Source organism: Macrobrachium nipponense, chromosome 43 (assembly GCF_015104395.2).
Source record: "Macrobrachium nipponense isolate FS-2020 chromosome 43, ASM1510439v2, whole genome shotgun sequence".
In the NCBI taxonomy this organism is placed as follows: domain Eukaryota; kingdom Metazoa; phylum Arthropoda; class Malacostraca; order Decapoda; family Palaemonidae; genus Macrobrachium; species Macrobrachium nipponense.
Window position 1 is genome coordinate 7742369 of NC_061104.1, and position 56838 is coordinate 7799206.

Genomic DNA, 56838 nt, shown 5'->3' on the forward strand with positions numbered 1-56838 from the left:
TTGGTACTAATCTTCTTATAATCCCTATCTGTCAGTTATACGACCTTTCCTGTACCCTCAATTTCTCATGTAAGTCAGTTTATCTGTTGAGTAAAGGACGTTCAAGTCGAAAGATCTTGCAGAAACTCCGTTGTTTATTTTTCCTTCGTGCCTTATACCTATATATATATATATATATATTATATATATATATATATATATATGTATATATATGTATATATATGTACATATACATATATATATATGTATGTATATATCTATATATATGTGTATGTATATATACATATATATAGTATATATATATATATGCATATACATATATTATATATATATATATATATATATATATATATATATATAGTATATACACGTAACTAGGACTATTGCCACTGGGTAAACTACCACTGGGAAAATTGCCCATCTAGGGATATTGTCACCGGGAATATTGCCGTCCATTGACACATTTAAAAACAAATTAAATGTGACTGATTCGATTGATAATAGTTAAAAAAATAAGGGTGACAAAGAAAACAAAATAAAAAGTCCATAGCTTATTTCAAAATAGACATTTGAAAAATGGCACTGTAAAGTGCACAGTTTATAACCAAAAGCAATAATGAAAAAAAATTAGAATGGGACTTATTCATTAAGAATATGATTGTTATAAGCAATAAAATTTAAATTCTTCATTTTATCATCCCAATTACTAAAGTTTAGGACTATATTTCTAGTCTTGCATTCAGGTCTTTGTATACATTGTATCTTGAGGCCTGGCCCTAGGCCTGCTGCAGTTTTAAGTCTTAATGAAGTGTTATGCTGTTATTTACCTTGTTATCAATAAGTTCTTAAACCCCCAAGTATCAGCTGAAGTTGATCTGCCAGAACACTGAAAGGTAGTAAGGTATTCTTCAATTTTACCATTATTATTTTTACCCTAAAAGAATACTTGAAATTCATACTACGTTGTAGTTTTAAATGTATACTGTACCAACTAGCTCATCTACTAGTAAATTTAACCAACTAGCTGGGCCACAAGTGAACTTAAAAAACTAGCTGGTCTGCAAGTAAACTTTACCAACTAGCTAGTCTACCAGGGTTGATCATCAATAACTAAAGGTAGCCTACCATAGCCTAATCTTAGTTTAGCAATGGTAGCCTAACTTGGCAACCTTCAGGAATAGTTTGTCTTCATTTGTCCCTCTCCACAGCTCAAGTCTTGGCTAGTTATGAAAGTTAAGTTATTCTTACAAGCTAACCTACCTTAGACTGTACAACGTAAATAAGCACATTGAATTATAGGTCCGTATAACTGTGAATTGTTACATTGCTTTATTTATGTACCTCCTAGTAATAATTGTACTTGAAGATGTTCAGATAGCTTTTATGTCATGTTTCAGATACCTTGATTTAGTTCTGTAAAGTACATACAGTGTCCTCTCCCCTGAATCACAACTGTATGAATATGAATTCATGCAGTTTGTAATTAAATTTATACTGTAATTAAACAAATAGTTTCTCTTATAAGATCTGTGAGTAGCCCCAAATATACCTTAAAAATGTCTGCAGGTCAGTGCAGGAAGCCTGTCGTTAATAAATGTGACATGTGAGATTCAGAAACGATTTTTGTGAATTTTGTGTTTAAGATTTCCTGACAAGAACAAAGAGCAAGACCACTTGGGTTAGAAACTGCAGAAGGGATAAAAAGCCAAACTGTGGATCACACATATTACAGCAACCAATTAGGAGCCCTTCATAAATTACGAAACTCCTTAAGGGGGTTGGAGGGGGTATAGTGAAGTCTTATGAGTTACCAAACATATTCAGATATTCCTGTTTCTTTTGAAAAGATGTAACTGTAGAAGTACAAAAGAGAGAGAGTAAAGATTCTGAAATAGACTTTCATTATATTTTAGTAATACTGACAAATGGTATTTAATTTTTTTATAATTATATGTTTAACAAATATCACAAACTCAACCCTTGTTAGTACGTGAATATTTTTTGCTATAAGTATTACATGACATAGAATATTATGACAAACTCATCCCTTTTTTGGACTTAGAAAAATATTACAAATCAAATCAATCCTCTTCTAATCTTAGGCATAGTCTACTTTGTGTATTATGATAAACTCAAAGAAAAATACCCCAGACACTCTCTCTCTCTCTCTCTGATAAGTTGTGTATATATATATATATATATATATATATATATATATATATATGTATATATATGTATATATATATATATATATATATATATATATATATATGTATATATATATATATATATATATATATATATGTATATATATATATGTGTGTGTGTGTATAATATATATATATATATATATATATATATATATATATATATATATATATATATATATATATATATATATATATATATATATATATATAGATGGAGAGAATAATAAAAAAATCCTTAATTGAAGGCAATATACACGAAAGAAAGTTATGGTAAAAGCATTAGATTTCCTGGTCCAAACGGAGTGATTTCACATATATATATATCAATACACTGTTTTTCAGCGCTAAAATACAATCCATCTCTCTCTCTCTCTCTATTCCTTAATACTCTAAGATTATGCTTGTCACTGCAAAGCCTTAAACGTAAATGGAGGAAAAAATGAAGAATTTCCGACTTTCTGGGCAGGATGAGAGAGAAGAGAGAGAGAGATAGAGAGAGAGAGAGAGAGAGAGAGAGAGATGATTAATCAGCAATTTATAACACCAAGAGACCTAAGACATTATCCAAATCTTTCAAAATACTTTCTGATATATTTTGACAAATTGAAATGTCTCTCGTGATATATAGAAACTCAATGAAGAATCGAGAGAGAGGAGTGTGTGTACTGGGTATGGCCTCTGCAGATATTGATTCCAGTTTGAAGAAACTATGGTCTTGTCTGGCCTCGGCAGCAGCTGTTGTTCGGACGTTGTTGTCCACATGTCCGGCGATTTACTGAGAGAAGTCTGACACAGGAACAGTCATCTTGTTTGCTGTAGCGGCCTATTCACTGGTGAGGATGTAGATCTCTGGTGATGGAGCTGAAGAGCCCAAGGAAAAGGAACTGGACGAGACACCATCCAGCACAGGGTTGCCGCGAAGTCCGCACATCACCGAGAAACTAGCTCCGCACCGGGAGTTGTAGTGTTAATTGCCAAGCAATGTTATTTTACTACACTAACTAGACTAAATAGTCACCCTGCTTATATTATAGTAACCGTATCTTTACCTGTATATAAGTTGGTTTTCTAATTAAACCTTTTTAGAGTTAGAGTTTCCCCTTTCCGAAATTCAGTTGCTTCATATCTTCTGAAACATTACGTAACTTTAATGATAGTCAAATTTAGAATCCACGGTCCAGATATAACAGGTCAGCCAGACAGCTCTCCAATTTTAAGGCTCTTCTGCGCACCTACGTCGTCTGAGGGAGCGTGGTGGTGAGAACCATTAAGACCGTAGGTCTAACAAACCGTCAAGAGACCTTTATTTTTTTTATTTATTTTTTTTAGAAGAGAATGTTTTTGAAAATATGATCTTTCAAGTGTCAAAAGAATGTAAATAAAAACATTTGCCTTTTGGAAATATTTGATAAGTTACCGAATTCAGTTGCTTCATATCTTCTGAAATATTACGTAACTTTAATGATAGTCAAATTTAGAATCAAACGAGACACGCGGACAGTGTTCAGTCTTGAAGCTGATTTATTACATTCGATATATATATATATATATATATATATATATATATATATATATATATAGCCTATATATATATATATATATATATATATGTGTGTGTGTGTGTGTGTGTGTATGTAATTACTGTTTTATAGTTCTGAATGTTATATATGATTTGATGCGTAAATTAGGCCACAAAGTGAACATGGGCAAGTAAATTTATTCATAAAGTTTCCAGCTATAAGTGGGAAGTTTAAAAAAAACTGCACTGAAATGTATTTCCTTACTAAAAACGGTTGCTTTTCATTCATTACTTTGCGTTCCCCACAGAGTCATTTCTTTGCGTTCCCCACAGAGTAAGTTGACAAGCTATATAAATCCTTCGATATTCATAAGTAGTTTATTCCTTCTTTTCTTTTTTAAGCCACATTTATCACTTTAGGTAACATGCTGTATGTTAAATCAAAACGTTTGCTGAAGTAATAATAATAATAAACAACCTAATATATAACATAGGTCTAGGCCTAAAATCAATGCCATAAGCATTGTAAACAGACAAAAACAATATGAAGCATGTAGGTCTATATGCCCCCTTTTATGATACGGATATTTTGAAATGAGATATTTCCCCAAGAGAATGGACAGCATATTATGCATGATTTATGGTATACATGTGGCAATCCTAAGCCAAACGAATGCCCTATTTGGGGCTATGAGTTTCAAAAATTGGAAAAGAGCACATCATAATTGGTCCTTTTTTTATCAATAAGCTACATTAATATAAAGAAAATCCACGATTATAATACACCACTTCATAGCATACTGATATCAAAACTTATTCGGTTATAATCAGTTGAATCACTTCAACTAATGCAATTGCCTGATACATATTTGCAGTTGTTTTCTAAATAAATAAATAAAAAAAACTCATTAAACATGACTAAGTTTACAATAATGTAAGTCAGTCTTCACCATAAGATTAATTCCCAAATTAACCAAATTTTACTAACATTATATATATATATATATATATATATATATATATATATATATATATATATCAGGTATTAACGTAATTGTCATTAATTTTGTTTTAGTCTCAGCCTTGTGATTTACTTTAATTGTTGATTTATTTAAGGTTAAGTTTGGTTTTTCTTGTAACAAGGCTGTGTTGCTAAAGACGTTTAGTGGCCTACTCCCCGGCATTGGTATGTGTAAAAAGTTCACTCCTAACTCCATCTATTGTTTCTTTTTGGTGTTGGTGAGAGCTGCCATGGACTCTGGAGTGTTGACTGGCAGTTTCATCTCCTGATTTTACTGTGTTCGTCCTTGGAGACAAAAGTTTTCTTCGGAGGATAAGGTTCCTCTTCTAGTCAGTACGGGCCTGACTTGCATGCCTCCCACACTTTAGCTGCTTGAATTACCTGGATTACCTTTTGTGCTGTGGGCTCAGTTCCTGTGCCACCCACGGCGTTCTGAGCTATTGTAGCCTACCCTAGGCTAGTGTTTGAGTGAGGTGTGGACTTCCTGCGGACTCAGGACGACGCAGAGGAATTATTCCCAGCCGAGTGGACGCAGGAAGGGCACCTCTGCATCCTCCAGGACGTTTTCTTCGCCTGTGCGGCAGTTGTGGGGGCATTGTGGCCCGAGGAGGAACGTAGGGAGTCTGTGAACAGGTAATATCCTTTTGGTATTTATTTCAGGGTGGCACTATTAGTTGTATACCCCTGTTGCTACCTGTGCTCCAGAACTCCCTCCGATAGCGGTGACCTGATGTGTGACGCCGTACCTGGTGGCTTGCTGTAAGACAGTGTCAGAGTTCCCCCAGTGCTATGACCCTCAGCCTAGCACCTTTGGACGCCAACAAGTGTGGGTGTAACCCTTTGTTCCCTCTATAAACTGTGAGGAGCTTTTCTGTGGTTTTCATTATTTTTGAAGTTCTCGTATAAGAACAGTTTATTTGCCCCTATCCTAGGGTGTTAATGTTAAGTTTAGCTTTATAATATTAGGTAGGAATTTAAGTGTTTCCTTTCTGTATGTCTACTCCTTCCTTCCTAACCTTATTTAGTTATAGGTAGGTTATTTGGGTTTGGGGCCCTTTATTTACTCCTTACGTTATTTTTGTACTGTCTTAGGGATGCAGTTTTAGAGTTTAGGTTATCTTACTGGATTTATTTTAAGGACTGCGTATTAGTCCTGTAGTCACAAGGCTGACGGTTGTTAATTTCTATTGCTTTGTGTAATAAATATTGTTAAGTTTTCTCTCGTGTTTTCGTCTCCATTGACCTTTATTTATTGGACACTGTATTACTGCCCTCTCTTTCCTGGTGCTTTAAGAACTTGCACCACGGCCCCACAAGGGTCGTAATAATATATATATATATATATATATATATATATATATATATATATATATATATATATATATATATATATATATAATTACAAAGGCAAATTGAAGATAGCTGGACCTAAGGAGTGAATGCATTGTGAGACATCACGTTTGGGTTACGTTATCTGCTGTTGTCAAAATCGGTTCTTGACAATCGTATGATCGTACCTATCTGATATTGGCGCATGAACACTCGAGACTAGTGAAAATGGTTAATTTTTCAAAAATATTAGTATTTTCAGAAAATATTATATAATTTCAATAATTTTTAATAATGGAAAAAATGTTTTAAAAGCATAAATATATATGCGGACCTGCAGCGCCGCATACATGAGGAGTGCAGTCCGCAGCTCTGCATTCAATGACTCCCCCTCGAAACTTCTCCGCACTTTTGGTCGTTTCTCCGCGCTTTGGCAACACTGATCCAGCAGGTGAACTTGATATAATAAATCGTCAGTTGCAGCAGAGGTCGACTACTATGAAGGCGTTGGACAATCACTCAGGAGGTGTTGCAACAGCAGGCATGGTGAGAGAGGGCCCACTATCTCGAGTCTGAAACGTTGTTTCTGAAGAAGGACAACCATAAAGATGGAGAAACAACAGCTGGAAAACAAAATCCTGAAGATCACAGAAAAAAAATCACCAGATGAAGTACAACACAAAGGAAATTGGGCAGAAAAACGATGCATTATGTGAGGGATCTGTCTGTCCGGTTAGCAAAGGCAAACTGCCAGCTTCAAAGGTCTGAGAAACTCTTCCGACAGAAGGAGAAAGCCAGCAGCTCAGGACTGAATAAGCATTGCGGATGGCGAGGCTCATCCAGGAACAAAATGACGCGACCGAGGCAGTGCGAATCCTAGAGGAAAGACCTCGAGCTCAGGTTCTAGCGCCTGCTGAAGGAAGTGGAAGACCTCACGAAGGAAAAGCGTCGACTCCAGTGGGAACTTAAGGTGGCGGAACTCAAGAGGATGAAAGGCTTCCCAAGTCCTCAAGAATCCCAATGGGAAAGCGCCCTTCAAGACACACATGGAAGAGGACGAACGAACGAACACACTGTCTCCGTCTGTCTCCAAGGAGGAAGACTTCGAAATCGAGAAGAGACGAATCGAAGCCTCCGACAGATTCTCAAACCAACCTTCCGCTTCAAGCTCTGTTCCTCACCCTCCACGAGAGAGCCTGCCATCAAACACAACAAGGAATAAAAACAAGTTTTTGGAGGAACCCAAATGTCAAATGTCTGGTACATATATGGAACTCTCCAAAATGTGAAAACAACATAGTACAAGCTGTCAGAGGACCGTCCACAAACAAGTTATCGTTCAAAAAGTTGAAAAGCATATAACACCATGTCAGGAAATTCTAAATTTATATATATTCAGAAATTCTGAATATCTATAAATTCAGAGTTGGAGCAATACAAAGCTTCAAGAACTACAGTACAAGCTGTCAGAGGACCGTCCACGAACAAGTTATTGTTCAAAAAGAAGTTGAAAAGCGTATAACACCATGTCCGGAAAATTCTAAATTTATATATATTCAGAAATTCTGAATATATATAAATTAAGAGTTGGGGAGATACTTCAAGAACTACAGTATTTTTTTAATTTTTTTGGTGAGCAGTGCCAATGAGCAGAGGAAAGGCGCTCATTGCTGGCTAAACAGAACCCCTCTGCAATGATTTGGCCCTGTGATGACACCCCAGCAGTGAGGCATCATGCCGTTAAAAGCGCAAGGAGAGAGAGAGAGAGAGAGAGAGAGAGAGAGAGAGAGAGAGTTAAAAAAATTTCAGAAGCAGATGGAAGATGGGCTACTTTTGTAGGTGCAGGACGGAATACTTATGGAGGAGTTAAAAAATAATCCTGAGAATGCCAAACGCGGCATAACTGCTCACTTAGAAATGACAGAGGACAGGAGGCTCCAGGAAAACGAGAGGTGAAAAAGAACGTTCCTATAGGTACTAAGAAGGAATTCAGATGGCATTAGTTGTAGATACTGAAGAGGAGGAGGAGGGCTGACAGAAGGGCTGAGAGGAAGCAGAAAAAAGATGCATGAAGGTCTGCAGAGAAGCGATACAAGGAGACAAGAAATAAAGGAAGACTGGATACACGAAGGAGTCCTGGAAGCGGAAATGAGAGGAGCTGGAGGAAAGCGAGATAAACCAAAGAGAAGTCAAACGGAAGGATAGCAAAAACATCGATAGAAACAGAAAAACTCTGATTTCCTAAGAGACAAAAGAAGATCAAGCAAAGTGAGAAAGGAGCTATTAGTAGATCATCAATAAACCGATTTTGTGCAAGGTGAAATTGTCAATGTTCATTTGAGAGACTCTCCGGAAGACGAACTACAAATGGAAACCTGTTTCAAGGAATTCTAAGAAGTGCTGTTATGGTGAGCAGTGCCAATGAGCAGAGGGAAGGCGTTCACTGCTGGTTAAACAAACCCTTCTGCAATGATTTGGCCCTATATGACACCCCAGCAGTGAGGCATCATTGCCGTCAAACGTGAAAGGAGAGAGAGAGAGAGAGAAAGAGATAGAGAGAGAGAGAGAATACAGCTGCTATAGGATAATGAAAAAGAAGGACATTTCCGTCTGAATAATATTAATATGAATAGGCAGTTCCAATAATATTTAAGGCTCTTTTATAAAGAAAATGTAACGATTTACAACAATACGATGTGATAGGATTTCATATTTATTATTTGCCAAAATATATACGATAACATTTCTTAAAGCAGAAGATCTCAAATATATCCATTAGATTAATAACTAAACAGGAATAAAAGCTCAGTCTCTCTCTCTCTCTCTGTACACTGTATGCATTTCTTTCCTTACCATTCCTCATACTCTATCTCTCTCTCTCTCTTCTCTTTTCTTTTCTCTTTGTCCAAATATATTTCATTCATTACAGCATTTCTTTGCCCGATTACCGTAATTTCCCTCCTCCTCCCATTCGAACATATGTAATGTACTGGTTGTTTGAACGTGGGCCACCTTTCAGGGAAAGAAGGGCATGATCTCTCCAAGCCAGGTTTGGCGGGGCGACGCCGGTTTTGTTGCTGGCTTTTACATTCACAAAGTTATTATATACTATATATATATATATATATATATATATATAATATATATATATATTATTATCATTATATATTGCTACTTTCAAAATGCATGTTTCCCCTCTTTGAAATGTCATGTAGAATTTTGCAACATTTTTTCAGATTCCTAGATAGCTTAGAATAGGGTGTTTTAAAATGTGTGTTCAGATTTCGCATTACATAATGTAAAAGAATATATATTAATGTAGAATGTAAAAAGAGAGAGATCTCCTTTGTCTGTTTGAAACTATGAATGTTTAACTTTTATGTCGACGCTTTAAGATTGGAGGGTCTGTGAGATCCGTTTGCTTAATTGTCGCTCAGCCTCCGTTTCGATTGAGTAGAGTACGTCTTTTTTTTTTAATAGACTTGTCTTGTACGTGTATGTCTTTGCCGAGTCCCACGTGGAAATTGCATATTTCTTTATGAAGATTTCATCAGATTTCGAAGCTACTGGAAGCATTTGTGACAAATACGTTTTTTGACATCTACCCAGTCCAGTTTTCGCAAGGGAAGAAGATTTCATTAGATCATAGAACCTCGAGGCGGTTAGATCGCTCTCTCTCTCTCTCTCTCTCTCTCTCCCTCGACATCATTGAGATTATATTAACGTAACGTAAATTGGTCACTCGTAACTTGTGAGAATTTCATATTTGATATTTCTTAGAGTTTATTTAGTGTTATTTAATTTCTTTTGTGGAATCTGAACAAACATCATTTCGTAACGGCGCCTGGTTTTTGTGAAATTGTGTAAGACAAGACTGCAGCAGAGAAACTAATAACGGTTAGGTAATAACTAATAACTAATAATTGATAGGAACTGTGGTTAACTAATAACAGATGGTTGTGAAGGTTTGGTAAAAACTGTTGGTTACAGTGTTCTGAGTGAAAAAGATTTACACTTTTACACATTGCATATTTTTGTGTTTGTGATTGTTCCATTGTTTGTGCACTTGTTCATTTTCTTATTGAAGTGTGTCTTTTTATTTTATATTTTCATTTGCATTCACAATTTAATTGACTTAGTTCTTTTCATTGCTTAATCATTGCACATTTAATTAAATTTAACATTTGTGAATTAATTTGTATTTACTTAGAATCCTTTTCAAGTTTTATTATTGTTTAGCACTTGTGAATTCATTTCAAATTTTCAATTATTGCCTAACACTTTTGAATTTTGATTGAATTAATTTTCTTGAATTTTGTGATAAATTAATTTTGATTTAATTTTACTTAATTTGATTCAAGAATTAATTAAACTTTACTTTGTTTTCAAGTAACAGTAATTTTCCCTGATATTGTGAATTTCACTTATAAATTTTGAATTTAATAATAAATTTTTGTATTTAAAATTTTTATAAGTGTTTTTATTTTTATACCAGTATATATGATTATGATTATATTGATGATAGGTAAAAACATAGAGTGGTAATTTAATTGCTTTCCTTCAATTTACTTGAAGTGACTTAGAACCAGGGAAGTACTTAGACTTCTGAAATCAGGGAAATACTTAGACTTTTAAAGTTGTTGATGGAGTGATGCCCTTTGATTAATTTAATTACTTACAAGATTACCTCACACCTGTTTTGATGAACTTAGTCTGATTTTCTGCAATACTGGTAAGTGTTAAGAGATCACTGTTGCCTTTAGAGTATTCAGTGCAAAATATGACAAATGAAAAATAACAACAATGAGGAAAATAATTTTAAAAGGATTATTGAATGGTTTTCATCATATGTATTTTATTGTTTGCAATTTATTCAATACATTACGGCAAGTCACTTTTGTTATTAATATCCTTCAAAGCTGCAAAACATGCTTGATTGCAATATCCTAATGCTTTGACACATGTAATGAACAGCTGTTTGTAACAAAATCTACAACGAATGCACTTTAAGACAAAAGAAAAGTCAATAAAGAAGGCTAAGAAGGACTTTGCCTGCGTCAATGCGTGCATAACTTCGCATAAGTTGTGTCTATATTGTTCAACTACCTCTTCAATTTAAGTGTCCCGTATTTCAATTTCAAAATCTGGTCACCCTGATAATATATATATATATATATATATATATATATATATATATATATATATAGAGAGAGAGAGAGAGAGAGAGAGAGAGAGAGAGAGAGAGAGAGACCATACAACATTTGCTTAATGTAATCACGCTTCAGCAGAAACGGACAAGAGCATGAGCTAAACTTCAGTCAAGAGAAACTTGGCAACTATCACCATGCTGATATAAAAACAATAGACCGCCAACTCTCATTGCCATTTTATAACACGGCAGTCGGTCTATTAATGTTAACAGCACAGTTGCTGAGGCGAGTCACATTGAAAGAGAGGAATTGTCTGATTTCCGGAGAAAGTTCACGGATGGGAACTGAAGAAGGGATGTTAAACCCGTTATATATCCACCTTTGTCAAAGTCCAGGGTATATTGAATGGGACGCCGTGCTTAGTACTAGCCTCGGGATTCAAAGATATACGTATATCGGTAAGACATAATTTGTCGACCACTCAATATAAAAATGGGTGTAAGTAATACTTTGATTCCAGGGGGGCTAGTATTAAAAACGGCGTTCTATTGAGCTTCCGCCATGTTTTAGTGCTGTAGTAGATCCACATCAACCATGCATTTGATGTCTAGGCCAGTCCCTTACGACGCTCCTGATTGGCTGCTGATAAGCCGATCACAGAGCTGGAAACTCTCGAGAGAGAGTTCGCATAGGCGGGATGTATGTTCCACCTCTCCTCAGAGCTACTTTCGAATATTATTCTTTATCGACAAAACATTACATATGTTGTACGGCAATATTTATAATCGGTTAGCACAAAACAGTTGTTTTGTTTTATCTATAATATTTGATGTCTAGGCTAGTCCCTTACGACCCTCCTGATTGGCTGTTAATTTCACCAATACATTATAGAATATTTTGTCCATATATACCGGGTTTATAAGGAGGTAGCGTTTTCTTTTTTTCGTGTTTTATTTTTTTTTTTATATAGTACAATGTAATGTTAGTGTAGATTTTCAAGGGAGAAAAGATAATACATCTGTCTATACAATAAAATCCTCCTTTGGATTTGAACCGCTGATCCCTGAATCATCAAACCGGATACTTTATATATATATATATATATATATATATATATATATATATATATATATATATATATATATATATATATATATGAACTTGATCTTTAGACTTGTAGTCTTGTTTCCAGTCTTTGACAATAATCTCGACGTTTTGATTCTGCTGTCGTCCATCCCGGCCTCTCTCATCAACGTCCCTTGGGTCTACGCTTGTCGTTTCGATCCTCTGTTATATTACCGCCATTCTCTACTGCACAGGTACACTATAGTAGATTCACATCAATCGCGCATTTGATGTCTAGGCTAGTCCCTTACGACCCTCCTGATTGGCTGTTAATAAGCCAGTCATAGTGCTGGAAACTCTCAATCTCTCTCTCGAGAGTTCAAATAGGCAGGATGTATGTTCCACCTTTCCTGAAAGACATAGTATCCCTCAGGAGAAGTGGAACATACATCCTGCCTTTGTGAATTCTCGAGAGAGACAGAGTTTCCTGCCTTGTGATTGGCTTATTAACAGCCAATCAGGAGAGTCGTAAGGAACGGGCCTAGACATCAAATGCAAGGTTGATGTGAATCTACACTAGCAGATATATGAAGCTAGCAGAGACATGATCTCAGTGCAGTTTTTTTGGTAGCATCCAAAAGGGACCATTCTTACTCCACTATATATATATATATATATATATATATATATATATATATATATATATACAAAATCAAACAAAACTTACACATGTGCACATACACGATCACGCAAATATATGTAAATAATCTGTTCTCAATATACATTTCCTAAAACTGCCGTATTAGGCTAACTTAGCACTATGATGCCACATCGTTATTAATATCACCATCTTATTATTATTACTATTATTTTGGTGACCACACCCTTACCTCAAGGATTAATCCATTGACCATCAGCTCAGGATATCAGAGCGACAAGAGGGGATTGGCAACTCTCAAGGAAACCAGAATAGCCATCACATTAATGACAGCTCAACGAGAAGTTGACCCAGGCTAACATCCCAAACATCTCTTGAAAATGGGCCACAGATAGGGCCTGAAAGTACTCGAGTGTGTAGTAAAACTAAATGTAAACACTTAGAAGTAAACAAGTTACAAAGGGATTTTGTGGGTTTCTTTTTCATTACTATTATTATTATTATCATGGAAATAGTTGTATTTCTTAATTCTACTATGGCTGGCCGAAGGTTTATTTATAACAATGATGTTAATAAAATTGTATCTAATCTAGTAAAATGTGGTTTATAATTTTAATCAGTGTAAAAATTTGAAATATCGAGGCTCAAAAATGACGTTATCTACCTAGAGCAGATGGACATTGTTTGATAAGAACTCGACTCAACAGGTTATTGAGAATGTTCGGTTTCTTTGTGGTCAGTTCCTCCCCTCGATGTGTCATCAAAAAAAAAATTGCTGGTTGTCATAATACTCTAACATTTTATTTTTATTGACTGCATTTTAAAATCATGGTATAAATCAACGTTTGTATATTTGAGTGCGTAGATATTAGCCATAGTAATATGATTTAAAACAAATTTAGCTTTTAGAATGCGTAATCGTCCTAGGTGAAATTAGTAATGTCTCACAGCATATTGCATCAGGTAGAATACGTAGTTTAAATCGAATCTACTATCTGGCGTCGTCTTCATTTAGACAAAATCTCAGGGCGCAATGAAACCTGCTGTCTGCTAGTTACTACTTCAAAGCGCATAGCAACTTCTATATAAAATAAATGAAACGGATGAGGAAACGTTCACTGTAGTTGCGTCAGCAGCGGTTGGGCCATGACTGGCAATAAATTATCTTGCCTGGGAACGTATAAATGCGGGACGGTCGGCTTTACTCACCGCATAGACTCACCTACACTGCACAGCTATACTCACCAAGAGGTAGATTGGACGCAGTCGCTTTCCTTAGGACAATACGAACAGATTTCGTCGATTTGCAAACGACACAATCATCATTATAGCAGATAGAAACGTACAACCAGGTAACAGGTACGTACTTATTAGGTTGGAAAACATTGAAAATTAACGACTTAGTCTACTCGAAATGAGATAGTAAGTACATAATTTAAATGTACTTACTTTTCGAGGTAGCACTAGCACAGTCTTATATTTCATTGCTGTTGTTAGCTAGAATATTAGTGAATCGTATATAAGGACAAAATAGCACCTTGTCTGTTCATAGTTACGGAACCATTAAATAACAATTGTTTGCTGTTTATTTTGGGCACTATTTTCCATTATATACAAAGGTCAGAGTCGAGAGCAAAGTTGCTAGTTGATTGGGCCTTATCTTTCAAGCGTCGTGTTTACCTTAGACATGTACTTAAGTAAGTTTATGTTCCATTTGTTTACCAAAGGCCTAGAGCCACACTTCACGTAATGCATTTAAATCTACTGACTAGATCTACGTTTTATGTGCACACACATACATACATACATACTATAAGTATGTGAGCACGTCAACAAAAACTCTTATCACGGGAAAGATGACAGTTGCAGACAGAGCCATCTATCTTCCCCTGCTGTTGATACGTAGGTCGTAGTAATGGTCTGACCTACCAGTCATTCAGACTAGCGTTTGCATAAGATGCACTGATTTGAAGATTAAGACATTTTCTTACTTTCTCGCAACTCCACAGAATCCAGAATGTTTACTCCGAAGTTCTGTGGCCAAACTTCCTCCTCCCCTGAGGCTTCCGGTCCTCGTTGGCATCACGGTGCACCAGGAGGAGGGCCTCACCACCGCTACCCCCCATGTGGGCCCCATCACATACCCCATGGTCACTGGAATGCACCCCATCTTCACATGGGTCCTCACAATGGGCCAAGGAGACATCATTGTCCTAAGGGACATCAAGGACTTATGGGATACTACGGGACAATGGGACATCATGGACCAATGGGACATCACCGTCACCATCCTGAATGGAAACACTTTGGGGGATTCCACCCTAGAGCCTGGGGTCCACACCGTCGTTGCCAAGATCAGCCACCTCAGAGCAACAACGTTCAGCCACCTCAGTAGGCAGTGTGATCAGTCATCTGCTAATTATTGAAATTTCCTAAAAGGGACCTCAATTTCAACTATCAACATAACCGATAGACGAGCGAATTTCTTGAAATAAAAGCAGATGACAAAATAATAGATAGGAACTTTAATTTTTCACGTATTTTGATGGCTAATGTGGCTTTCTTTGGTGCTTCATGTGCAGCATAATTTGCATTTATTCATTGGTGTAAATATTTTCGTCACTTCATTACCCTTTTATTTAAGTGTAGTTGTAGTTGGAAAGTTTGCTTGCTCAAATACCCAGGTAATTAAAGCTTTCAACTTTCCCATTTAATAAATAACTGTCTACAAGTGTCCTGGCTATTTTTTTCTTTGAATTGTGATCAGACTGGTTCTTAATGGACAATTGAGTGATGGGATTATGACCAATGGCGAAGATTCTATAAGTAAAAGATATAAACAGTAATCATAGACAGGTAACTAGCATAACTTTTCTGTGCATTTCACAAAATAGTAATTACAATGAAATACATCAAGCCAGGCCATACCACCCTTTGGTAGGGGTGTAATAATACTACTACCGTGGGTCCTGCGTGTTGTAAAAGGCGACTAAAAGGACAGCTGCCGCCTTGCAGTTTTACTTTTTTAGTAAAAGGCTGGAAACTGCTGCCTTGCAGTCTTACTTTTTAGTAAAAGGCTAGGCCCACCGCCAATAACTGTGGAAACTGCTGCCTTGCAGTCTTACTTTTTAGTAAAGGGCTAGGCCCACCACCAATAACTGTGGAAACTGCCGACTTGCAGTCTTACTTTTTAGTAAAAGGCTAGGCCCACCGCCAATAACTGTGGAAACTGCTGCCTTGCAGTCGTTACTTTTCAGTAAAAACAAGGCCCTTAGCCCCCCGCCAATAACTGTGGAAACTGCTTGCTTAGCAATCTTACTTTTTTAGTAAAGGGCTAGGCCCACCGCCATAACTGTGGAAACTGCTGGCCTTGCAGTCCTTACTTTTTCAGTAAAAGGTCCCTAAAGCGCCAACCGCCAATAACTTTTTGTGGAAACTGCCTGCCTTGGCCAGTCTTACTTTTCAAGTAAAGGCTAGGCCCACACCGCCAATAACTGTGGAAAACTGCCGACTTGCAGTCTACTTTTCAGGAAAAGGCGAGGCCCACCACCAATACTGTGGAAACTGCCGACTTGCCTTCTACTTTTTGTAAGGCTAGGCCCTCCACACGGCCAAACTAAAGGAACTGCTGCCTTGCAGTCTTACTTTTTCGTAAAAGGCTAAGTCCCACACCGCCAATAACTAGAAACTGCTGACTTGCAGTCTTTACTTTTTAGTAAAGGCTAAGGCCCACCACCAATAACTGTGGAAACGCTGCCTTTCACTTCTTTTCTTTTAAAATAGGCTAGCATCATTACTGGTGGAAAGAATTCTTTTTGCCCATGGTCTAAGTCACGGCCCATAATAAGGAAACTGCTGCCTTGCAGTCTTACTTTTTAGTAAAAGGCTAGGCCCACCGCCAATAACTAAGGAAACTGCTGCCTTGCAGTCTTACTTTTTAGTAAAAGGCTAGGCCCACCATAAGTGGAAAAACTGCCGATTGCATCTTTTTTTTTTTTTAGTAAAAGGCTAGGCCCCACCGCCAATAACTAAGGAAACTGCTGCCTTGCAGTCTTACTTTTTAGTAAAAGGCTAGGCCCACCGCCAATGACTGTGGAAACTGCTGCCTTGCATTCTTACTCTTTAATAAAAGGCTAGGCCCATCGCCAATAACTGTGGAAAATACTGCCTTGCAAATGGTCTTATTAGTCAAAGGCGAGGCCCACCACCAATAATTGTGGTTGATGACAGCAAGGGCATGTGGTCGTAAAAACCCCTTTGCCAAATAATAAGCCATGTCTGATGTTGTAAGAAAATGCTCATTAGGCAACCGACCCCTTAATGTAGGGATAACTGTGGGAAAGAAGAAGACATCAAGCCAATCTATGCTTGATCTCGTGAGTCTCAGGAAGTTACATGTACACTTCGTTTACTTTTGTTGAACTGAATATAGAATTTAGGCCAAAGGCCAAGCACTGAGACCTATGAGGTTATTCAGTAAAAGGTCTGAAAGGTGTAACAGGAGGAAAACCTCGCAGTTGCACTATGAATCAATTGTTAGAAGAGGGTGGACAGCAAGATGGAAGAAAGAGAATTTGAAAGAATGTACACTAAAAGAAATGAAAGAGGTTGCACCTAGGTGCCGAGGCACGCTGCACAGAACTTTAGTATTGCCTACAGTGCACCGCATGAGGTGCACTGACGGTACTACCCTCCTACGTGGGTTTACATTTGTTACGACGAGCTTACGTAGAATTAAAATACAGCTGTGAATGGGAAATGATGCTGAAGACTGATCTCACAGCTGTTACCCGGTGGGATTATGTTCATTGAGAAGCAGATGTCAAACACGATACTTTTGTCAAAGCTGTATTTAAGAGTAGACATAAATTAAATTTCAATGATAAATATTTTGATTAAATTATACATACTAATAGCCCGGTTGAATAAGATATAAAATACATATATTTTTTCAAATAAATTCTTCTAGAACATTGTCCTTTAGAACCACGAAATATGACCACCGGAGAATATACGTGGCAGCTTTGTGTGCTTTACTGCTAATTGATTATCCAGATTGTAGTACCATTCCATCCTTGTGAAATATGCTAGAGCACCAGATGATAAGCGTCATCAAAATCAGATGTTGATCGACTGGTACAGATTAAGCCGGCCTTGGGAAATAGTGATCCTTGAGGGATGCGAAGTTGCTGAAGTGGATATAGTAAGGCCCAGTCAACCCAGACTGTGTTATAGATGTTACGATGTTCCACCTTTCTCTAGAAACTGACTGGGAGAATGGGGTCTCCAACCGGGCAGCAGAACAGCAAGGATCTTGGCAGAATCCTGAAAAGGGAAGTGTAATATGAAGTTATTGGTAATATGTTTATGCTTGATGATTTTGAAAAATACCAAATATAAAGTGATGTGATTGCACCAGTCTTTCTCCGAATCGCATTTCTATCTCATTCTGTTTGGGAAAGGAGAGAGAAAGAGAGAAGATAGTACCTATCTAGAGATATAGGACAACAAGACACGTTGAAATGGTTTTATGTTAAGTGAGGGTCGACTGAACAAGCTACCCAAGTCTAAGGGATAACTACAAAGAGGGAGAAAGAGAAACTCATCTCGTAGCCCTCCCTGTTAAAAGAAATATCATAGGAACATGGGAAGCTAGAAACATGAAAAGAATTCCAGAGAACAAATAGTTGAAAGAAATAGTGTCTGGACTTTCCTCCGGATGAAATATGCTACTGTGTCCTAAGTACTCATTTCTCGTTTTTCTTGAGTGGTTGCAACTTTCTTACCTGCATACGCGCCCTCTCAGAAAGTTGACAGCGATGCTACTATCGGTCTTGCTTTTTAACGGATTGTACCCTTGGCAGCTGGTCAGTTGAATGCAGTTTCCTGTCAAAAAAAAGGCAGATGGCCATGTTATGAAACAGAATGTGGAGAAAAATGATTTCGATAACATCACTGTAAACGAAGTTAAACGGAGTTAGTTCAGGGGAGGTCATGCAATAGATTTATTTATAGTTATAGTATGCATACTCATCTACACTATAATATATCTATATATATATATATATATATATATATATATAATATATATATGTATATATATATATAGTATGTTATATCTATATATATATATCATATATATATATATATATATATATATAAAATATATATATTAGTTCAAATTTAAAATGACAGCAGACAAAATTGAATAGGAATGCCATATACTAGATATTGCTTGATTAGGTTTTTTTTTTAGTTTTTGATAGAAAATTATCTTACCCGTTTCACCTAGCGGCGTTATGCAGGGCTGTAGATCGGTATCAGCTCCATTACTTGAGGGTTCATGATTATCCTCCATTATGCTGATGACCAGGTGGTCGTCTACGTCATGAGCAGACGTGGAGGGATCCTGGGTACTTGCTGGTGTAGTATTCTGAAAGTTGTCTGTGGAATCTCGCTGATCCTGATCTTCTGAGTCTTCTGAGACCGGTGAAGTTGACGTGGACACAAAAGAAGTAGTTGTTACAGATATGGGTGGAGTCACAAACGAACTCGTAATGCTTGATGGAAAGCCTTCGTCAGTCTGAGATGACTGAACGAAGGGCCTGACCTCTGCTTTTGAGGGTGACTCTGTGTTAAGACCGACTGGATTTGGAGTCGCAAATGACACCTGTGTTGCGTTTGTGTCTGTACGCGAGTGAGGGAAATCAGATGCACCAAAGGATGGTGGAACAGTTCTGCTCACAAAAGTAGGTTTTGGAGTAACTCTGGCAACACTTTGGCCCACTCTACTTGGTATCGTGAATACCTGCTGTGTTTCTGTAGTAGTCGAGGTGCGCGACGGAAGATGTGAGTCCTCTTCTGCAACTGCATGAACTTCTGCGGATGATGAGCTGACAGTAGGAGTGAAGGCTACTGGAGATGGCTCGAGTGTTGGTGTTATCGTTGCTGGTTGGGCTGAAAACGACCCTGGAATTCTGGGAGCAATTGGTTCCAGACTCGAAATCACTGTTAGGTTCACATCAGTCGAACGAGTTCTAGACGCTGAAGGTAACTGTGTTTCCTGACTTTGTTGGTTTACTTCTGTTTCGTTAACTGAGACGACAGCTGGTGTTGTGAGACTGGGAGAAGAGGAACCTTGCAAGCCAGGAGGTAGTGAAGCTGATGAGTTTGTTGATGATCGGGAGGTCCGAACTTCATTTGGGAAAATGACTGAAATGTGGGAAAACAGTTAGTCAAAATGGGAAAAAAACTGGATGTCATTTGGGAAAAGGACTGAAATGTGGGAAAACAGTTAGTCAAAATGGGAAAAAGCTGGATGTCGCTGCGTAATATTTATGGTTATAAATTATCTTTCATCTTTTTACAGGTGTAAAAAATCTAAAATGATAATGCATGAGATAACATCTGCTTGAAAAACTGATACGAGTATGTCCGTTATTGATTGTATGCATAAAACATTAAGAGAAGCAAGATTTATAAAAATTCATTCCTGATTCCACATACATTGCTATCTTTTTTTAGGGTTGAAGTTTTTTTTTTCTTTTTTAAATCTGCAATCGAGAACTACTACTAACCATTTCTCAATCTCTAATGATACTTCCAATTTTCACTTCTTTAGCCACGGAAGAGATTCTTTTAAAGTTATTTTTCATTATCCTCTTTTATATGCCATACCTTTCAATCTCGCAAAAACTGACATTTTTCTTCCTTCTCCAATCATTCCTTCATTCGCACTTTTCCTAGCTAATTTGCCTCAACGAAACTTTGGTATTATATTGGATTCCTTCTGTTAATACCAAATTCCACGGAAAATCTTTCCCTACTTGCAGAATAGATGAATGGTGTAAGAATTTTTAAATACTCAACACATCGTCCACTTTTTCACAGCCCTCTTTATTCTTAGAGCATACAGAAAATAAACAAACATACAGCTGAGGTAACTAATGAAGGTAAACAACTTAACCCTCTATTAATTGGCAGGTGAGAGCCAGAAAAACAAATGTTTTCCAATCAGAATTCAGGTCCCGATCGTCCTTCGTCCTGCCTGCAGTCTTGCTTGCTTGATTGTGGAACGTAGGCACCAGCAGCGCTGCCAGGAAGACTTCCACGCATTTGCAATGAGAATGAAGAGGGAATTCCAGTGCTCGGGACTGTGGCACTGAGGAACTTGAACAGAATGCAAATGTTGACGCCTTATGAAGTGAGTAGAGTTCATTAATTCGAAAGACATAAACACTACAAACGATGACGGAATTTAAGTGATCATTCCCATGTTTAGTCCACCACATTTTTGTTGATGGCGTCATAAATGCTCCCAGCGCAGCAAGTAGGCGAAAGTGTCCATTTGGCCAAATCAAAATAATATTTATTCAATATCACCAGCCTTAGACTTGGTGGTTTTCTGTTCAATTCGTTAGCTGTTTGTTTGTTTGTTTGTATGGTGCTTTTACGTTGCATGGAACCAGTGGTTATTCAGCAACGGGACCAACGGATTTACGTGACTTCCGAACCACGTCGAGAGTGAACTTCTATCACCAGAAATACACACCTCTCACTCCTCAATGGAATGGCCGAGAATCGAACCCGCGACCACCGAGGTGGGACGCCAATACTATAACAACCACGCCACTGAGGGTTAGCTGTTTGTGTCTAGTATAAATGACTTTTCTATACGACTCCATCCGCTCTTGTTATTTCATTTTTAAGGTTTTAAGTGTGCAATTGCCTATTTGTTTAGAGTACTGGTAGATTCCACTTTGTCTCTTATTTCGGGTTTAACTTGCTGTAGTCATGCCATTTTTCAATCTTGTCATTTAACTAGGCAATTTCTCCATTTCTTCTGCGCCAGTAAAAATTCCTTCGCTTCAAGGAGCAACAATTTAACGCCAAAATCACCTTCATTGACCAACTGTCAACATCTCCATGAGAAATGTCATTCTGTGCCGCGTGTCGTCACCAGTGCAAATATTGTTGAATCATCTACGTCTTATCCACTTTCGAGTTCTACGAAATTTTATACGGATGCGGCTCATAAATCAGTTTTCTATTATCATGATTCTCTGTGGCTGCCTGCGTGCAGTGTTCATGTTTTAATTCGTATCAAAACGTCTAACCATAATACGAAATTCATGTTGTTTTCAAATACGTCTCACCGAATCGAAACTCACCGTGACCAATATTCTTAGCCAATATTCTCACGATGTTTTATCTCTTGCAGCATCTTTAGCTTGACAATGGTCACCGTGAGTTTCTTTATATTTCCAAAGAGTCATCAGGACTAAGATATTTTGCTCTCTCTCTCTCTCTCTCTCTCTCTCTCTCTCTCTATCTAAAAAAAAAAAAAAAAAAAAAACGCTAAAGAGACAGTTGTGACATGAAAACCTTGTCATGGAAATCTCTTCGATGATTCAGCTGTTGTGAGATGATTGCGTTTCTCGTTGACCTCTGTACACACACATACACACGTACGCGCGCACACACACACACACACACACACACATATATATATATATATATATATATATATATATATGTATGTATGTATATAGATATATAGGTATATAGTATATATATTATATATACACATATATAAAGTTATATTTATGGATTTATCACGTTCAAAATTTTCGTGATTCAGTTATACATACATACATACCATACAACATACATACATTACACACACACACACACACACCAACACAACAACACACACAACACACCTATATATATATATATCTTATATATATACTATAACCATATATTAAGTTATTATTTATGGATTTATCACGTTCAAAATGTTCACAGTTAGTACATTACATAGTAAGTAACATACGGATGCCTTCATAGGCTTGGGCTACACCACATCAACAAATATATACTAGGTAGATTATAATTATCATATATATATAATATATTAATATATGATATTATTAATATTATATGCTAGTGTGGCGGTCATGAGACTGGACATTCATCTATTAGTAATGTTTATTATACGACATTCGTCTTTAGAGCAACTCGAGGGTGAATGTTGTAGTAATTACTTTCCTAAAGGCACTCCACTATGATTAAACGGATTGTTCTAGAAAAAAAAAACTTATAAGGTTAACAGATTATTGCTGGAAACAGAAATGAAGCTGAATGCAGATTCGTAGTGAAGAAAAAAATATATCATCACTTACTCTGTGCGCACACTAATGGCAGGAACACCGCAAGGCCGACCAACCGCTCCATCTTCAGGCAGTAAAATCACTGGGAGTCAGAGCTGGTTCGCTAAACACTTTTTAGGACAGGAGGAAAGAAATGGCTTTGAATAATGGAATCACTGTGGTCGGTGCACTTATGTTTTTGTATTCGTTCGAGTGAGTCGGTCCACAAACTGTCGATCTGGTCTACTGTAAACACTTATTCATGAATAATATTTACTTCTTCTCACTGTAATTTCGCTAACAAATAATGTCAAAACTAAAGGAAATGAACCTGGCCTACTGTGATATATCAATTTTGTGAAGAATTTTCAAACTCCCGACCCTCTCGTCATAGCAAAAACTAAATAAAACTGACATCGACAGAGAGGGGCATCTTCACCTCACCGTCACTTTTTTTTATCATTAGCTGACGCACCTGTATCTGAGAATACGGCTGAGGAGCTACAGTGTGAAGTCTGCATCCAGCCAGCCAGTTGGTTAAAGACCCTTGGTGTCTCCCCCCAGCGCAATGTTGCCGTTCGATTTCTTAATAGCGATAACAACAACCTTTCCAAATACTTACATTATTCATTTGCTGTTTATATTCAAGTTTTCATTTCGTCCATTTACATGGAGTGGCTTCTACTTATTCCAAAGCTGAATGTATCCACTTGTTAGTTGTTTTCGAAGTATCGTACTTGCTTTAAAAATGGCAGCTTGGCACCTCGTACAACACAGCCCGCGTAGACAGTCTCGTACGTTCACTGGATTCTCTGCTGGTTTCGTCAACTGGTTCTCTGGTTTATGTTACTGATGATCTGTACCTCTCCCCCGCTTTCCCCGGCAAACGATATTAAAATAAAAATGAAAACTTTCCGTATGTTTTAAAGCCGAAAACATGCCTTCTTGCCTATGAAGCACCTTATTATCAAACGCACGAAGCAAAACGTACCTGGATGTCTTTCACGGGAATAACCGGCCTTCACAGTCTTGTTGGATCAGGGAATTCCCCAGAGAAGACAGGAAAATCTAGAATTCTACGCCGGGATTCCCTTGAATCTCTTCTGTTTTCGTACGAGTCTTGCTACTGTTAACGTTTGCGTACTCTTATGGAGTCCTTCAAAAGGGTATTGACATGGGCAGCATTAAAAAAATATATATATATAAAATAAAACACGAACACACAGAATAAGAACGCAAAAAAAAAAACAAAAAAACACCAGATGAATTCGGTGACATAACTGAAATAAAATTATCTGTCAATTAATTAAACTGAAGAGGATGATAATTAAGCGTAGTAATATTAAGAATAGTCTGCATAATTTTATTAGAAATCTTGTTTCAGATGAAATATTTTCGTTAAAAGCGGATGCCGACGGGAATGACAGCTCAGTTTTCTCTCCTAGACAATGCCTGGAGGAATAAAGTGGAAAAACGAGGGAAGATAAGAAAAAGCGGGACCTGTTTACATAATAATATAATTAAGAAACCAAGAAGGAGAGCGAGAATTCCGATGTCTGGTGGGTATTTTCCACAGGTTACGCGGGTACTTTAATTAGTCGTCAAATTGAAACATTGCCGTGAAAAAGAGGTGTAAATCTCAAGACCTTTTACTCACGTACATTTATTAACAGACAACGAATATATATATATATTATTATATCTATATATATATTATATATATATCTATTAGATATATGTATATATATCCATGGGATTGGCTATGAAATGAAGTCTTCTTATGGCGGATTTGATTCTACACAGAAGGATTTCAAAGAGAGGTGAAATATGGTCTAGTTAAGAAACTGATGACGTCACAACCTTAGGATTCCCTATTTCAGGAGGACGGATTTCGGGGGACTTACCCACAATTCCCGATTTCCAACTTGTGGCGATTCCAAAGATAATAATGACAACCGTCTTTTAAATATTTCGATTAATGAAAACTATTCTATTTTATACTTATGCGTGACACAAAGTTTTGATTGTAGTTTTTAAGTCGTTTTTTGCTGTGTATGTTTTTGGTTTAATGTTTGTTAATCTTAGTTTTACAGACTTTTGTTTGTTTGTATGGTGTTTTTACGTTGCATGGAACCAGTGGTTATTCAGCAACGTGACAAACTGCTTTACGTGACTTCCGAACCTCGTCGAGGGTGAACTTCCATCACCAGAAATACACATCTCTCACTCCTCAATGGAATGCCCGAGAATCGAACTCGCGGCCACGGAAGTGGCACGCCAACAACACCATACTGACCACGTAACTGAGGCGCTCGTATGCCATCTTCAAAATCTAATGTACCGTATGTTTATGTTACAATGCTTTTGCTGCACAAGATTTCCTATTCTCCAGGATGCAGCTAACCTCCTGGATGTGTCTCTAGAATCTGCTTTTGCAAACCAGGCATAATCAAGGGCATGCAAGAGGCAATGCTATGTCGTATAAGAAGTGTGTTCTGAACAACTCTGGGCTTCTATGTGCTCTGGGAGCTGTAAATAACTATACTCTGGCTACAAGAGGTTGAGAATCGAAGGTGATTAGCACTTCTGCCTTATTTTCTTAAACCCGTTCAAACTTTTCTGGAAAAAGGGTAAAATTTGGTAGATCTGGCAGATTTTTTGAGCGAAGGTGCCATATAGATTATAGACGATTAAGGAAGTGACCGCTAAGGGTCATAGTAATGACCGGATTGTGTCCCCTCCCTCCAATAGTCGGAGGATCAAGACATTATACTTGGACCTTGCTGTACATTTTTCTAATTTTACAATACAAAATTCAATTAGAGGTTATTATTATATATATATATATATAGATATATATATATATATATATATATATATATAGTACATACGTAGCGTAAGCATTCATACATTATTTTAAAACGAAGTCACTTGTGAATAAAAGCAAATAGCTGGCAGAACTCTCGAATTTGTTCTCTCTCAGGATTAACCTTGACCTCCAGGAGGCTTATCCTGAAAGTGTAGAAAATTTTTGGAGTGGGATTAAATGCATCTTTTGGCAAGATGCTAAACGTGTCAACGCAGCTGATTGTAGGAAAGTCTCAACCACCTTTCGTAGCTGGAGTATAGACTGAACGTCAAAGCTCTCTACGTTTTGAGGCGTGACCCGCTGGCCCAAAGCAAGACCTGAACGAGAGAAAGGGTCATGGGGCAAGCTGTACTACGGTCACCACAGTCTAAATTTCTAGAAAGATGCAAATCATGTCCTTGTGCTATATTAAACCTTTAAGCGTAACGTTTAAGCGAAGTTTTTCATTGCCTAGTTAGTTACTGGAGGTGGGATCAGATACTAATTGATCGATGGGTTGAATTGGTGGTGTGGTAGCTGGATGACAGGGTGGGCTGGATATCCAGCATGGGTGAGGTTAAGATATCTATTGCTTTACACACACACAGATATATATTTATATATATATATATATATATATATATATATATATATACTAACTATAAACTATCTATACTGATTAGACCTGAATGATTCACACACACGCTATATATATATATATATATATATATATATATATATATATATATATATATATATATATATATATATATATATATATTAGGAGGATCATTCAGGCTCAAAGTCATGCTCAGAAAAGACTCAACACAACTTCTCAGAAACGGCTGTTGCCAAATTATGGTATCTAAAAAATCCCGAACAGGTAACACCTACCTGCAGACAAGATGGTTGGTTCTGTGTTTATAATACTACGTCTTTCTCCGCCAACATAACATTATTAAAAACAAATTGAGAAATATATTGAGTTTGAAATCAGTGAGTTCAGTTCTTGCTATTAGGAATGGCCTTAAAAGGTTGGAGAAAAACTGCCATACATATGTCATTCCTAAAAGCGTCTTAGAAAAAGTAGGCACGATAGCTACATATGGCGTATCATGACATCACTGCAATTTCAGCTTTAGTTGAGGATGACGATGATCAATTTTTTTTTCTTTACAAAAATAGATTATATATAAGGATACGAAAGGATCTCTCTCTATATATATATGTGCCCATTTGCGAAGTCAAAAAGGTAAGTAAATCAAATTATTTTATTATTAAAATGAAAGTTCCATGCATTTTCATGACATTTGAAAAAGCTAGCGGTCTCTGGGCTGAAAATTCCGGTTTTGAAGGCTTGTCTGGAAGGTTTTAGTTCGTCACATTTGGCAACCTTGCCGCTGCCCCCAGACTAAGCCCAGAGCGTCCTATCACGACTGGTGTTGTGTGGAAGATACCGAGGACGCCACGAAGCCTTCAATTATTCTCAAGGTATGGCACTATATTTTCACGGTTCGACTGGTTTATATCGACAATAGGAAAAAGGAAGAGATGAAGAAGAAAATTGTTTGAATTTATTAACCACTAGATATATAACATTCCTAAATTATTTGTTTAAAAATAAGCAGAACAAAAGACAAGCAAATTTATAACGATACGTAAATAACCTTAGATCACAGAGTCGGCTTTCAGGAAAATGCTGGCAATGTTGCGTATGTACGTACGGGGTTCCTTTTATTCTCTTTATTATTAGTCAGTCTGTTCTTCGGTAACTTTGGTTGTATTTGTTGAAGTTATTTGTTATATGGGCTTACCTTCATTTATTGCTTGTGGTTGAGTTTTTATTTTCTTAGGAACATTGTAGATTAATTTCCTTTCATTATCCAGTTACTCAGGAGTTTTAAAAGCTTGAGTACGACGTAGGACTGTGGGCAAGTTAAACACCACTTAGTTTATCTTACTTATTATTAGGAGTACAAGGTTAACAGTTTAACAAACTACACAACACTTCACAAGGAACAGACGTTCACCGACACAGCCTCCCCCGTATACGGGCTTTGTTCTTAACTGAACTTCTCTGAGACCTCAAGTGAAGTCTTAACCTAACCTCTACAATTAAGCTCCTCCTTAACTTCTACTAAGACACATCCTACTACTTTTCCTACTTCCGGTGCCACCCCTGTGTGAATTTAATTGGTTGTCCTAATCTACGTTAACCACCCACTGAAGGTGTCAAAGTTCAGATTTTCCACTGGGGTCAACAGTAATGTGTTTTGGCAAGTTGTTTGGTCTCCTTTTCCAAATTGCTTTGCCTGCATTCTGTTCCTACCACACTTCTACCTCCTTCTGGCTTTCATCTACCGTAACTCTACCCTCACTCTACATATATTTACCAGTGGATTTTCCTATCTAATTGTCCTTAAATATTCTTAGACAGACTTCTGTTGTATTCCTAACAGCAACCTTGTTGTAGTGGGACCGAAAGTACGAATACTTTAAATAATCTACAAGGTGATCCAGCAGTTATGCGCATAATAGTTACGGTAACGTTGTTATGATCAGTGAGCGACGATGGGGTTGGGAATTGGAGGGGGGGGGGGGGGGGTTGTGGGATCGAACGGATGTTTATTCTTTCAGAGAATCACCGGCCGGCCTTTATCTTTTCTAAGATCGCTGTTGTGTGGTTTGTACATATTTCATACGTTGCCAATTTTCATGTTATGGTAATCATATTAGCTTCAAGGAGTCTATTGAAATAGTTTTCATTTCTTGAAATGTGGTTCTTTGTTTGCATCAGATATTTTGAATGTATCTTATTTAGTATATTCTTCGTTAAAACCTCAGCTTCATTAATGACAATGAAGATAAGGCATATTTTTTCCCCGGCGATGCCAGATATGAGTTTAGGGGACCTATGATTTTTAAGAGGATTTAAAAGGTCATTGTCAATATCATTAAAGGATACTCGCTCTCGATCACCCACTGTGAAAAGTATGGACAGCCCAGCCCAAGTGACACGTAAACGTCTTCACCCACCCAACACCTGAGACCAAGGAAAGAGTCTATAATTTCCTGAAATACTTCGTTTTATAAAAACATCATGAAGTTCCTGTGACTGATGTTTCGAAGGCTATCCAGAGAACATCTGAAGCAACAAAAGTGTCAAAAATGACTATTTGTAGACTTAACAAGGAAGCACGCGAAACGGGAAATACAGTGGAATCTCAAGTGTTTCAAAAAAGAGAAGAGAATGTGAGTCCTGTGTCTGACTTGGATGATTTAGATAAAAATGTTTTGCAAATAAGGAATAAGTGGTTGTCTATTCTAAGGTTATAATAGATCGATTGACATGAATTTGTCTCAAGTCCAAACACCGGAGCCAACAGGCCATTCAGCGCAACTAAATTATAGAAAGAGAAAGAATAGCTAAATAGAATCGGGAATTAAAAAAAAAAGTTAACAGGGAAGAAGCAAACCCTTTCCCTATACTCCCAAGGTCTAAAGCGAATCTTCCTAAGAAGGATTATATCTGCGGGAAGCATTTAATGGGACTTACATACCCGTAGATAAGACAACTCTGCCTTTACTACCTGGCCCCACCCCTAGCGATCTTAGAAAAGTAAACGGACTACGTATAGACTTCGTGACCCCAGTTTGAGCTTGTTTGGGATAGAATAGAACTACTATCGTTTCCAGAGGCCGTGTAATAGTGTTTTTCCCAAATATCTAACAAACCGGCTTATGAATTTCCATGAAACTACAGCAATGAATGTTTCAAACATTGGCCTAATTTTTGGTGGTACAATGAATTGACAGATGTGCTTAATAAAGCCGTTTACTCTTAGAAAAAAGAGGAACTTCTTCCCCTCCTTCAGAGCGTTTCGAAGAAGTGGTACTTAATGACGTAACTGTGACGCAGAGGTTCCCCCAACCCTCCTTCGGTGTTTACACCTATGGCTATCCTAGTACTCGCCTTCCTTCTTGCCTCCTTTCCTTCATTCCCATTGTTATTAGGCTACCGAGTAAATCCCTGTTAGGAAAGACTGTGTACTGCACATATAAAATGAGCCGGAAGAGCAATAAAATGTTTTATGGTGGTAGATAATGATTAGATGGTTAACACAAATTATCGAACATAATAGAAGAGGTTTAAAACAGGGGTGTGGAATCGCACTGAGAGATATTCTACTTGGATTCCTACAAAAATAAAATAAAATAAAATAAAATAAAAACATTAGTAGAAATAGAAAACAATTTTTTCCTTGAGAGAGTTTTATATTTGGAATGATGTTATTGGGGCAAGACTGGAGCAGGATTCAGAAATAATTTCACCGACTTCGACTCCTACCTCAGAGCCCTTTTAGTACATCCAAGGTAATCATCGGCAGCAGTTGTAGTACTACATAGCTCTGAACTATTTCATATAGATTCGACTTTAGTCATGGCAAATATGTTGCTTTGTCCTCGCCATTGCAAAACTACAATTGCGCTGAAACTCTTCACCATTTACAACAGAGAGAAAGAAAGAAACTGACTGAAAATTAGTATAAATCGGTAAGAAAAGTATGACTTTAATAAGTACATGATATATTCGGAATATACTGCTAGCCATATATATATATATGATTATATAATATTAATATAATATATATAATTATATAATATCTTATATATATATATATATTATATAGGGTATATATATATATATATATTGAGTTTCAAAATTTATCAAATGGCTGATGTCAATGCCCTTATATGAAACATCTTTTAGAAGTCTACCTTCTAAGGAATTCAAGCTACTCTCTCTGGTGAAATTGATATGATAAATTATATCAAACAATTCTCTCTTTCATTTTCTTCCTGGCAATTGATGTATCGAGTAACCTGTGTTGTATGGGAGAATGAGTCCTACGGCTTAACCTAAAGAAAACTATATTTCTATTGCTTTACCAACACTCGCTTGAAGTGCGAAGTGTAGGGTTAACATGGCTTCTTTCGTCTCCTGTCATAAGTCTCATTCTTGATCTTCAATGTAAGTGAGTGGGTAAGATATAAAAGGTTGGTCTTGTGTTTAGGTAAAGTCTAAAGTCACGAATCACATTACCAGGTATGCTGAACTTATACTGACAAAGAATTTCGTATTGCTTGGGGTACGTCATATGACAATTATCTATGGAGTTAAACAGGCGTTTAACAATTCGGGGGATGGGAGGTACAGGGGAAGAAACGTTATACCAACGTCACTGAGGGACGTCATCACTTTTGCGAATGTGTGGGTGGCTAAGACTGGCTTTAGCCTCATTTTCTTAAGTAAAAAAGTTAATGAAACGTAATTGGCAATGCACAGTATTTCCCAAAATTAAGCCATTGTATGAAGCGCTCCCTGCTTTGATATCATGGAAATCTATCAGTTATTTTAGGAGTTATTTAAAAAAAACACTATTACACGGCCTCTGGAAACGTTAGTAGGTGCTAATCCAGTGTGAGGACGGGCGTTGATGGTTGAAAGGGAAGGCGACTGTAATAGGAATGACTACTTGTACGGAATTAAGGGGTTGAACGTAATAGGAATTGCTAATTGTACGGAATTAAGGGAGTGAAAGTAATAGGAATTGCTACTTGTACGGAATGAAGGGGGAGAACATAATAGGAATTGCTACTTGTATGGAATGAAGGGGGAGAACATAATAGGAATTGCTACTTGTACGGAATGAAGGGGGTGAACGTAATAGGAATTGCTACTTGTACAGAATTAAGGGGTTGAAAGTAATAGGAATTGTTACTTGTATGGAATTAATGGAATGAAAATAATAGGAATTGCTACTTGTACAGAATTAAGGGGTTGAAAGTAATAGGAATTGCTACTTGTACGGAATTAAGTGGTTGAAAGTTATAGGAATTGCTACTTGTACGGAATGAAGGGAGTGAAAGTAATAGGAATTGCTACTTTTACGGATTTAAGGGAGTGAATGTAATACGAATTGCTACTTGTACAGAATTAAGGGATTGGAAGTAATCAGAATTGCTACTTGTATGGAATTAAGGGAGTAAAAGTAATAGGAATTGCTACTTGTACAGAATTAAGGGGTTGAAAGTAATAGGAATTGTTACTTGTATGGAATTAAGGGGGAGAACATAATAGGAATTGCTACTTGTACGGAATTAAGGGAGCGAAAGTAATAGGAATTGCTACTTTTACAGATTTAAGGGAATGAATGTAATACGAATTGCTACTTGTACAGAATTAAGGGGTTGGAAGTAATAGGAATTGCTACTTGTACGGAATGAAGGGAGCGAAAGTAATAGGAATTGCTACTTTTACGGATTTAAGGGAATGAATGTAATAGGAATTGCTACTTGTACGGAATTAAGGGGTTGGAAGTAATAGGAATTGCTACTTGTACGGAATGAAGGGAGCGAGAATAATAGGGTTTGATACTTGTACGGAATGATGGGGGTGAACATAATAGGAATTGCTACTTGTACGGAATTAAGGGAGCGAAAGTAATAGGAATTGCTACTTTTACGGATTTAAGGGAATGAATGTAATACGAATTGCTACTTGTACGAATTAAGGGAATGGAATTGTATACGGAATGCTACTGTACAGAATAAGGAATTGGGAGATTGGGGCTACTTGTCGGAATAAGGGGCGAGTAATAGGAATTGCTACTACGGAAATTTAGGATTTGGGAATGTAATAGGAATTGCTACTTGTACGGAATTAAGGGGTTGGAAGTAATAGGAATTGCTACTTGTACGGAATGAAGGGAGCGAGAATAATAGGGTTTGCTACTTGTACGGAATGATGGGGGTGAACATAATAGGAATTGCTACTTGTACGGATTTAAGGGAGTGAGAATAATAGCAATTGCTACTTGTACGGAATTAAGGGAGTGGAAGTAATCGGAATTACTACTTGTACAGAATTAAGGGAGTGGAAGTAATAGGAATTGCTACTTGTACGGAATGAAGGGAGTGAGAATAATAGCAATTGCTACTTGTACGGAATGAAGGGAGTGAGAATAATAGCAATTGCTACTTGTACGGAATGAAGGGGGTGAACATAATAGGAATTGCTACTTGTACAGAATCAAGGGAGTGAAAGTAATAGGAATTGCTACTTTTAGAGAATTAAAGGAGTGAACAATAATAGGAATTGCTACTTGAACGGAATTAAAGGAGTGAGCATAATAGGAATTGCTACTTGTGCGGAATGAAGAGGTGAACGTAATAGGTGAACGTAATAGGGAGTGAAAGTGAAGAGTTGAGGAGTGAAGTACTATATGATCTGGTCAGACCCAACTGTAACTTCTGCGACGACTGAAGGTCTCTTGAGGATCACATTTGCATAGATAGGCTGAAGATCTGGATATAAAATAGTGCAGAGGCTTCGTGGATCTGTTCGTCGGTAATTCAGAGCTGTTTTCGATAGATCTATTGGCACGGCATTTGTATATATATATATATATATATATATATATATATATATATATATATATATATATATATATATATATGGATATATGTGTGTGTGTTTGTAAATAAATTCTTCTGTTAAAACAGGATACGTCTCACGTAAAAAGGCCAATAAAAACACACTGGTTTAAAGCTAAGGACTATATTTAGGTGAACTAACTTCCACCCTTAGATAGTAGTGGATTCGCTACTTGATGAGGGTGGAAAGTTAGTCCACCTAAATATAGTCGCTAGCTTTAAACCAGAGTGTTTTAATGGACCTTTTATACTTTATGATATATATATATATATAATATATATATATATATATATATATATATATATATATATAACATATTGACTATTGGACTATAAACCCATTTTACGCATGCAAAAGTCATACCATTGAGGCTGGTCTTCAGGCGAGGAGGATTCCCACAATAAGTAATGAAGTGCCAAGGACATTAACGAGAATTCCGGATAATCTTTCATTTCTCTCTTGAATGTCCTTCGAAAACTTGTGTATACCGGGGTTAAGGGTATTTCAACCAGGATTTAGATCTGTATTATTTTCATTCAGAAGTTGTATTAATGTAGATTCTAAAAGACTGCGTTTACTCCAAGCGAATCGCATCGATGTAATTCATAAAGAATTAATAAGCTTCATGATTCGCCTTGATTCGCCAAACTGATTTCAACGTAATCATTTACACCAAGCTAATCGGCATGATTTGAATCGGCTCGAATCGCTTGTGTTGATTTTTCATGAACTGAATCGATTCCATTCGCTTGGTGTAAACGCTTTCTTAGATTTACATGATTTATTGCTATTATAATTATGAAATAATTCGGGACTGATTGTTTCTATGCGATTTGCCACTTAGGTATACAAAAAGAGCTTTTTTTTTTTTTTTTGACTAGTTCTAATTGACATCATGATGGTTTTTAACAGAAAATTTGAATTACTGAGAATTTTATGAAATATAGATTAGGTACACACAATATAATTTTGTAACAAGGGTATAATTAACATCGTACTTTATTTTTTTTTTATTCTTCTGTGTTTATGATAAGATGAGTACTATGTAAATAATGTAGAGAATTGTGTTATATTTTCATAATAAAATATTTATAAAAAAGTTCTAACTGAATATTCATATTGATTTTTTATGATATCTGCTTTATTACGCGTCTGCCTACAAAAACGGTAAACAAACACTAAACAATGTACTGCTAATTATATGTTAAAATAGTCGATGGAAAACAATTGTTTTTCAGTTAAACAATCCATACCAAGTAAATAGTATGGCTATGGTAATACATTATACAATAAATACTACGTATTATTTTCTCAACATTACATTCTGTGAGCATAAATATACACCATTGAAAGCTTGACCTTGAAGATTATATGCATATCTTAAACCAAAACATCGAATCCATTATCGCTTTAAAATAGTCTTTACACATTTTTTTTCTTTTGTTAAAACCGCTGTTTTCATATTTACAAACGAGGTCGTTGGTCATTTTCTTTTGATACAGAACTTTATAAAATATGGAAAATTTATTAGGTTGAAACAGGCTTTTCTAGGCCTAGTGAGTGATAAAAGTGCTTGAACATTTTCGATATAATGAAATGGTGTCTTAAACACTTGGCTTTTTCAGCTTTAACATACAGGGTGTCCATTACCCAGTACCATTACAAGAATTTATTGCTCAGATACCATATAGCATAGAGTAATGCAGTGTTTTTTAGAATGTTCTATATTTCCTAAAGTTTACATTCAGAGCACTTCATTCTACAAAAACCTGCATGACTCTATGTTATATGGTTTCTGATCAATAAATACTTGTAATGGTACTGGGACTTTATGGACACCCTGCACGTTTCACTTGTTGGGATAGCGATAACGAAGTCTCCAGTCTCCACGTGTTGTCACTGTGGTGTATTGACATTTCTTTACTATAAGCGTCTATGGCATATTCATAGCCTACGTTTTTTTTATTATTATTATTATCATTACACCGTGGTGTCTCATCGTGTTCAGTTAGATTTCGCTTGCTCTTGGATCTAGCCATATCTGGTGATGAGGCAGAGGTTACTGTTCGTGCTAAGGATAATAGAGGTTTTGTTGTGCGAGATGAAGGAATAGGATCAGGACCAAGGGTACGTGACGTCGTCCGGAAAGGGACTCAAAAGTAATGTCGAAGGAGTTTAGAAGTTGTGAGGTAAACGTATGTTTAAGCCCATTTGAAACGATTATGGTGTCTTGTATGAAGAAGTGAGGGGAGTGGTTAAAATCTGGCGTTAAGACACTCTTATTCTGTGATGTCCATTGATTTATTTGTAGTTTAGTTTTATTTGAAATATATTGGCTGTGGTTTTTCTCATTTGATCTATATTTTGGGCGTCATTATTAAATGTTGTCTCTGTAAGTGGCTAGGTAAGGACCCGGCATCTTAGGTTAGGTTAGGTGTGATTGGATCAGGTCAGAACCCCACCATTTTGTCTTACATTGCTATGGGTTAGGATGGGTTAGGTTAGGTTTGGGTATAAGCGGGTAGATGAAGTTTCATGGCCAGGTTAGTACCTAGTGCCCAAGGTTAAATTAGGTTAGATGTGGTTTAGGTTAGGTCATAGCACTGTTTTAATTTACAATGCCTTAGGCTGGCACCATAGGTTAGGTTAGGTTCAGTGCATCCCTGAATTTCACTTATTTTTAGTTTTTCCACCCACCCAAAAGGCTACCTTTTCTAATGTGGCCCCCATAACTGCAGAATATTGGCACATGGTCCAGTTTCTCTAAAACTACTTATGTGCTAACAGCATGAGCGCCAAAAGCGTTGAAAGCACAATTTAAAACAGGAAAACCATGTTTTAAACTCTAGAATATGATTAAAGTTTAAAGTGAAAATTTACAGTTTCTATAGTATAATATATTAGGCAGATAGCTTGGTTTCTGCCAGTGGTTTTAATGTTACAATATATACCACTGAATGCACATCCCAGCCACCTGTAACACCATTCGTAGGAACCTCCTAGCCCTCTGTGGCAACTTATGTAGGCAGATATCTTCTGGCAATATTCACTTCCTATAATGGTAGGTTGTGATATCTTGCACAATTAAAATTGACACTTTTGTCAGGTTACTTAAAACCAAGCTTAAAGAGTGATTACTCAGATTTTCTTGAAAGCTTTTTCAGATTTTTATCTTTTTTTATTTTCCCTCTCAAGATATTTCACACCAGAGAAGCACTGGAAAAGGAAGAATGAAGAGTTTAGGGGTAATTATTTGCCTTTGGGTATCTGTCATAGCTCAAGGTAAGTTCAGCCAAGTTCTGTCTCTAAAATCATAAGCACGGGGCGGTTCATCTCTTTAAGTTCTTAATGTTAGAGTTCAGTGTAGAATCAACCCTTTAAGTTTAATGATTACTTTAAGAGTGATCCCGTTTCCCCATTTAAGATTTAACTTTAAAATAGGTTTTGTGCAGTTCACCAATAAATTCTTAACTGAGTAAGTTTGATAGTTTCACTCATAAAATGCTAGCTTTAAAATAGGTTCAGCGTGGTTTCACCAAGTTTAATGTAGTTTCAATCCTATAATCTTGAAAGTATGTTTGATGTTTCACCACTCAAATTGTAACTTTAAAGTAAGTTCAGTATAGTTTTACTCCCATATCTTAACTTTAAAAGTATGTTGAAGATAGTTTCACCCATAAAATCCCGACCCCGTAGGGGTGTACTGTAAGCATTACTTAATGTTCTTGGCAGCATGCCTTCGGCCCCTAGCTGCAACCACTTTCGTTCCTTTTACTGTACCTCCATTCATATACTCTTTCTTCATCTTACTTTCCACCCTCTCCTAACACTCGATTCATAGTGCAACTGCGAGGTTTTCCTCCTGTTACACCTTTCAAACCTTTTACTGTCAATTTCCATTTCAGCGCTGAATGACCTCATAGGTCCCAGTGCTTGGTCTTTGGCCTAATTTCTATATTCAACTCAACTAACTCATAAAATCCTAAATTTGAAAGTAGTTCAGTTAAGTTTCACCAATAAACTCCGAACTCTAAAGTAGGTTCAATCCAGGGTCACCCCAAAAATCTTGACTTTGAAATTTTGTACACCTTGCATTATGGCTCCTAATATCAAAAGAAATTAGTTTTCCAGATTCATTTGAAAGGAGTGGAACCTGATCAGTACGAGGTGGCAAGATTTGCTGAAATATAGTATTACAATAGAAGGATCAAGAGTCTAGTTTTACATGGATGTCGTTAGCCAGACTAAATGAGGAAATTTACCCCTTTTAATCATCTGATACATTGTCAATTTGTTTTGTAATCATAGAGCATGAGTGTAATCACGTGCTAGTATTTTAGCAGTTGCATCCAGAAATTGGAGTTAGTTTTAAGTTAAACTGTATGTCACTTCTTGGTTGGTCAACTAATGTTATCCTTTACTATTTCAACAACTGGTTCATCGATTACTCTGGATTTCTTAATGGACAGGTCCCGAGTTGTGCACCCTACCCTCAGGAGAGCAAGGTTAGTGATATTTAATTTTGATTTTTTCTTTTACTCGGAGAGTAAGCCTACAAACAGTTACTTTGTTGTTGTTGTTGTTGTTCTTGCTGTTGTTGTTTTTGTGGGAGTTGGGGAGGGGTTAGGGAAGCCTTATGGAAGAGCCTATAAAGGTCTGAAAAAGGTGTATCGCGTTGAGTTAAAGATACAGGAATTGTAGGATAGGATATTTATCATTTATTTATTAGAATGAAAATTTAAAAAATAAATAATGTGCATGTTAAGCAGTACAGAACAATAAGTGCTAATGAATATAACATACTTATTTTAATTTTCTTTGCTGAAACAACGTGCTATTTGACTAGATTTTAGCATGTGCCTTCAAGTAAGCTGGAGGTCGGATCACGCCTTGTTTTCTTTGTAAGAGAATTTAGTTTTGCATGGGGGATAAGACGAATTTCTTAGGATAGTTTTGGTTTTAGAATTCTGATGATCATTTAATGTTGAAACTGCTTTTCCTTTATTTCTCGTATCGGATTAAGCGCTTATTATCATCTTAGAAAAAAGCTAATAAAGTATTTTCGTCGAATTTAAGAGGAATCATAAAATAGAATGTAAATGAAAGTTGGTATGCATATATCATACTTTTGGTAATTTTATCGCTTCACTGTATTTTATACAGAAGTTAAGAAACTATTAATTTTAAAAATGAATGATTAGTTTAAATAACTAACTTTTGGAAGCTTTACCTCTTGGAAGCACTGGTATCGAGGTTGCGGTATTATACCATTTCGGTAGTCATATGAATATTGTTACGAAGTGCCAAGTATCTGGTTACCATGCATCAAATATTACCTCACCAAAAGCCAGACACCTGAACCCTCATAACACGTTTAAACGACTGAATACTCTAAAGGCAACAGTGATCCCTTAACACTTACCAGTATTGCAGAAAATCAGACTAAGTTCATCAAAACAGGTGTGAGGTAATCTTGTAAGTAATTAAATTAATCAAAGGGCATCACTCCATCAACAACTTTAAAAGTCTAAGTATTTCCCTGATTTCAGAAGTCTAAGTACTTCCCTGGTTCTAAGTCACTTCAAGTAAATTGAAGGAAAGCAAATCAATTACCACTCTATGTTTCTACCTATCATCAATATAACCAAATGAAAATATACTGGGATAAAAATAAAATACTTATAAAAATTTTAAATACAAAAATTTATTATTAAATTCAAAATTTATAAGTGAAATTCACAATATCAGGGAAAATTACTGTTACTTGAAAACAAAGTAAAGTTTAATTAATTCTTGAATCAAATTAAGTAAAATTAAATCAAAATTAGTTTATCACAAAATTCAAGAAAATTAATTCAATCAAAATTCAAAAGTGTTAGGCAATAATTGAAAATTTGAAATGAATTCACAAGTGCTAAACAATAATAAAACTTGAAAAGAATTCTAAGTAAATGCAAATTAATTCACAAATGTTAAATTTAATTAAATGTGCAATGATTAAGCAATGAAAATAACTAAGTCAATTAAATTGTGAATGAAAATGAAAATATAAAATAAAAAGACACACTTCAATAAGAAAATGAAATAGTGCACAAACAATGGAACAAACGCAAAACACAAAAAAATCAGTAATGTGTAAGTGTAAATCTTTTTCACTCAAAACACTGTAACCAACAGTTTTTACCAAACCTTCACAACCATCTGTTATTAGTTAACCACAGTTCCTATCAATTATTAGTTAACCACACTCCCTATCCATTATTAGTTAAACACAATTCCTATCCGTTATTAGTTGCAACTAATAAAAATATAACACACTTTACCTGTTTGGTATACCAACTTCTTTTTCTCTTGCTGCAGCTTGTATATCACACTTTCACAAAAACCAGGCGCCGTTACGAAACCATGTCTGTTCAGATTCCACAAAAGAAAGTAAATAACACTAAATAAACTCTAAGAAATATCAAATATGAAATTCTCACAAGTTACGAGTGACCAATTTACGTTACGTTAATATAATCTCAATGATGTCGAGGGAGAGAGAGAGAGAGAGAGAGAGAGAGAGAGAGAGGAGATCTAACTGCCTCGAGGTTCTATGATCTAATGAAATCTCTTCCTTTACGGAAGCTTCACATGGCAGATGACACAAACGTTCTTGGCACGAATGCTTCCAGAAAGTTTGAAAATCTGATGCAATCTTCATAAAGAAATGTGTAACATGCACGTGGTTTTGATCAAAGATATACGCGTACGAGTCCAGTCTGTTAAAAAAAAGACGTACTTTACTCGATCGAAACGGAGGCTGAGCGACAATTAAGATTTACATGTTTTGATAACAACGCAAGACTCAATTCTCTCGCTATCACATGCGTTGACAGATTTAGGAAAGCAAACGGATCTCGCAGACCCTCTAATCTTACAGTGTTGACATAAAAGTTAAACATTCGTAGTTTCGAACAGACAAAGAATCTCTCTCTTTTTACGTTAATATATATTCTTTTCAATTATGTAATGCGAAATCTGAACACACATTTAAAACATCCTATTCTAAGCTATCTAGGAATCTGAAAAATTTTTGTAAAATTCTACATGACATTTCAAAGAGGGGAAATATGCATTTTGAAAGTAGCAATATATAATAATATCAAAAGATAGAACTAAGCCATCAAGAATGCGGCAAGGTTTTAGCAGTAAGTGAAAATTTAGATACATACCATGTGATGCTAATCATGTCGTATCTTGGTGATCTGAGCAAATAATTCACACGTTCAACAATTCATGGATTCGATATCTGCCAAGTTTACTTTATACTTGCTGACCCTTCAAGGATATAGAATAAATGTATATTGGATGATTTCACTTTTACAAACAGGCAGGATGTACAGTTACTCAAGACCATTCATTATTCTAGTTAGATTGATAGGTTCATTTGTATATGAAGATGTAATATCTTCCTTAACTATAGTAAATAGTTTTGTTCATAGATAAAATGTCCAACAGAAGTCACAAAAAATATTCCAAAGGGACTGACGGAGTGCAAAGTACTTTTGCGTATTTTATGCATCTTCGAGCCACAAGGCCATTTTGCGCCCAGAGGATGTGTAAAATACTCGAAAATGATTGGCTCTCTTTCATTTCTTTTTAAACATTTCTTGTGGCTTCACCTGGTGTTTTAAACATATGAATATTTGCGATTTTTGAGCATTCATAGATTTTTTTATCATCTGATACGTATATAATTGCAAAATTCAAAATACAGTGCTATATGACGTACCCATTAACACGATGTATGCACCGGGACCTTCCCTGAAAAAAGCGGGACGCCAAATCTTAAAAACTAACCATAGAATCTTCTTGAAAATAATCTCATTATGTTTCCCTCACCCAAATTCATAATTACTATTACACGACCTAACCTAGGGACATGGCCCTAAAATAGGGGGGGAGGGGGACTGGTGCAATGCTAGTATACATATCAGGAATTTACGAGTGATAGCATTAGGCCACTTAATCAAAGGAAACCACAGAAAATCACGTAGTTACTCCTATTGTCACTTTCTTAAACACGAGTAGATTAGTTTTGTAATAGCTTTGACCATTTTCTTAAACCGTTTATCTTTAATGTTGCAGGATCGTGTGTACTATGGAATGCTTGCTCTCCTTACAAGGAACACATCAACGCGGGCATGGATAAACCAGAGAGCGGAGAATTCCTAAGACGACGAATCTGCCGGTAGGGGGGACTACGGGCTGCTCTATGAGCAAGATCCCGTGCTGGCATAAGGCCAGCTTAATCTCCAACAACAATAGTAGGGAGCTCCCACAGGTCGTCATTGGAGTAAAAGTCGTTATAAGGGCCAGATGACAGCCATTGGCTGTTCTCTCCAACTGAATATCAATTGAGCAGTTTTTTTTCTCTCTCTCTCTTCTTATATCCTTTTATGCACATACACACACACATACACACATATATATATATATATATATATATATATATATATATATATATATATATATATATATACTTGAAAGACAGGTGACAGGGAGACAACCAGTCGCTAGGAATGATACATTTACTGCCTACGTGTTTCCTAACCAAAAGTTGCATCATTAGGGCTGAAATAAATCGAACAAGCGAGATAAAATACATATCACATAACTAACACACACAAACACACACAAATACTTGTGCAAATCAAAGCAAAGCTTATAAAGGGCTGCAGTCTCATTCTCTACATAGTCGCCTTGTGAACTTCACGTGTTCCACAACTTTCTCATGATCATAAAATGTCTTCCTTTTTCAAACCGCTGCAGGCTAGACTAATACGAACTGAAGTTCTCGAGATCTATAAAGAATATTTATACTTAGAAACAATGTAATGTTTTATCCGCTGAATCCTGTAGTTACGTCTTTCCACAGTATGGTATTACATCCTGTGAAAAGTTAAGTAAAGCTTAGTTTTACTAGACCACTGAGCTGATTAACAGCTCTCCTAGGGCTGGCCCGAAGGATTAGATATTTTCACGTGGCTAGGAACCAATTGGTCACCTAGCAAGTGGACCTACAGCTTACTGTGGGATCCAAACCACATTATATCGAGAAATAGACTTCTATCACCAGAAATAAATTCCACTGATTCCGCGTTGGTCGATCCGAAAATCCTGTAAAAGAACGCGTGAGAAATAGCTCGTGACACCTGGTACATGGAAAGACTTAAATGTCATGTTAAGCTTCATCGTCGCTTAGTTGTAATAAGGAACCTGCTATACCAGTGCTCTTCAACCTTTTTGAGGTCATGGCCTACTTTAGATATCTCCAAATACCCATGGCCCACTACTTCAGATTTAGAATAGGAAATGATAAGTTCAAAATACAGCATATACAGTTCCTGGAACTGGAATTTTATTACATGTTATTACCATAAATTCAAAATATAGATTTTCATAAATTCAATATACAAATAGGCTCAGAATCTTTTCATGACCATTTTTATGATCTAAAATTTAACTAGTGAATTTAAATGAAATTTAATTTTCATTAGTTCAAAATACGAATATGCTTAGAGAATTTTCATGACATAATTTTTTATTTGTATGTTTTATGTATAAATTTTATTTAACTTAAATTCTACATTATTATTATTACTATTTCTTTGTTCGTGGCCCACCTGATAATCAGCCCATGGCTCACAGGTTGAAGACCATTGTGCTATACAGAGAGCATATTTCTTACTTTCTCCGTTACAGGTATGATCCACCAGATGCATGGCTATGCTGTCCCTCTGTCGAAAATACCCACCCTCAGGCGGCGACCTCTAAGTTCCCATCACCCGTGACACCTCCAGGAGAGGACGAGTGTGGGTTGCCTCCACGCAGGAACACCATCAATGAGGTTAGATTTATAGAAATCCCTTAGTTTACATCTGTATAGGAGATGACCATTCTCTCTCACGTAATCCGCAATAGTGCTAATAGTCCCCTTGGGTATAACTTATTCTCAAGGAGTAGTAAACTAGATATTAAATTAAGTTTTGTGGGTTAATGAAATAAATGTCACGATACATGTGACAAAAATTCATAATTAATATCAGTGAGATATCAGGGTGAGGTGGGTTGATGCCGATCCGAGTGCAGTAAATTGAATTCGACGGACACGCACAGCAGAATCAGTATCAACTTCAGGTGCGAGGTAATCTTGTAAGTAATTAAATTAATCAAAGGGCATCACTCCATCAACAACTTTAAAAGTCTATGTATTTCCCTGATTTCAGAAGTCTAAGTACTTCCCTGGTTCTAACTCACTTCAAGTAAATTGAAGGAAAACAGATCAATTACCACGCTACTATGTTTCTACCTAACATAAATATAATCAATATACTGGTTTAAATGAAAACACTTATAAAAATTTAAAATACAAAAATTTATTATCAAACTCAAAATTATAAGTGAAATTTACAATATCAGGGAAAATTACTGTTACTTGAAAACGAAGCAAAGTTTAATTAATTCTTGAATCAATTAAGTAAAATTAAATCAAAATTAATTTATCACAAAATTCAAGAAAATTAATTCAATAGAAATTCAAAAGTGTTAGGTAATAATTGAAATTTGGAAATTAATTCACAAGTGCTAAACAACAATAAAACTTGAAAAGAATTCTAAGTAAATGCAAATTAATTCACAAATGTTAAATTCAATTAAATATGCAACGATTAAGTAATGAAAATAACTAAGTTAATTAAATTGTGAATGCAAATGAAAACAGAAAAATGTGGAAAATACCAAAATTGCTAAAAGTACTAATCAAGCAGAATATAAAATAAAAAGACTCACTTCAATAAGAAGAAGAATAAATGCACAAAATATAAAAATCACTTCAAATGAAACAAACACAAAACACACAAATTTGCAACTTGTACAAATGTAAATTATTTTTCTATCCACTGTAAATATTAGTTTAAATTTTTACCAAATCACTGTAACTATTAGTTATTAGTTTTTACCAAACCATCGTAACCATTAGTTATTAGTTGCAACTAATAAAAATATAACACACTTTACCTTCTTGGTATACCAATTCCTTTCTTTCTGCTGCAGCTTGTTAAAAAAAATTCACCACAATTCACAATATTTCTCAAAAAAAGGCGCCGTTACACACTGTACAATGTTTGTTCAGATTCCACAAAAAGCACTAAATAATACTAAATAACTAAGAAATATCAAATCTGAAATCCAGAAATTACGAGTGACCAATTTACATTACGTTAATATCATTTATGGCGAGAGAGAGAGAGAGAGAGAGAGAGAGAGAGAGAGAGAGAGAGAGAGAGAGAGAGATATGAATGCCAGGAATCCCAAGTCTATAATGATATCTTTTGCTCTCGGAGACTGGACAGTGGAGATGGCACAAAACGTTTTGGGCAATGACAAAGATGATGCAATCTTCTAGAAACTTCGAAAAAGACGCAACTACAGAAAAAATCTTGACATCTACACGTGGTTTCGGCAAAGATGTACGCGTATGAAACCAGTCTGCTCAACAAAGAAACAACTCGATCGAGACAGACTCGAGCAAGCAAGATGATTGACATGTTTTTTAAAAGCAACACGGAGATTCTCTAGTTCCTCTTATCTCAAGGCGATGAAAAGTTACTGAAACAACTCTAGCTTGGAACGGACAAAGCTAATCTCTCTCTCTCTCTTTACATTCTACGTCATATATTCTTTTACATTATGTTACGTGAAATCTGAACACACATTTTTAAGATATCCTATCATTCTAACTAGCTAAGGAATCAGAAAAATGTTGCAAAACTCTATACATAACATTTCATACAGTCTAAGAGGGGATATATGCGTTTTGAATGTATAATAATATATATATATATATATATATATATATATATATATATATATATATAGATATATATATCTGTTATATATATATATATCTCGATATTATATAATATATATATGATATATATATATCGTTACATATATATAATCAAACACCACAGGATAATGATAAACAGAAATCCTAGCACTTTCCCCTTTACTAGGACACTGTCATTCGTTCTTTGACAACGTCTTAGTAAAGACGAAAGTGCTTGGATTTCTGCCTATTATCTTCCTGAGGCATTCGCTCATTTAATGAAGTTACGTGCATCTACTGTGATTTTTTAATAATTTTTTTATTTTTTCCTTTATCCCAGCCAGGCGCTTGGCCTTGGCTAGCATTAATAGGCAGCACCCAAGTGACGGGAAGCTTCCTTCCAGCGTGTGCCGGGGCGCTCATCACTCGCAGACATGTGCTCACAGCGGCCAGTTGCTTTCCTTCTGACCTTGATATGTTAGTAAGCACTAGATTTCCTTATAATCTCAAAGGACGCCCACCTGAAACTTAGGATAGTTCTTTGTTACTGTCCTGCCACGAGGGTATTCAGTAAATGAAACATTGACTTAAGAAATGATGTACTTTTGAAGTACTACAGTAATTGAAACCGTACAAACCCACCCATATAACTGGGGTCTGTTACTTTTTTCTTTAGCTCCCAAGTCAAGGATAAACCTTCTGTGCAGAAAACTTTAATATTGTCAGCCGTTTCATATACGTACATACAGAGGCTCATCAGCATCGCATCGAACCACCAACTCACACACACACACACACACACACACACACAAACTCTCACTCACCAACACAGACCAACCAAACTATTTACTCATTGGCTCTCCCGTTTGCCTTTCACAAAATCTTTTCAGTGTTGTATAGAATGTAGGCTATGTATCAATATGACTAACCATCTCGTAAAAGATGTTCTGTCTTGAAAGATCATGATTTGGAAGTTGAATAATATTTGAGGCTGTGGACGAGTTGTATGTCTCGGTTCTTGTTGTCAAGTTGCAAAGGCTAATAAGTACATTTCTCAGACTAGAATAGTTTCTCTTTTACAATCTACGTGTTTTTTTTTTAATGTCAAGAAGCTTCCTCTCTTCCTCCTTTCCTTACAGAACAATGTCCTTTCAATCAGACCAATTTCTGTTTGATCGTACATAACCATTACTTGCAGAACGTAGCTCCCTTAAAGCTGATCAGAATGCCACTCTCTTAAAGCTATTTCTCATGTGCCACACCCAAACTCAAGATCTCTTCTTCTGACAGCGCCTACCTACTAAAGAAAATAACAGGAAATAACCTTCAACGTGTCTTGTATGTGAGGTTGGGAGAGTATCGTATACAAGATGACAGAACTGGCGAACGGCCTCAAGATTACCGGATATTGCTCCTTAACACTGATCGATACAATGCTGTCACCCGCGAAAACGATATCATTATCTTACCTCTTGATCGGGATGTTGTTTTTACAGGTAATTATTATAGCTGACCTGACTGTTTTTCACTGCATATTCTGAGCTTACGCCTGCATCTCTTACGCGTGCAATCTATAGATGTTTATATGTGCCAGAATATTCATTGTTTATCTAGTCCGTATGAGTATCAAGGTAAATTTTTATAGAAGGTCCCTAAAGATATGTAGTGCTTCATTTCTGGTTGCACTAAAAAAAGCAGATTCCACTGTACAGATGCTTTTACTTATGTTATTCGTAGTCATTTGTTCAAATATCTCATTAATGATTATCATTTTTATCCTAACGTGAGGATTCAATGGCATAATCTCTTTTGTGGTTATGCTCGAAGGAGACATTGCAATCCTTTCTTCTTTCCAGAAATGATCTATCCAGTGTGCCTCCCTTTCTCCTTCGGTGGTCAAGACTTTACAGGACAAAGGATGACTATCGTCGGATGGGGCAGAGTTGATCCTGGTCAGTAATTTGGGATATTCACCGGCATTTAGGTTAAGCAATGCGTAGGGCGTTTACTGTGCATTCCAGAAGCCATGAATGTTTTCGTAAACAACTTTTAAACCGACTTTAGGATTTCCATAATTTTCGTTGGATGAGTGGGTTACGCGCTCGCCTACCGATTTGGTAGTCCGAGTTCGCTTCCGCTCTCTGCCAACGCGGAAGCAGAGGAATTTATTTCTGGTGTTTAGAAATTCATTTCTCGATATAACGTGGTTCGGATCCCACAATCAGTTGTAAGTCCCGTTGCTGAGTAACCAATTGGTTCCTAGCCATGTGAAAATATCTAATCCTTCGGGCCAGCAATAGGAGAGTTGTTAATCTGCTTAGTGGTCTGGTTAGACTAAGATATACTTACGGATATCCATGGCGCTAAAGCAATGAGTGTTTCAAACTTCGTCCTAATTTTCGGAAATACTGTGCATTGCCATATGCTATGTGTTTCATTGACTTTTTTTACTTAAGAAAATAAGGTTAAAGCTTCGCTTAGCCAACCAACCATCTGCAAAAATGGTGACATGTACAACTGATTTCGGTCTAGCGTATCCTCTATACCTTTTCAAATATTTGTTTGACTTATCCTGGGCCATACGAAATCTTTTATAGCAAATTAATATATTGTATGATGATATATAAATTGTTTTCAATAATTAGGTAAGAGGATGGCTCTACTACAAAGACGGTCTGAGGAAAGGCAAGAAGTCGTCTTTTTCTAAGAGTAAACGGCTTAACTAAGCACGTCTGTCAATTCAGTATAATACCATAAATTAGGTGATTTAGAGCCATGCAAATCCATACGTCCGTTTAAAGTTGTTTATGAAAGAGACAATTTCATGGGCTCTGGAATGCATAGTAGTGTAACTGCAGTATTAGTTTTTCCTGCGCAACCTGATCCTAGTGAGTTACTTTTGGCGGTAGTATAAACGTCCTTATGAAAATAATGCATGAACGCCCTTAGAGTAAGGGCTGTTTCTCATTTTGTAGTTACTCTTTATAGAATTATTCCAATGTTACCATCAAGTTTGTCATAGTCTGTAATCTTGATTAGCTCTTGCAATGGACGTTGACCCCACAGGGGGGTAAATCCATTATCGGAAGTAAATCTGGAATTCATTTGTCATCTGCTTCTCTTTCAAGGATCAAGAGAAACTTCCACAGTGCCCATCGCTGCCAGCGTACCCGTGGTCAGTCAGCTTACTTGTGCTCAAAGTTACAAGCGCTTAGATATCAACATTGATGACAGACAAATCTGTGCTGGTGACGGCGACACGGATGCCTGTAGTGTAAGTGATGCTCCCAAATTTGCATTTACTCAAGATGCTGATATGCTGTACATTTTAGGTCAGGGGTTCTTAACCTGGGGGGCGCTCCCCACTCCCCCACCCAAGGTGACCGTCAGCAATTTCCAGGGGAGGCGCGAGCCCTAGGGAAAAATGAAAAAAAAAATCTCTAATTATATTCGTTATTCCCTTAACAAGAGTGAGGAACTAATATTCAGAAGTTTATGAAAAAATGCAAAAAGTATCGCCTTATAGCGTTACTTTCCCAGAGTCTACTAGTACTCTATACTCTGTTTTTTTCCATCTGTCCACCCGCCTGTGGTGTTTGCATATGGTAACACTGCGTCCCGGGCTTTACATAGTTACGCTATGTGTAAGTTTTAGGTAAATAAAAGGATATCTGGTTCATTTGTAACTGAAAAGTGTTTTATTAATTTACTGTATGCAAATTGCACAGTTAATATTCGATATATGATATTATAATTGTTGAATGTAAGCTGAATGTAACTATCTAAAGCCCGGGACGCAGTGTTACCATACGCAAACACCACAGGCGGGTGGACAGATGGAAAAAAACCGAGTATAGTTAGGCTTCTTTGGCTGCCTATGTTTTGTAATTATTGACCCCCTTTCATATCCCTTGAAACCTCTTCTCTTTCTCATTTTTTAAAAATTTCCTTCTAAATCTGGGAAGGAATTTTACTCATAGATGCAAGGGGGGCGTGAAACAAAGGACCAACTCTTGGAGGGGGCGTGGTAATAAAAAGGTTAAGAACCACTGGTTGAGGTCAAACGTGACGTACAGTCCCTCATATAAGTTCATGGATGTCCAGGTGTTTGAGAGAGAGTTCCATTTCACCCCTTTCTGGATGACAGGTGTCTAGGAGTGCCAAACTGGCCAAAAGTTCAATTAGCTAACTCCGCTGTAGAAAGTTACGGCGTGTGCCCGCCTTACGTCACTATACAGACCCATTGTCCAGAAAGGGGTTGGATGGAATTCAACTTTATGCCCGGAGACATCCATGAACTTTTATGAGTGACTATACCTGATTCTAGTCGCTTCCTTGGAGTTAGTCGTGTATCAGGATTCTTCAAATATTCCGTCATCCATTAGGAGAACATGTAATTCATAACATCACAGATTTTAAAAGCACCTCACCTTATAAATACATATTCTGATGTATATTATGTAAACGTTGCCCTGCCATGTTTAATCCATTCAGTTATAAGCTATTAAGAGGTTGAGGGGGGAAGGGGTTTTGAAAACTACCAGAGGTCATGATTTCAAAACTGAAAATTTACCATTTCTATATAATTTTTTAACTCTCAACTCAAGTATATTAGAGACAGTTTCTGTCATAGTTTCAGAATGAATTATTGTCAATCACACTCCCTGTTTCAGAAATTTAACATTGAAATTTAATATTGTATTTGTCAGTATTCATGACAGTAAGTCAGAGTATATATTTTTTTCTTAGTTTGCCACTAAATAAGGATTATCTTAATTTTTTTGTTAATAACCCTGAGTCGTGTCAGTAGATTCATATAGTCTTAATCGTGCTTAATTAAAGAATCACAGTAGATGCACGTGACTTCACTATATAAGCGAATACCACAGGAAGATGACAGACAGAAGATCAGTGCCAAGCGCTTTCCCGACGATGCGTGAATAAACACGGGAAAGCGCTTGGCACTGACTGCTCTTCTGCTTGCCATTTATCTTGATTACAGCCCTGCTAGTTTTAAGCTCTGAATACTTTCTCTGTAACATTTATTTAATAACTTTTTCATCTTCTCGCACTATTTACCAATCACTTACCCAATCAGGTGTGTTCTGTATTAAGAACAGATCCCACGTGCAGCGCCTCAGTGGCGTGGTCGGTTTGGTCTTGGCCTATCACCTCGGTGGCCGCGAGTAAGATTCTCGGCCATTCCACTAAGGCGTCAGAGATGTGTGTATTTCTGGTGGTAGAATTTCACTCTCGACGTGGTTCGGAAGTCACTCAAAGCCGTTATTCCCGTTGCTGAATAACTACTGGTTAAATGCAACGTAAAATCCCCATACATATAAACAAACAAACAGATCCCATTTGCAACCTACAGAGTCGTGACAGCCAAATCGTGACCACTTTGTGTCTTTTTGCAGGGTGATGGAGGAGCTCCTCTGAATTACTACAGCCCTGAGAAGGACAGATACTACGTGATGGGCCTGGTATCCTTCGGCGTGGGATGCGCTCATCCGGAATATCCTGGAGTGTATACTCGTGTGTCAAGCTTCCAAGAATGGATCAAAAAGAGCTTGAACTGGGATTGAACGGGAATGACGAGGATTTCACTTTGGAGGAAATCTGTAACGTCTTTTGATTTGTGTTTTCAAGATGGAGGACAGAGATTTGTTATATTTGAAAGCTGACAAATTGATACTGGAAATCAAATAAGTCCTCATCTAAATCATCTGAAATTTGATATGCCAATCTTTTAAGTTTGTTAGGAAGCTAGTGATTTCTATATGTGTATCATGATAAACTACAAAGTAAGTAGGCATTTCGAATGGAAGGATAAATTGTTAAATTCCCCTATATATCTTTCACTTTTGGCAAAAGTATCTATTATAAATAAGCAAATTTTTAAATAGTAGTATTTGAATGTCTCCTCAACATTGTAGTAACTGCACAACTATACACCTTTTTTTATTTATCCTTTAATTAAGAGACGTTTCCTGACCGAAAGGGGAAGTTTTTGTGCGTAATGAGAGAGCGTTCTTAGTCATATTTTTGTTCTTATGTTCCAGAGAGCCTTTTCTCTTATTGCTCAGCAGATTACCTAAAAGTGCTAAAATAAACATTCCTGAAGGTAAAGTAGTATTATGAGTGTTTTTGTGACCATAAAATAAATATATTCATTTACTGTAACCTTATTCCAGAATCCTTGTTTAACATAAGTTACCAAAGCAATTGGCATTCGGTATGGTTTTATGAGTTGCTGTTGACAGAACTTCCAAAACTGCTGCAACTTTTATAGGAAATCTGGGGAACCAAGTACTTTATAGTACCTTGCAAGCGCCTCAGTGGCATGGTCGGTATGGTGTTGGCGTGAGTTCGACTCTCGGGCATTCCATTGAGGAGTGAGAGATGTGTATTTCTGGTGATAGAAGTAAACTCTCGACGTGGTTCGGAGGTCACGTGAAGATCCCATTGGTCCCGTTGTTGGATAACCACTGGTCCCACGCAAAAAAAAAAAAAAAAATACCTTACAGGCTGCACACCCTTTGCATGAAAGGGGGTTTATGTAAAGGCACTCAACTTTCATTACAAAGTCATCTTTAGGGTACTACAGAGTTTGAAGACAGACTTTTTGGGGAAGCAATGTGAGGTCATAGTTAACCACAGAAGCAAGTTGGTCTCTCTAATGATTGATGACTGGCTACTTAATATACCTCGTTTTACCGATCAAATCTTTTTACCACATCCCAAAGATTAACATGTGTTACGAACTCCCTTTAGGAGGAAGTCGTAACTGGTTCTTTTATTTTAATCTTAAATCCAATGACAAAAACAAATCAGTAGGAGCAAGGAAAAACCAGAAAGACACAGGCAAAAATTTCACAATATTAATTACACAATAAATGTACAAACACTAATGGCTCACAAAAAGTAATAAATAGACAAAGCAAAAAATGCCATCAAATAACTCAAAGAGTTACCTATAACTAAAGCTAAACCCTGCTCATAGTGAAGAAACCAAATCTTAATAAGGGACCCAAAAAAATTTACCCACCACGCTAACCTATTACTAAATAGAAAGGAAAGAAGTGGAAGGACATACAAAAAGAAACAATAATCCTACCTAAGACATAACAATCTAAACCTTAATATACTATCAAACACTTTTGAAGACCATATAATTACACTCTTTAAGGTGTAGCTAAAAATACACACACATTGGTCCTATGACAGACCAGTACTAATAAAGACTAGTCCATATATCGCTCAAAAAATGCAGTCACAGAACGTCACTCCCATCAGAAGAACTGCACTTCAAAACCGTTGGTGGATATCCACACTTTAGTCTACGGCTCGCCAAAGATACAGGGGATGTTCCTCTTACCTAAGAGGAGACACCCTACTTGCTCCAACAAGGCCACTCTGGTGCTGATACAGTGAGTGGATACATCCATAAAACACGAAAAAGGCTCTCGAGCCCAGATCCACACACAACTGCCAACGCCAAGATTAAGCCAGTAGGCCACTTAAATCACAGTTGCACGTCGTACTCCTACATGTAGCTTCACATGCTTAACTGCCTTTCACATTAAGAAGCAGCTCAATGACAGCAGATGTTGTTCTCCGAGAACAATCGAGAAATCTTCACAATAGGACGATATGTATATCTAATCCCCAACAGCAGACATATCAGCAGCTCCACAGTCTTCAACGGCCCTGAACTAGACTCTCGAGAATACTTTGGACTGAGTTTGGACTTTGGAGAGTCACAAGTCACCTCTCCTTACAACACTCCCAGTCACCACAAAGAAAAATAAACAGAGTTACAAATTTGCCAAGGAAGCAAAAATACTGAGGAAGGCCGCACTTCAAACTGCACTCAATAGATGGCGCCACAAAAACTTAAGCTTTTTTTTTTCAATCAAAGCAAATTAACACTACATTTAACTAAAATAGATACTTATGTAAAACCAACAGCAAAATACCTAGCTTAACTTAGTTTTACAAAATTGCAAACAATAGAAAAATAAAAGCCATTAGTGCGAAAAGGCAAAACAATGAGATTTTACTTTAAAATTACGTTACGGCCTGACACCATGGGAGGAATTTTATCTAATTACCTAATATCAAGTCCAATTTCCTAATATAATATATATATATATATATATATATATATATATATATTTGTATATATATATATATATATATATATATATATATATATATATATATATATGTAGTGTGTGTGTGTGGGAATAATATATAGATAAATTATGATGAACGCGAAAAGTAGAAGTAGGAGTCTTTTCACAATCAGTATTAAAAACGAGTGCCATTATGATATGCACAACGCTGACCATACAATAGGCATTACAAACTGACTCTCTCGAAAGTCACAAACGAAGATGGGATCCAAGTACTTGATAGTACTTGGGGGTTCACCTTACTATCTGCACACCTTTGCATAATGGATATTTTTAGTGAAGTCCCAACTTAACAGTGGCTCAGCTGATAACTGCTAAGTATTCTATGACCTATAACACTTCTTGGTATCCCTCTTGTTTTTGTTTGTATTATATATATATATATATATATATATATATATATATATATTGCAGAATGAAACGTTTGTACATGAACAAAAGAAAAACGAAAAAATCAGTAGAAATCTTATTTCAAACAAATGCCCAAAACTGGATTTTCAATGCTACTGAGAGGAGGCAGTTCACCCTTAGGCTTAGAGAACACAGCAGCCTGGATATTTTAGTAATTTAAAAAAACGTTATAAATATCCTGCATGTATGTATGTATGTATGTATGTATGTATGTATGTATGTATGTATGTATGTATGTATATACGTATATATAGAATATTTCATTATATATCGTCAGGACAAAATATCCACGCGAATTAAAAGTTATTTCATTTAAATGCTTAAAAGAAATGTGCGACAGGCTAATGCTACAGATTATTTCTGAGCCCTGATAGAAATCACGAGTTACGTTCAGGAAAATCTATAATTACGTGCCGTATTTTAAAATCTAATGAAAAGCATGTAAAAGAAGGGAGTAGGAAATAAAGATAATACTGGCAAAATTAGCGATTTCATGGATATCGCATTCAGTCATGGTCCAAGAAGCAAGACACTATCAAGACTTTAGAGTCCTTGGCAAAAGACAACATCGTTCGAGTTCGGAACTTCGGTCACGCGAACCTTCGGGCTTTCGACTGTAGCATGATACTAGCATCGTTCTGGACGGTTGACGTTTAACGGGAGTGTGCTAAGTAATCCTTGTTACTTCGGGAGTGGCGTGTTCAATTCATCCTTGATTTATCGTTAGTGTTATTGGTCTTGCTGTTCGGTTTTTACGTAAGAACGTTTGTCAGTCGGCTAGACTACAGTTTGTGCTTGAGATTTCAACATATTATTGTCACTTCGTTGGGTAAGTTATGTTAAAACCCGTGCTTCTGCCAGGGAACATTGGAACTTTAATATTGTTAATATCGTATATTTGTTCTGGGAATTTTCGTTCTGGGAATTTTCGAATCTTGAGTGTTAGTCTCGTACAAACCTTTGGCAGTACTTGTAACTGTTTCTTTGGGCGTTTGCCTATAATCTGACGTGAATTAACTCCCAAAATTTAAGAGATTTAGAATAAGTTACACACAGCTCTAAAGCTTTAGTCTTTTCCAGGATGCTTTTGGTAAGAGTTTGAGTTGGTTCCTGCTCTAACGGTAAAGCTTCACGCATAATAAAGCTGCTCTCTTAAGCAACAGGTATGTAGGAGGTATTTTTGTCCGTGTTTAATTTTGTCATTGTCTTAAATCAAGTTTCAGTAAATGTACTTTTTTTGATTTTTGTAATATTTCATTTGTCATGAATTTACTTTTTAAAGTGTTTAAATGTTCAATTTTAATTTTTCGTAAATTTAATTTTCAATTTTTCATAAATACTTAAATTTTTAATAATTTTAATTTTATTTGGCAGAAATTTATACTTAATTTGACATAAATTAATGTTTTTGATTTGGCGTTAATTTACTTTTTTTTATTTGATATACTGTATATACTGTTCTTGAACAGTATATACCTTATCCTCCACCCCTCTAGGCGCGGCGCCCCTAGAGGGGTGGGGGAGCCCCCATGATTTGCATAGTAGATCGTATGACCGACTATGCAGTCTTGGGTGGTTTTGTATTACCGTGTACTGTATTCTGTTCCCTTAGCCTTCCAGAGAGTGAACACGAATCCTCGACAATGAACCGTCGAGGCAGTTGAACAAGTGAAAGATCAAACTGATGCAGTACGTAAGGGCATGTGGGAGGTTAGGAGTGGAAAGCAGGTATTTCTAATTAAATTCATATATATATGGTCTGGCGTCTTGGTAGGTTTTACTTTTGGAATTTTAACCTCCTGAAAATGGATTGTCTTAAGTTTGTGGTTAGGATAAGTTAGTAAGTTTTGGCCAGTATTCAGTTAAGTTTTCCTTGAATTTAAATCTTTAAGTGTAAAGTTAGCGTTAGACTTAATAGTTTTCAGTGGATTCTAACTTTGAGTTTCATTTCTTGCAACCGAAAATTCCTAGTTATAGGGGGTTTTAGGAAGCTCCCTAAATGTGATACGGGTCATTTACGATAATAAGGCTAGCTTATCGAATAACCTATCTCGAAAATAATCAAAATCACGCAAAATCTTCCCCAGACAGTGTCCAGATTAAAATAGCATTTGGATTTCTGCTGTCAGCTGGTTTGATTAGTTTTATGAAGTTTGTCGGTAACTCGAGCTAGGAACTTTCTGCTCAGTTAAGACAGCACGAAAGCAAGTTTTAGTATAGTTGAAAGTGTGGAAATTTAAGTAGAGGGTACTTTTTGCATATAATTGGAATTTTGTCACCTAAAAGGCGATTAGCTTTGCTTATCTGTCAACAGTATTTGTACTGATGTTGCTTTGGGATGATAGGAATTATTGTATGAATAGTTAAATATTAGGTTACGCCCAACAAGTACATAGTTGGGGTGTTAACATTAAAAGTAGCCATTGAAGCTGTTACTCGTTATTATTAATAACAGTACTTAGCGTGGTCACCGATGTCGCAAAGAAAACTCTACTTTCGACGAACAATGAGAACAGAGTGCGGTGAAGGACGGACGTGACAGGAATTTCAGCAGAAGACTGAAGATAGACTTTGAATTCCACTCGGCGAGTGTCTGTCTGGATGACTGGTTCCACTCGGCGAGTGTCATGTCGGAGAGGCCTACGTAGATTTTATAAGCTTTGTGAGGTGGGAGTAGTCTGTCCATCCAAGTTTTTGAAGGGGCCGACACCTGCGTGTAGTAAGTCTCTCAACCCGCCCCACCATGCATCTGTACGTGCACACCACGCTGTAGTAATGCCCGTGGTATTTCTACAGAAGCAATCCGCGGTGGCCTAGACTATGGCAATTGGCGTTTCCCTGTGTTATTTTACTTACTGAACAAGAATTTAAAGTAATATTTATTCGGACGACTGTAATTAACCCCCCA

The 56838-nt window shown here is 36.6% G+C and overlaps 2 protein-coding genes and 1 long non-coding RNA gene across 6 annotated transcripts; 2 read left to right on the plus strand and 1 right to left on the minus strand.

Moving 5' to 3' along the window:
- Positions 1-13745: 13745 nt before the first annotated feature.
- On the plus strand, positions 13746-15686 carry LOC135214029 (uncharacterized). Its single transcript, XR_010314250.1, has 2 exons — positions 13746-14311; positions 14962-15686. It is a non-coding gene; the product is annotated as an uncharacterized LOC135214029 (long non-coding RNA).
- A 2100-nt stretch (positions 15687-17786) lies between these two features.
- LOC135214030 (mucin-2-like) lies at positions 17787-23685 on the minus strand. The gene is made up of 5 exons (XM_064248145.1): positions 23579-23685; positions 23137-23234; positions 19232-20164; positions 18739-18838; positions 17787-18277 (listed from the first exon to the last, which is right to left on the minus strand). Exons 2-5 carry the CDS (start codon positions 23186-23188, stop codon positions 18211-18213), a joined length of 1152 nt encoding a protein of 383 aa, XP_064104215.1. The 5' UTR covers positions 23189-23234; positions 23579-23685; the 3' UTR covers positions 17787-18210.
- Positions 23686-27326: 3641 nt separating this feature from the next.
- On the plus strand, positions 27327-51499 carry LOC135214031 (venom protease-like). Of its 4 annotated transcripts, none has more exons than XM_064248146.1 (10): positions 27327-27442; positions 36645-36731; positions 37919-37954; positions 41580-41682; positions 43197-43341; positions 45662-45798; positions 46612-46817; positions 47178-47273; positions 48450-48595; positions 50739-51499. In XM_064248146.1, exons 2-10 carry the CDS (start codon positions 36680-36682, stop codon positions 50904-50906), a joined length of 1089 nt encoding a protein of 362 aa, XP_064104216.1. In that variant the 5' UTR covers positions 27327-27442; positions 36645-36679; the 3' UTR covers positions 50907-51499. The 4 variants fall into 4 exon arrangements, with proteins under 4 accessions (XP_064104216.1, XP_064104219.1, XP_064104217.1 ...); XM_064248147.1 differs by lacking the exon at positions 27327-27442 and adding an exon at positions 35304-35638; XM_064248148.1 differs by lacking the exon at positions 27327-27442 and adding an exon at positions 35304-35576.
- Positions 51500-56838: the final 5339 nt, after the last annotated feature.

Coding starts and splice junctions, on each gene's coding strand:
- LOC135214030 (XM_064248145.1), bottom strand. CDS start 23,188: ATGGAGCGGTTGGTCGGCCTTGCGGTGTTCCTGCCATTAGTGTGCGCA. Junction 18,839..19,231: donor AACGCCGCTAGGTGAAACGG/GTAAGATAATTT, acceptor TTTTTTTGACAG/GAAACTGCATTCAACTGACC. Junction 18,278..18,738: donor CTGAGAGGGCGCGTATGCAG/GTAAGAAAGTTG, acceptor TTCCCTTTTCAG/GATTCTGCCAAGATCCTTGC.
- LOC135214031 (XM_064248146.1), top strand. CDS start 36,680: ATGAAGAGTTTAGGGGTAATTATTTGCCTTTGGGTATCTGTCATAGCT. Junction 36,732..37,918: donor GGTATCTGTCATAGCTCAAG/GTAAGTTCAGCC, acceptor CTTAATGGACAG/GTCCCGAGTTGTGCACCCTA. Junction 41,683..43,196: donor CTAAGACGACGAATCTGCCG/GTAGGGGGGACT, acceptor TCTCCGTTACAG/GTATGATCCACCAGATGCAT.